This window comes from Epinephelus fuscoguttatus, linkage group LG16 (assembly GCF_011397635.1).
Source record: "Epinephelus fuscoguttatus linkage group LG16, E.fuscoguttatus.final_Chr_v1".
Lineage (NCBI taxonomy): Eukaryota > Metazoa > Chordata > Actinopteri > Perciformes > Serranidae > Epinephelus > Epinephelus fuscoguttatus.
The window spans coordinates 19,501,441-19,564,265 of record NC_064767.1 but is presented as its reverse complement, the minus strand read 5'-3'; the positions used below and the strand labels follow the sequence as shown (position 1 = coordinate 19,564,265).

The window sequence follows — 62,825 nt, the reverse complement described above, 5'->3', positions numbered from 1 at the left end:
CTCCAACAACAACACAGCTGTGCTCCATTGACTCTAATGTAATCGCTTTAGATTTCCTTCATCTTCAGGCTGGTTTTGTGGATTTGGAGTTAAATGTTGTGCCTGGGGCACATCGTGTATTAATGATACTCGTTACCTGGAGAGGTTGGAAAAACATATACGTTTCTTCCCTGTTCCAAAACCAAAATCAAACCCTCAAAAGTGTAGGGTTAGCTAGCTAGCTACTGAAGATATAGCCTACTGAATGTATACACATGCTGCTTTTGCTTTTTAATGATTGTAACAGTGAAACAAAGACCAACCCTGCTGTACAGGAACCAGTGAAGGGAAGCAGGGAAACTGCTGATATTCAACCAGCTGTGTGTCATCACAGTGTGCGCAGATGAATGTTGTTGGACTTCCCCTGGAGATTCCTGCCCATCCGGCGGCGAAGGTCTGGGTGCTGGCAGCAGCACGGGGGCAAAGCCAAACACTGTTCATCTGCACACTGCGCTGCCACACAGCTGGATCAGCAAAGTTTCCCTTTATATTCATTGTCTTCTGTGGCGATCAGCAGTGATGTGGTGGTTCACTTTTACACGGTGACCTGTAGCCTATAGTTGGGCTTTAGCTTCTAACTTTGTCTTTTTAACCTGTTGTTGCTGCTGAGTCAGTTTGTCAATAGAGTCTGGCTTTGAGGAGAGCATAGGTAAGTTTAATATTCCATTCAGCTCTCCGTCGGAAAGGGTCGTCTGTTTGAGTACTGAGCATACAAATGAATAAATTACTGCACAGTTTGTTTGAGAGTTTGTCAGTGGATGTTTTAAAGATATTTTTTTTTGGGCATTTTTAGCCTTTATTTGATAAGACAGACAAGCGTGAAAGGGGGAGAGAGAGAGAGGGAGTGACATGCAGTAAAGGGCCACAGGCTGGATTCAAACCCGGGCCGCTGCGGCAACAGCCTTGTACATGGGGTGCCTGCTCTACCACTAAGCCACCGACGCCCCAGTGGATGTTTTGATATAGTGATTCTGTTGTTATGACGGTTGCCTCAATTCATCAACAGTTTTCTATTTTGGATTCTTTGTTTATCAGACACATGCAAGAAAAATGTTTTCTTCACCAATTTGAGGAGTGAATTACTCGGTTAAAACACTAGTTCATAAAATTTTCCTATTATTACAAGTAAATATCAACCATTTGGGTGATATGATGTATTTTTGGAGCCAGTTTTCAAACAAGTCAAACTATATTCTTGAAACTTGAATAATAAATACATATAAATGACATGTTCTGGTGCACATTTTTGCAGCCCATCTTAAAAACTACCACATCAAAGGCATAAACCTCCTCTGTGACCTGAGCTCAGAGGAGCACATCTTACAGTCAGCTCACTTCTGCTCTTGCCTTACCTCAGTCTGCAGTGGAGTGTAGCTTATAGCTCCATGAAACCAGCAGAAATGAGATACAGACCCAGGTCTGCATATCAGCACTTCTAACAGCACAATGCCAACAGAAAACTCTCTCCTCAGCCTCCTCGGGACATTGCTCCAGCCTCTCCGCTGTGAACTGTTCAGCCTGGGAACAGTGAAACAGAGCCCTTGCAGCATGTTTGAGTGTATGCACAGTCTTGGAAGCTCAGGCCAAGAGAGCTTGTCTTAGCATTGTAAAAACTGACAGTAACCAATCCTCCGAAATGTCATTTCTCAGTTTCAGGTTTCGGTGATAATGGAAATCAGTACAGGTAATGTCCCGGTGGGTGAAACCTTAAATGTGTTAGCTGTGAGTGGGTATGCCTGCCAACAGATGTATGAGTACCTGATACCGACAGCAAGTCTTCTGGCTGCCCAAAGGGACCAATCATTTTCAGCAACCTGTCAGCCCATTATGCTGAATATTCCTCCTGCCTGGTGAAAACAAGCCATATGTAACAGGACCAGATGTAAATCCTGACACTTCTAGGAAAAGTGTAATGTCTTTTCTGGGTGCTGCAACTGTAAAATAATTAAAGCTTTGATGCTAGAGGTGACACTTAATGCCCCTTTTCTCTGCTAATGTTTTATCTGATGCTTTATGAATATACATAGGGAAAATTACAGGTAACTAATCTTGCTTCATTCAGCCCTCTAGCTCTATTTAGAATCCTTTGGTATTTCAACTGTCATAATGTGGATAATATGTGTACAGAAAATATACCTTGGGTACACAGAAATGTCACCAGAATAAACTATTTTATTCGTATAATTACATTACTGTACATTACAGCACGATAAAACAATCTCAGGAGGTATTAAAGTAACTTTAACTTGGCTGTGAACATCAAGTAGTCATAAATATTTCAGTTCAGTGCATGATTCTGGGTGAGCGTATTAACATTAGGAATTAATGATTCTTGTTTCATTTGCTCCTTCAGACTTTATGCCTGTCTTTGCAGCAAACAGAGCTATGAAACATATTACATCATATATTTTTAAAATACAAGATTGGTTTTAAATAATTTCACATAGTTGTAATTTGATTATCTAACATGATTTTGCATAATAATCCATATTGATTTAACAATCCGATCCTTTTCTCTGGCATATCTAAAGGTGCCGAGGTAATCAGTTACAGTTTGCTCTGTGCACCCTGGAGCCTCCACACTGTGCTGACCTCTTGGTCTGTGGTGTCCAACACCCTGAACACATTAACATCGCTGGTCTGGTGAAAGTGCTGCAACAATCTCTGGAAAACAGTTACTGGGATGCTGAAGTTGAGGTGCGGGTAGGTCACTTTAGCAGCCAGGTCCCTTGTGTTGCTGGAGACGATACCTGCAAAACAGCAAATAATCCTTACACTCTTAAAACTGCAATTACAGCAGTGCAGGAAAAGCACTCTAGTTTGTACAGCCGTCTCCTCTCTACACATGTGGTGCATTGTTACAGTGGAGTTTTCTGTGGTCGTCATGTGCCCCCCAGTGTTAAAGCAGAGTACAAGATTTTGAAGTTGCAGAGTTCTTACCCAGCAGCTCTCCTGAGTGTTTCCGCACCACAGCACCTCCACTGGTCCCTGCTTGTACTGCACAAGTGGTCTGAAGCATGACAGGCTGGTTATTCAAGCTAATGGCTTTGGAGAGGACACCACAGGTCAGGGACGGACCACATCGCCGACCCAACCCACCATATCCCACCACGACTACAGATTCACCTGCAGGCAGAAAAGCTTAACATTAGTCTTAGTGTGAGAAAAACGAAGATGTCCTCTGGCACTGAATGTGAAGCAAGATTTCCACTAAATAAGACAGAAATCAAACCTGGACTGTAACTCTGAGCCATCTGAGGCACCACAGCCTCTGTGGCGGAGTCTCTCAGCTGCACCAAAGCCAGATCATACGGTGAAGAGGCTTTAGTGGAAAACAGCACATCACCCACAACATCATGGACTCTGAAACAGAAAACAGCAAACATTACATATTGTGTATCATTTGTGCCGTATCAGTACACACTGTGATCAGAAAAATTACAGCTTGCTAAGAGGCCCTGAACCCACACAGGTGTTTTCAGTTATTCTGGCTGATTAAACCTCCGCTCAAGTTGAAAGTAGTTCCTCGTACTGTAATCGACATGAGACAAATATACACATATATTAAGCACATATGGTTTAGAACCACAAATTTAGGAAGAGATAGATTTCACTGAAACTTTCTGATGTGACCGAGCCTCAGTTCCTACAGGTGCAAGAAAACTTACAGGGGATTGAGGGAGATGTCGATCAAACACAGTTCATACAATCACAGTCCTGAGGACCAATCAGGAAAAATAACTAAAACACGTGTGGGTGAATCAAGGGTGTGGAGGGCCTTTCAAGGAAAGTGTAAAGGAACAGTTACCCCAAGAAACACAATATATCCACCTGGACCATCCACCATATTTAAAGCTATAGATTGTAACTTTTATGAAAATAACTTTGTGTTCTATATGCTGAAACTGTCACTATATTCTGAAAGAAGTACACCGAACAGATGATCAGAGTGCACCAAAAACAACCAACCTCTAAAGCAGCTGTCAATCACATCAATAATGCTCCTGAACTGTGGTCAAACCTCCAAACTAGTCAGCACTGATCAAATATAAACCAGGATTCTGTTACTGCATTACCTGTTTCTCACCTCAAATGTTTTCACAAACATATTGCAGTGCATTGGTTCCCAACTGGTTGGTCCGGGTCCAAAAGTGGGTCCCGAGACCATTCTGAATGGACCATAAATAACTCGCAAATGTGTCAAGTTTGTAAGTTTGAAGTACAGTGAATTTCTGGCACAGAGCTTTTACTTTGAAGTGCTGTTCCCTGCTGTAGAGTGAGTGACTAACATATAGCTACTTGACAGAGACAGCAAACTAGCTTGACCACATGTTCAAACACAAGTATGACATTGCATATGTTAAACTGTGTGGACCTTTAACTAATGACTAAGGAGAAATCTGGACCCTGTGGCTGGACCACTGGGGAACCACTGTCTGTTTAGCCGTAAAATGAGAAAGTGTGTGACCCTGCTGCCATGTTGGATACAGTCAACTACAGCACCAAGCACTGCCCACTGGCCGGACCAACTTTCTCAGTTTACACCTATACAGTGCACTAAAATATGTTTCTGACAACATGTGAGATGAGAAATAGACACTGCAGTAACAGAAGCTTGATGTTTAATCACTGCTGTCTGGTTTGACTGCGGTTACCGAGCCGTGATTGACAGCTGCGTTAGAGACTCCTCAGCTCTGACTGGTTGTTTCATTCATGTGTTGTGAGGCCATTAGAAGTATTACAAGACAAGAGTGCATGCAGAGGAGCTTGATTTTATTTCTACAGTGTTGTGTGAATACTGTGACAGTTTCAGAAAATATGAAGAATTTTTTTTTTCACATAAAAGTTACCAATTACAGCTTCAACTGAGGCTTGGAGCTAAAAATTACAACAGCACACCAACGTCTCTCAAATGTACAGAAATGAAACATGTTACTTATCATGACCCACCATCCCTGTGATAAAATGTTGAGAACTACTGCCTGGGTTACTGTGACTTTGATAAGGAGCGCTGTTGTTGAGATTTTCTGGAGCTTCAAGGACCGCAAACTAAATGGAAATGAGTGTGTGACTAACAACATAAATGACAGCTTTAATTTCATGACCTGTTTCTACATAGGACATTATGACTTATCACAGTAGGAAAAGCAAAGGTGTAAATAATTAAATGAATGATAGTTGAATTCCATTTAGCTGCTCTGATTTCACATTCATTGAATTTTTCATGCTCCCACACTTAAATACAACAGAGCCATCATTACATTTATTAGTAACACCTGTTATTTTCCTACTATGACAAGTGAAAATGTCTGCGGTACTGGTACTGTGCATGGTGGCATACCAGCATTGCTTATAGGGGTGCTTAAATCAAACTGAGCCATCGTTAATGTTATTATTAGTTCCACCTGTGCTTTTCCCTCTATACAGTCAAAAGCTTTGCTGCCAGACGGGTCTGTTAAACACGTTTCAGTGTGTTTGTGGATTAATTTTTCCAGCCTGTGCAGAGAGAGGTGAAGTTGGGGAGGTTAAGATGTACTGTCACCTGTCCCTGTGATGGAACTTCAGGGTGACAGTCGACTTCCCGCTGACAACATGGCGGCAGGTCACCACCAGCTGAGAGGTGACAACGACCCCAGAGCCCCAGCACTGTCCACTGTCCACAAAGCACACAGTGGGGCCTTTAAAAGCTTCTGACTCATGGGCTGCAGTGGACATGAGGAGGCTTGCCTCCCCTGGATGGAGCCAAACATCTCTGAGTGGATTTTCAACGTTCATGCAGCGAATGATGTTCCTGAAGATCAAGTGGACGGAGCAGACCAGAGTGAGACCTATCCACTCGTTTGCCTTCCAACCAAATGGAGACGAAATCACTCCAACGAGGCGCACATTGTCTGTGCCTTTCACCACAAACAACCCTCCACCCTCTGTGCCTGGCAAGCAGCGGGCGTCTGTGAGAATGACAGCGTTGTCCTCTCCGGCAAGGTTGCTGATGATGCCTCTGCTGAGGGTGCTGATGAAGAGATCCAAGCAGAGGGTTCCGAAAGGTGAGCCACATGCAACAACAGGGCAGCCCTTCTGGAGAGATGAGCTGTTCTGCCAGGGTATAGTCCCTGCCATTGGGCTACTGTCTGCCACAACACTCGCCTTGAGTACAGCAAACCAGCTGAGGAACTGGGCATCTCTGACCAGCTCCTCATCTTCTTCATCACCATGGAAACGCCACTGGTCAGCCTCTTGGAAAACTGCCTGGAAGGCTTGTTTGAACTCCACGCAGTTCACCAGCATCAGCAACTCAGCTTCAACTTCCCGTTGAGGTGTTGTTTTGCTCCTGGAGGAGGGTAAGGATGCTTCTCCCTGTGCAGCCCGGTTGGAGTTTGAATCTCGCTCAGCGGAAAAGCTGACGCGAATTTTAAGTTTGTCACTGAAGCTGTGCGGTGACAGGAACCTGCGGTGTGTGGAGAGGGGCGCCTTGTCGGTGGTAAAACGGGAAAACGGGACGCCGGTGCATATCACAGTCCCAGTTTGAGGATGGACGATAACTCCGCTGCAGCTCACATGTTTCTCTTTTGACAAAGCCTCAAAAACCTTGACCACACAGCAAAACTTCTCTACCTCCTTTACCTCCATGCTGTTAGCAGCGCACGTGAACTTTAGCCATGTATTCGGAAATGGAGTTGAGCAATTTGAAGACACCGGAAACAGTTAAAAAGCAGCACAGAGAGCAGTGGTGTGAGAAAAAGAAATCAAACCTTCATAACGACCCGGTATAAGTTAGAAAAGTAATTGTTTAAACTCGTATTTTATCGCTAATAGTATTAACAGTTGTTTGAGGTTTAATAACATGAATTCTGTCGTCCAACTTCCTGGTTTACTCTCATTGGTCGACAAGGAGAAAAAAAACACCAACCAATTGATGTGATTGGTCAGAACGTGAAAACGAACAGTTCCGAGCCAATGAGAACGAAGGAGGCGGGAACACAGTTGCAATATGTAACTTTATGTCATACACACACAGCCTCTGTTACTGAAAATACAATGTTTTAGTGTTTTAGGAATACTTTGAAAAAATGAATATCTAAAGAGAAGCCTAAATTACCTTTAATTTAATATAATGTGTAATGCTAGGAGTTTTAGGAGCAAAAAGTGGCAACGTTGTTGCCTGTTAATTTTTTATTTAGGTAATATTTTTTTATTTAATTTTAAAATTTTAATTTAGCATTTTTAAAGAAAGCATTTAAGTGCATTAACTTAAATGGAGCAGTCCAGTATATATAGAAAAAAATACTTAACTTTGGCTCAGGCGTATAGCTGAATAATGTAAAAGTATACCACTAAAACAATAAAATAATTAAATTAAAATGAAATGAAATGAAATGAAATGAAATTAATGAATAGTTATAGTTTTATTTGAAAAACTTGTTGCATATTGGGTTACATGTTTATTTTTCAGCAGTACGATTTAAGGATTTATCACATCTGGATAACATTATTCCAACACCAGTTCGACCTCATCTATTGATGATAATTTTAATATATCCTCCTAGTCATAACAGTATTGTTTAATAATGTCTGTAATTGGTTGTGTCAAACCTTTTCCTAATAAAAATTTCATAAAAATTGGTCAAACAACAAAGATTTAAAGGATTGTCAAAAATATTTATTATGCTCAAACTTCACACGTTTAATAACAATATGACCAACCTTTTGTAACAGGTACTTCAGGGCTCAAGGCTCAGTGTAACATAAGGTGAGCTGAATTTTTATTGCAAAATATAAATAAGAGCTTATATACAAAATAATGTATAATATTGCACTAAGAGGTAATTTCATGCATATCTTTTGCGTGCCCTATTTTTAAGCACCACCCAAGTACTCTCATAATATCTCTGCGTGTTGGGAGCAGACACTAATCACAAAGTACTCGAGTTGATTCACAGCAATCAACCATCATGAAAACAGGTAGTTTGGCATCCACATATGAGGTTTTTCTTTACATCACCTGGCTGTGCTGATGCAGTTCACATACACTGCAATTTATTTAACAAAGTTCTGTGCTATTATATAAAGCTCCTCACAGCAAAATTTCAGTTAATGCACTTGTGGTCACATTCATATAATTAGCCTGTAGTGGTTAACCCTTCATTGATTAAAAAAATAACATGCAATGCCTACTGTATTAACAAATATGGCACCAAATCTTTGCAGCACGTTCCAGAAAAACTGTGCTCTTCTTGGAAAAATATTATGGTACTTCAAGATTCCCATTAGTATGAAAGATGAATATAAAGATGTAATTATAATATTCATTCTCAATCAAGAAGGAGTAACTCCAAGCACAAAATGTTAACCAAATTGACCTTCACTGTAAGTCTACACCGGCAGCTAAAAATAAACTCGGGTCAGAAACTGGTTCACAGCGATGACATGTTCTATATGGCAGACAGAACTCTCTACAGGCTTTAAGTGAAGGGAGAAACCACACCATGAAGATTATTCTCCACACTCAATCTGAACAGTGCAGACTGATGATTCATAACTTAATCTTGAACTGTGGCATGATTGATATGAAGAATACAGTGTATATTATCACAAAACACTATTGTAATGCGTCCTACTGGCATAGTCAAAGTCCTAAATAAGTTATATTACTCAATATAACTCTCTACGGCAGGTAGTTTTGTGTGGAACATGTCTTTGTGTGCGCAGGTAGCATGGTAAATAAGGTTATTAAAAGGACGTGGATCAGTCAATGTATTGGGAGAGCCAGCGGAAACCATCTCCGTATCCTTGTCTCTTCAGCACGCTGCACATGAAAACTTCCATTGGCCTTAAATTCAGCTCCTTCAGTGACACTTTGCCCTGAAAACACAGAAACACACATGCAAAAGCACAGATTTAAAGTCAATTTCAAAACATTTCAACATGCTTTACTGTGGATACTATACAGTCATTATCTTAAACCTGTAACTTTATGCATGTTGTGTGACTAGGGCTGGTTATTGTTTAAAAAATTACAATACCAGTACCAATACCAGTACCCTTAAAGTGATACTAATAACAAAAGAGTGCTTCATTTGATACCTTTATTCTACTTTATTTGATACCCATCATGTCAATGGAAGCATTCACTTGCATAATATGCCACCAGATGCCACAGTCATGTAGTGTAGCCACACTTTAAAACATTTTGGTGGGATCTTGGCACGCTGAATGTTCAACTCTGTCAAATACAACACACTCGACTTCACCAACCACCGACTATATGGGTTCTAGCTGCTGTGGTTGTGGCCCAATCACACCTTGCATTAAATCTAAGAATGCTTGTGGGTTACAGATATTGTTTGAGTGGAGAAGATTTGATACTACTTTGTACTGGGATATTTAGGTCGATAGATTAAAGGTATCTAGTACCGATACCCAGACGTATTTATGACAACATGATATTTGTGATATTTGTAGAGCTATTGTCTGACTCAAATGGTTCACTATTGCATCTTGGACTTGGTAAACAGTAAATGGTAAATGGACTTGCAATTGTATAGTGTCTTTCTAGTCTTCCAACCACTCAAAGCGCTTTTTACACTATGAGTCACATTCACCCATTCACACACTGGTGGCTGAGGCTACTATACAAGGTGCCACCTGCTGCACAGCTTTAACACACTCACACACTGATGGAGCAGCCATTGGGAGCAATATAGGGATCAGTATTTTGCACAGTGACACTTCGACATGCAGACCAGAGGAGCCAGGGATCGAACCACTTATCTTCCAATTGGTGGATGACCAGCTCTACCTCCTGAGCCACAACCCCCCCATCTTGCTTCCTACTTCTCTCTCTTTTCTTGTCTTTTTTGCCAACAAACAGCAGGTGGTCTAACAGAAATCACTAATGAGAAAAAGATGTGTACAAGACAAGTAACATGCCAAATGCTTCTTATCAGCATATTGCCCCCTGCTGCCTCTGTGTTTAACAGGAGCAGTAGCGTTTTAAGCACAGTTACGCCTGCCCTTGGCAATTCAGATTTGTATTATAAACCCAGAGTTTTCAAATACGTGGGAGCATCAGCGGGAGCAATAACAATTTTCTTCTGTGTTGAAAGGAACGTAGGTCTGGCCTTGTGAGGTTTGTGAAGCTCACTGTTGTTATCATGCAGTGAAAATGTCCTTGAACAGCCAGGCAGCATGGACACAATGTGCTATTTATTGAAGTCATAAAGCAGAGTAAGGGGTGTAACAGAAAGCCATTTAAATGTTTCTACTACTCCACCGTACAGATGGATGCAATAACAGTGTACTAATGAAAAATAAAGCATGGCAGACAACATTTAATCCCACGTGTTTGTTACCTTTCCTGTCGTGTGTCCATGAAGACCAAACATCCCTCTGAGTGCATCCTCACTGATGGCCTCTGGACGGTCGATCTTATTCCCCAGGATGAGGACAGGGACGTTCGAGATGGTTTCATCTGTCAGCAGAGCCTGCGGACAGAAAGTGTCAAATATTCACCACAGAGAACTGAGCTGTGTTAATATTCAGGTGAAATCAACATAATGAACTTACATCCAGTTCGACTTTAGCCTCTGCTAGTCGCTCATGATCAGCACAATCCACCAGGTACACTATACCGTTTATGGCCGGGAGGTAGTTCTTCCAGATCCGTCGTGCTGTGAGAGCAACACAGTGTCAGCATTTATGTACCACACACCTCCCAGTGCATCAATCAGCATGTTCCTTACTCCTACCTTGCGTATGACCCCCGAGGTCAAACGTTGTAAAGGTCATCCCAGCTATGGTCAGCTCCTCGGACGCTGAGGAAAAAGGGGAAGCATTGACTTTAGATAAGCGATGAAGCAAGAAACATGAGATTGACTGCAGATGTGATGACATATCAAATCGCCGGATGTACTTGGATGTAGCGTCGGCACGTGTTGTCCTAGCCTGTCGTCTCGGAGCATGTGCAGGAGCGTTGTTTTTCCAGCATTGTCTAGGCCAAGGAACACTAGCTTGCCGCTCTTCTTGTACAACCCTGAGGATAAAAGGAAAACGAAGGGATGTGAACTGAATATATAAACTCACTATAAACTGATGATGAGCAGGAGGTGGACTGGACTTTATATCGTATTCAAGAATTTGTGTTATTACATATATGCACATTGATTGTATCTGGTTTTTAGAAACACAGATGATGCTATGAAGAAATTGAAAATGCAAATAGAGGAAAATATACTAAAATGTAAAAGTAAATACACCTCTAAATGACTCAGAATGAAGTGTACATTTGGTGTTATACCCTAATAACCTTTCTGGAGATCTGCCTTAACCTATTTATTAAAATACACTGTATAATTGTCATGCTTTGTGCTATTTGCACCAGGTATTCTGTCATCAGGGCTGTTTGAGAACTGACATTTTGCCTGTCAAATTGTGATTTGTGTTGTGTGAGAAAAACAGTTCTGGTGGTTAGAAAGAAGAAAGAAAGCATGTGTTGTTGGTATCTGTGTTCAATACTCTACCTAAAAGCTGCAAGACACTGCTGAAGCTCTTGTAGATCCAGTCAAATATAAAAGACATTTCTGTGCACTGCCTGTAACACAGATAACTGATATTATTTATTGAGGCATGTTAAACAAAACTAGAGCAAAGTACACATTAGGTATCTGCTGTCAGACCTTAACCAAGCCCCCTCTCCCTTCATAAACACGAGTAAATGGAAACATGTCTCAAGTAACACAGAATAAAAAGACAGAATAAGTCAGCAAATATATAAAAATGTAATGTACTGTTGCAAAAGGGCAGAATCAAGCACTGAAACTCATTGTTAATCATTATTCCTGACCCTGGATTACTCTGCTGGTATGTGTAAGCTCTGTGTAATCACAGAAGCTTTACAGCATGAAAGCAAACGAGGGCAAATTAAGCAACAAACGGGCTTTAGGTGATTTTTTAGATGCTAGTTTGGTCCGAGAGCTATCCCACTGAGTCACACTGATCTTCCTCTGACTATTTTTATGACAGGTTGTGGCAAGGACACTTGATCTCGGCAGTCACCCCCTGCTTCCCCTCTTTCACCCACGCACTCACACACACCTGTCACTCTGTGTGAGACTTGATGTGCTTGTTGCAGTGAATAGTGAGGCCTTCAGTGACTTAGACCTCGGGAAATTACACAACTGTAGATTACTTTATCATATAATGTTTCAGCTGGGGGATTTGTAAACACCAAACTCCATTTATCAAGTGTGGCATTTAATTTTATACATCTATGGATTAAACACTACAACACAACTGACATTGTGTGCTAAGTTAACAAGCAAAAATGTCGGTAGTCATGTCAGAAAACGCAGCAAGTTTTCGAGTAAATCTCAAACCAAAATTCCATAACAAATACACATAAATATAACAATATAGCATGCCAGGCCACTAAACTGATGACTGAGCTCCTCGGAAATGATTGTTCCAGTGATTTCAGGATTACTGCCACAGTTCGGCTTAACACAAGTAACTAGTAGTAACGACATCAGCTGTCCCACAGTAAACAATGACACATTTAGTAAACAACATGAGCGCGCAAAATGGTCCACAATGACTAAACTAAACCTTTATAATGTCACTAAAGTGTCTCAACAAGCAGAAAACTAGGCTTAAAATTAAATATGGACGCTGGAACAAAGTGAACTTTATATATATTTTTGGGTATTACCTTGGTCTTTTTCAACTGCCCCTGCGTTGGTTTTTGGTCCGAGCCTGTCCCGTCAACTGACATGTAGCCTGCGAGTTTGACAGTTAACCGGAAATACGTCACTGGGATGCTAAGAATGGGGAGGGGCCAAAATATAATAATAAATATTTTCTGAAAAAACTAACCATGAACTCTCACTGCTGTGGGGGACGGAAGCTGCCAAAATATAAAAAAATAAAAAAATAAAATAAAATAATAATAATTAATTAATTAACATGCCATTAAATGTTCTTAAAATATTTGCAAAGAATATGTAGGCATTAATAAATTCATAAAATATGACAAATTAATTTTCCTGTTTAAATGTTCTTATTTATTTATTTATATATTATATTTACATTAATTTACCTTTTAATTCACTTTTTCCTTTTATTTATTTATCTATCATTTATATTATTTTTTATATTCATTATTATTTACTTTATTATTTACAATAGCAATTTTACTGCTAAATTTGTGGTAACATTTTATATTTAATTTTCTACAATACAGACACATGCAATTTTCTAGTTGTAACGTAAAAAAAAAATTTTTTTGAGCACAATCTAAAGGTAAAAGTGTCATTATGTATTTTGAAGGAGGGCCCCAATATTAAACTGTAAATGTTATGATCCTGTTCAGTACATTTTATTTAAAAACAAATCTTAAAAAATCCCCATGTGTACTACTTCTAAAAATCTGGATTTTACTTTAACATTGTGCTATTTGTTGTGCTTTATTGGTCTGTATAAATTTGATTGTACCTCCTATTTTTACTGTTTAACCCTTTTTGTAATAAGAAAATAAAAGGTGTATAAGCTGGTTACATTTATCAGAAACATTTAACCAAAAAGACATGACCTGAAACAGCAAATATAGATGTGAACATGTTCAGTGCTTTATTTATTTTAGCCAAAAGCTTTACTTACAAAGCTAAATTTATTAAAACCCCACCCATCTTTACTGGCTACTATAAGGAAATTCAACTTTACACCAAGTCCCTTCAATAAACTCCTAATATGCAAAAGAACATCCTATATCTTTTAATGTTTGTTTACATTATTCTAATTATGCTATGATTAAGTTATGGTTAATTTAAAGTTTATTTTGCTTAATTTAATCTACTTTCTGCCTTTTTTGTTTTCTTTGTTGTCTTTTGTATCTGAAAGATAAGTATTTGAAATTTGCCTTGTTATGTTTGTACATTACCTGTTTGAATGGTTGAATAAAAATATCAAAAGATGTAAACATGGTACATTTCAAAACAGAAAAGTAGTCTAGGGTACTGAACACTAGGTGGCACTATTATCACACAAAGAAGTTCAGTCCAGGGACGTTCAGATAAATATAAAGCAAATATTAACTTTACATCTCAGAACTCTCTCATTAACAGCTCTGCTCATTAGACTTGTGGTCATGGCAGCAACAGAGAAACTAAAGTTCTTAATTTCCTAATTAGAATACATTATGTAACACACAAGTGCTGTGCAAAACAAAAAAGAAAGTCACGCTTCGATGATAATTTAACCAGAGACGCTTTATTAAAGCAGTTCAGAGTCTCACATGTGGCACATGTATCTACAGGCACCTGTACTTTGTTTATGACAGCACATCTCCAAGAGATCTTTGTTAAATAAGTGAAAATTCATTGGTCAAGACATGAGTACTTTTACTTTTTCTCTACAGTATCTAACCGCTATCTCTCCATCTACATGAAAACAGCCAGCCCCGACCCAACCATCCACATCCCATCCTGTCATCCCATTGGTTCCTATGGTAAGACCATCTTCAAGTATTCCTATGTGAGATGAGCCTTTTATTCTGCTCCGATCCAAACAGCTCCAGGGTTTACTTCCTCTCATAGTAGAACCATTTATCTACTGCAAATGGAAACATCACATTCAATCACATCAGATCAATCAGGTTCAGCAGAAATCCAATAATCTGGACATTATTTACAAGAATAGTTATGAAATGCTACCTGATGAGGGGATAGCTTCTTCTTTGCCACAAGGACATGTCTAAAAATAAAGGGAAACATCAGTTATGAAATAATTGAGGAGGACTGAGGCCTGGTGTTGAAACTTCAGACGTTAAGTTGCAAGAAGAGATGCACAAACTCATACTTACTTCACAGACACAAGCTTTAGCCTCGTCCGCTGAGCAGCAGAAAGGGCTGTCGCTGGCTGAGACGCACGTGTTTTTGCTGCATGGTGTGATAAGACAGTCATTTATGGTGTTCAAGCCATAAATTAATACGTTTACATGTGTTTAAAATGCAGCTATATTTTCTAAGCTGTGGTCAAAGCAGTTAGAACAGCATTTACCAGTTCAGTTCACCAGCATTGGCCTTTTGGGAAATGAGGGCTTTCCAGAAGTTGTGAGTGCTCTTGATGACTTCAATGGCAAAGTCCTGAAACACAAAAAAACTAAGTGTTCAAGTTAACTGCTAAATTAAAGATTAATCTCAAACCATTTGTCCCTGTAAAAAAGTATGGCTAAATAATGTGTTATCGTAGAGACCTTGTCTTTGAACTCGTCGTTAAAAGCAAACTTGTTCTCCGGTTTCCCATCTGGCACTTTGTACCTCCTGAACCAGTCAACCGTGGACTCCAGGTAACCAGGTTTCAGGCGCTGGACATCACTGATGTCTAAAGAGAGACAGGGACAACAAAACAAGTTCAGTCTGACTGATGCAGGGCTGCTCAGAAAAAAATCAGATAGAGGCAAAAAATGAGGTGCTTACTGTTAAAGTCTTTGGCTTCAGGGTCCTCTACATTGATTGCAATCACTTTCCAATCAGTCTCACCCTCATCGATCATGGCCAGGACCCCGAGCACCTTCACTTTGATTACGTCGCCACGGGAACACACCTAATGAGGATGCTTGCAGTTCATTTTCTGTTGTCATCAGCAGTATTATCCTTTTAAAGTGTACACAATGATGAAATCCATAATCACAGTGACTTAATAACCTAATGAAAGACGACACACATTCATAAAAGGCTGTTTTACCTTAGTGCCGATCTCGCAGACATCGATGGGGTCGTTGTCGCCGCAGCAGCCAGTGTCTCCATCTTTGTGTGCAGGATCTTCCCATGTCTGAAACAACACAGAGCAAAGCATGCCAGCTGAATCAAGTACTGAGCAGTTATACATTTTTAACACTGCAGGAGTGATCTTACACCATTGCACATTGTAGGGATCAGAAAAACAAAGGACTCACTTGAGGAATGGCTCCATAGTTCCATATGTAGCCCTTATGTGGGAAAACGTTGGCCACATATCGCAGCTTGTCCTTCTTCACATCTTGCTTTATCGGGTTCAAGAGGTCTTTTGTAGCGATCTGAAAATAAATTGGATTGCTGTTACTTTTAAATAAATGATGAATGCTAAAACGACAAAAAAAAAGTACATTCAATTCATGCTAAAGTGCACATGTGATGTCTCACTGCAACTGAAAAACTAAATATTTGAATAATTTGCACGACTAAATTCACATTAAATATTTACTTTATTTAAATTGAGACGAGCCTAGAAATGGTAAATGTAAATGTTTTATCTTGTTTGACTTTCAGGTGAAGGCTAACATGCTTTTTTTATTAGCTGAAGACACTATATAAGCCATGGGTTAATGGAAACATTAAACAATCTAACTATTAGGCAAGGAAACTCTTGTCTGTGTGTGCGTGTGTGAGAGTCCTTTGCATATTTTAAGAACCGTTCATCCGATCTACTTCACACTTGGCAGGGTACTGTTCGGGATCCAAGCACATGCAGTGTGAAAGTTCATACGCTTTGGACATGCGACACATTCAATAATAATAAACTTCGAGTAAATAAGTGAACAGTGATCTGTGCAGCATTGGGGGCGGGGCTTCAGTGCTCTGCGGAGAGTAAAGGATGCATTTCTGACTGAGAATAGCAGAGACTTTGGTGTGTTTTTATTTGCCATAGTAAATCATAACACTAATAACTTGTCCACTAATTAAATCTGTGCTTTACTTTTTAACTGCTGTGGTTATGCCAAAGCAAGCTAATATCCCTATTTGGAAATTAATACATCTATGAAGTGTATTTCACTCATATTTCTGACTGTGAGTAGCTGCTTTTCAGGGGTGGATTTGGTAATTCGGGGTTCCCAGGCAAATGTTGTCTTGCTTGACTTTTCACCCATTCTCTAACTGGGAATTTTGGTAATGGCAGTGGTAAAGGAAACACTCCAAACTTGAAGGCGTTGGTGGCTTAGTGGATAGAGCAGGCGCCCCATGTACAAGGCTGTTGCAGCAGCGGCCCAGGTTCGAGTCCAGCCTGTGGCCCTTTGCTGTATGTCATCCCCTCCCTCTCTCCCCCTTTCACACTTGGCTGTCCTATCCATTAAAGGCAAAATGCCCAAAAACATATCTTTAAAAAAAAAAGAAAGAAAGAAACGGCTGATAGTTAAACTATTAATAAAGCAGAGGAAAAGTCTTGCATTCAAAATTGTACCTAAAGTGACAAGTGAAAGAGAGGCATTATCAACACTTTCTTTTTGCGCTTTCACTTTCTATTTAAGCTTAACGCTGATGCAACTCTTTTAAAATCTTGCTTGATTTTTATGATTGATAGTTTTACAACTCTATGATTATATGAATCAGTTAATCCATGTTTTAAACTGTTTTAAATGTCCTTTTATATTGAATTGCCCTGTCTGTTTTATGCCTATTTTCCTGTCAAGCACTCTTATACTGCCTTTATTGTAAAGCACTTTGTGCTTCATTTTCTGTATGAAACGTGCCATATAAATAAAGTTTATTATGATTATTATCATAACACAATATACTTAAATTTACTTAACAGCAGGTCAAAGTGGAGCTTTCAGTTCTTCTTATAATGCTGGATGGTTTAATGAATAACAACAAATCATATCTCAATAGTTATATTTTGTGATTAAAATCTGAATCCAAAATATAACCAGTAACATGTTTTTAGATGCTTTGGGGGCCATTTGTGCATTATTTTCAGTATGATGAGTTAGAATAGCGACAACATAATACAAGATGTTTCATATCTAAACATCATAATAAATCTAGAGCTGTTTGGGGCCCAGGTGTATTTCTCAGGAACTAATGAAGCACAGTGTTGAGTGTGCAGTTGTCTGTGTGAGTGACTCTTGACAAAGCTGAGTGCAGCAATACTTCAGGCTGAACAATCAGCCCGTTCCAAACAGGCACTGCGCTAGCCTGTTAAATACACTGCGGTCAAACTGAGGCCCAGGCAGCTAAAATGTGATCCAAAAGTTGATGGTGGAGGAACATCTGAGACTCCTACCTCCATCTTTGCATTTGTCCATCTTGGTACTTCAACAACCATGTGGAAGATGTTCTGTAGGAGACATGAATCCAATCAATAATAATGAAGATGACACAATTTGAAAACCCACAATGAATATACTGAATAATGTGCTACACTCTGGCTTTAACTTACACTGCTTTGGTCAAAACGTTTCCACCAATAGGATGAATTGTTTCAGAAAGATAAGATAAATAATCTACTGCAATCACAGGAGATATTGACACAGCACTGGGAGAATCAAGAGTAAAGGCCGTTGCCTTCGCAGATAGACTATGACCTTGCTATTCTGGAGAGCATTATTCAAACCAGTCCAGTGTCTGTAATGGACACATTGTAGTTAACTCAACTACGCATTCATGGAAATGCTGCAGGTGACATTTAAAAAGGTACACAAATTACATGTGTATTTACTGGGGTAAAGGTGACAGAGCCTGTCTTACCTGACTCTCATCAGCATACATTGGTATGTCATGGAATGGTGAGATGTACTTCCCCTCATCATTTTCTGCAAAACAGTCACATTAAACACTGTGTGAACATGGGAGACACACACAAGCTGCTCTGATGTGTCTCACATCAACAACTGAGAGTCCCTCGCTGGCTGAATCACGTCATGGAGTCGAGTGTATTACCAAGAGAGTACATAGGTTTCCATGACTGCTCACTTTCACTTCAGGGTAAAGCCGTGTCAGTGATTTGCTTGGTGAAGAGATTGCAGCTGCATGGCCTCTGCCCATTAATGGATAACAAATCTAGGATAGTGCAGCTAACAGAACAGGCAGTGCCAGTTTGGCTGTCTGAAACTAACATTAACTTGCATCTTGTTGGGCAATGCTAACAGTTAATGTTACTTAACCAATCCTGGCTGAGCACTCATGACCATGCCGCAATGATCATGAGACCTTAAGTCTTGCATTTAGACCAGGGGTGTCCAACATACAGTCCGGGGGCCCAAACCGGCTTGCCAAAGGGTCCAATCTGGCCCTCTGGATGACTTTGCACACCTGATATTGATGCACATGTGACGGCTGAGAGGTTTCAGGAGCAATTTGAACAGTAGATACTGCCTTAGAGGCCTGACCAGAATACAGTCCTGCCGTCAATCCTGCTGACAACGCCCAAATACGTTGTAGCATAAACACGACTCAAAATAAGAGAAGCTCAGACGTGGTGTGTTGCACATTTGAGGGCCATTTGAGCACAAGAAAAAAAGCCAAAGACTTGGTGCACCATGACAATTTATAGTGTAGACACTGCAGGTATTTTAAGTGTTATTTCCTGTTATTCAGACACCTCACTCAAAGAACAATTGAATCTCACAATTTAGCCAGAACTCCACCTTAACTTAACTGTAGACGTAAGTCACGTGGGCCCTTTGTCTAAAGTCACGTCAGGATAACATCAACAGTTTACAATGACTACTTTCTATGGTCATATTTAAAGATATTAAACATTAATCCGTATCAGACTTCTGTCTTAAAACAGTGTTAGTGGAATCCTGCTGCTGAGGCACTGACAAAACTTCAGATTGTAAATGGTTTGTGAGGCAGAGGATGACTTGAACCTGCTTTTTCAACAGCTTTCACTTTCTTCTTTGTTTAGTAAATAGATAAATGTTTTCAGAATGACAGTAAATTTTGAAGGGGTTCATATTTACAGGTTATTATGCAGTGGTTTCAGTGTTCCAGCCCACTTGAGATCAAACTGGACTGTGTGTGGCCACTGAACTAAAATGAGTTTGACACTCCTGATATAGACAGATCTGAAACTTAACTTGGGTTTGTCTTTAAAAATTATGACTGCAAGCTGAGAGAGCAGCAAGACATTATAAATAAAATTGGTAAAAGAGGATTATCAAAAATCTGTGTGCAGCTGCAGTGGGCTTTTCAAGTGTGGTTTCATCAGCAGGTTCATTAACGCATTACCGTTATAGTTACAGAGGGCGTTGTCCCACAAACACAACCTTTTATGATTTTATATTTGATGACGTGTTCAAGCACATTGCTTTCCCGAAAATCACCAACTTCCTTCTGCAAAGTTAGGGCAATAATACCGGTGTACAGTCGACGTTATATCAGAAACCACACCATCTCACTCCACGTTAACACGTAAAACCGGCACAACTGGTCTGCGCAACTTTACGTGGCTCAAACCGAGCGATTGGGGCTTTTTAAACACGCGGGGATTTGCTTTTAACATCCAGTATAACGAGAATATAATGTCAACACTGTAGATAGCATGACACAAGCCAGCGACAATAAATGAATAAGTGACACGTGGGAGGTTGCGGCAAGCCTGTGGAGCTTGTGAAAAGACCTCAAACTAGCTAACAATGACCAAACTCTATTATTTCTACTCAGTCTCTACTTACTGAAGAAGATGCGGTAGCTCAGGGAGTTCGGGTTTCCCCTCTCTTCCACTGTGAAGTTCATGTTTGAGTGCAGGTTTGTGTTGCTGGCTGGCGCTGGGATGGAGGATGGCGGCGGAAGGAAACGTCTGCCCTAGGTGGTCGGTGGTGGTGTAGACAGAGAGGGCACAGCGCATGCGCACTTCGCCTATGGTGCCTTTATAGGTTATAGGAAATATGGAAGCTGGCTGATGAAACTACAGAAAATATGCAAAAAAATGAGAGGAAATTTGCATTTTCATAAAAATAGAACTGGAGACGAAGCCTAGGGATGAACAGCAACACCAGAGTACTACTATGACACATGATTATATGCACACATTCATATATACATATTCTTTTTTTCGTATGTGCATAAGTGAAAGGTGTAGGCCTATAGTGCTGAGTTTATAGTTGTGTCTAAATTTAGTACTTTATATTTTTCTAATTCTAAAATATATGGTTTTGTATTTTATCTTTATTCTATACGTATTTTATCGCCATTTAACTTGCTTTCCTATCTGTGCTATTTGAGCTGCTGTAACATGTGAATTTCCCCAGCTTGGGATAAATAAAATTTTGTCTTATTTTATCTTATCTTATCTTATCTTATCTTATCTTATCTTATGATGTCATCTGACTTTGTCTTAATCAAAGTATTAACTAAATGGTTATTTTTTTTTGTTTTTTGTTTTTTTAATTCAAGTATCATCACCTTACAAACATTTAAGGCTAGTGATATTACAACTGAAGATGGTGAATCAGCTTCTATAAAGAAAAATCCATACAATAAAACAAAACAAAAATAAATAAATAACAATGTGAGGGTCTCATTCTAGAAGGGTAAGTAAGTCTATTAAAGAAAATACTTTCTGGGCCTTTTTGTTTGTCATGTAGTACAGGGAAGTATTTACTAAATGTTGTTACTTTGGGGTACCAAAAGCTAACAGATACAAAGTGTTAAATATCCTCCTGAGACTTGGGTTTACTGGACCTTGCACTTCACTCTGCTTAACTTAGACTTGTTGTCCTCGTTCGTGGACACTTCTTTGTGCCATCTAGTATTAATAAGACCACCATACACAAATCTATGTAAAAACAAGATGGCAGCCATCTCTGCAAAGTCGGTCTGCAGCTGATCCTGACACAAAATAAGACAAGGCACAAAACCTGATCAGATTTAATAGCTGAAACTTATTTATTTATAATTAATAATGTTTGTAGTTTGATATACCATATAAATTTGACCAATTCTAGCAACAGTAGCAAGCTAAGAAACTTCATTAGAAAGTACTTATTTGAAGACACCGGGAATTTATCATTGGCTCATTTAAGGAAATTGGGACTTTATTATCGTTGATAATGTTTAGTTCTTTAAACCTCTCCAGTCCTACTGATGCTAAATAGCTAGGAGAAATTGAAAATGCTTACCAAACAAAAGTTTGGGTCTCAGAGGACATATATTTTGACATTTGATGAGTGAAAGGATCAGTTGGTGCCTCTCCCTGGTTGTCAATTTCTTTCCCTCATTACAACATCACACAGTCCTGTCTTTAAATAAAATGTTGTATAAAACCACAAATACCTAAAAACGCATTCCCAAAATCCAACCAGTGCAATAATATGAAGGAATCTCAAGCAGTGATCTTTATAGACTGGGCTGTGTTGTATATTTCAACACTAAAGCTTTACGTTATTACAACATATATGCTCTGATACTGATTAATAACTGATGATTAATTGTTTTACATTTCAGATCAGAAAAAGAATAATTTCACAGTGGTTATTACCTATTATTGATTATGCTGATATTGTCTATCAAAACACATCTGACACTCATCTTAGACCCTTAATGTAGTATTCTCTATGTAGGTCTGTTTTTGAGGTGTCCATATAGAGCTCACTGCCTCATGTATGAATTACTGAGCCTAAATCTAGAAGGCAATTTCACTGGGTTCAATTCATTTTCAAATGTGTTCATTTCCTGCCCCTTGTATCTGAAACAGTTTTTGACTCTATGTAATTCCTCATATCCACAGACACCTGCAGTATCTCTTTTTCTTTGTCCCCAGAATTTTCAAGGAAGTTGGACAAAGGTCATTTCACTACAAAGCTCCATCTGACTGGAATAATCTTCCACTTTTCTTGAGTTCTGTTGCCTCTTTGTGCTCTGAAGCAGCAGACTTCTTTATATTCACATCGCAAAACAATATTTGTAGTGATTGTGTGTTATGCAATGTAGTTTTGTCTGTATGTTTTTGTTTTGTATTTGTGTCTAGAGCACCCCCTTGAAAATGAGATGTAACACCTCAAGAGACTATTCTTTAAATAAATTCAAATACTACCTGTTTTATTTTAACTATTAGTTACATCATTATAAGCAGCTGCTGCGCCTATGATCTCACATGACTAAGTCATGGCATGTGCATCTGCATCAGATCAAAGACACTTATAATTATAGGGTGCAGAAAAGTCTCAGTGCATGCCAGGAATCATAGAAATAGAATCTGTTGCTATTCTTGTCAGGAACATCAGTAATGAATGACAAACAAGAGGCAGAACGATCCTCGTTTTCCAAACCTTTATACATAAATGACACGATTATCTGCAAATGTACCAAGGAAGGGTTCAGAGAAATGTGTCTAAAACAGTCTTGATCTAGTCCAAGTCTGTGACAAATCCAGAAATCAGGGATATGTACTCATAGTATTTGAAGTAAAAAATACTTCTTACAGAAAAGCCCCATGTGTTATACTATTATATATTGTATCATTAGACTAATATTCCTCATGCATTAGGTTATGGAGTTCCTTTTTACTTTTTTGTATCAGACTGTCACTGATGTTTAGTTTCATTATGGACCGATCAGCTGATTATTTTCTCCATGAATCAACTGATTGTTTGGTTTGTAAAGATTCTGAAAATAGTGAGAAATTTCACCACAATTACCCAGAGCCTAAAGTAACACCTTCACAGTGCTTGTTTTGTCCAGCCAACAGTATATGTAGAAAGTTTGATTTACCTGTAGATGTCACACTTGATCTTTTTGACAAGCTGGTTACACCTGTTATGTTGTATGCATGTAAAATGCAGGGGTTGGAAAGAAATACTACATCTTAAATTCCTAAAATATACCCTAAAAGTTAAAATGACAACCTGCAGTAATATGGTCTACGGGGAGTTAGGTAAATATCCACTCTATTGCAGTTAAAAGAGAATTATAAGCTACTGGAGGAGGCTGATAGAGAGTAAAAAAACTAAACTCAGCTGAATAATGTACAACTATTTGCTTAGCCTGCATAATACGGGTGTATATGTGTCACCATGGGTCTTGCAGATCAAGCAGATACTGGATGAATGTGGCTTGTCTCACTTCTGGCTAAAGAGTAACAACATCAGCTGGTTGAAACTAGCTGTTGAACAGAGGCTAAAGGATCAGTTCATGCAAAAGTGGCAAAGTGAGCTCAGAGGCACGACAACATGTGATATATATGTTGACATTAAACAAGAGTTTAAACTGGAGAAGTATCTGTTGCATGAAAACCAAAAGTACAGACAGGCTATTTGTAATTTTAGAGTAAACAACAGAATTACTAAAGTTACTGGAAGATACAAAGGGCTGGATAGAAACCATAGGATCTGCAGCTGTAATGATGATAATCATGTGGGAGATGAGTATCTTATTCTATTTGAGTGTCAGAATGTAACTCTTAATAACTTACAGAGAAAGGTATTAGCCAAAGTATCATTTAAAATACTCATCTATGTTTTAATTAATTTTGTTATTACAATCAGATAAGCCAAAAGTTATTTGTAAACTAGATGTTTTTTTTGAAGAATGTCCTTCCTTTGTTTTAGTAACATTTGTTGGACTGTAGCCACACCGTGTGCCATTGTTCTGTTATTACCTTCTGTATGTAATGTTTGTACTCCAGCATGTGATATGGTCTTGAGTGAAATAAACAAAAAAAATTAATTAAATGGAACAAAATTATTGAAAACATATTTATCTATTTATTCATTTATTTAGCTTAATAATTTGTCAGAAAAGAAGCAAACCCTCATAATTTGGAGGCTGGACCCATGAAATGTTTGTCATCTTTGTATTTAAAATTATTCAAAGCTTTCCAAATATAAAATAAAAAGAGGTGACATTGAAGATGCTTTAGAAGTGTAAGGCTTAGAAAAGGGATGCAAACTAAACTAATGTGAGGATATTGTGCTACAATATGTGTGCTTAATGATATATTTTGTATTATACTGTATGTGGGGTTTTTTTTTTGTTAATTTGTTTGTTTGTTTTTTTGTTTTTTTGTGTTGTTGTTTTTTTAAAGGAGTGTGATATTATTTTAATTTTTTTTATATATATGATGCCATATGTTCTAAATATGGGTGTCTTATATTTGTGTAACTTGTTTAATGTTTAAAATCAATAAACATATTTACAAAAAAAATACTTACATGATTACCAAAACAGTTGCCAATTCATTTTCTATGAGTCAGCTAACTTGTTTATACTTAATACTTATGTTAATTTATAACATAACTCCATATTTTATAATTTCTTTCTGAGTTTGGTGTAAAATCTTAATTTGTTAAGTAACTCAAGATTTCTTATAATGGTAGTAACGTAAAAAGTAAATTTCTCCCTCTGAAATGTGGTGGAGTAGAAGTAGAAAGAGGCATTAAAAATGATGTAAAGTCCAATTTAATGCCTCATATTTGAAGGCCTACTTACAGTGAGTAAAGTAGGCTTCTTGGTTACTCCACCACTGTTTATCATGGGAACTTAAAATAATATAAATAAACTATAGGTGGAAATTTCAATGATTTATGCTTATTTGATTTTTCAAATAGCAAATGAGGTCTCTTGTCATATGTTTGCATGTGTAAATATTTTCATTAGGCTCAAGTATACAGTGGCAGAACTTGTGCCAGCTAAAATGATCAAAGGATGAAAATATAAATATAATAGTTTCATTAAAAAAAGAAAATCTCTAAAAAAAATATGATAAAATAATATCATGAATATATCATAAAATAAAATTCTAAACTAAAATCAGATTATATATATAAATAAAATAATGAAATAAAATAAAAATTAAAAAAGAAATGTTTCTTGTAGTCTGGTAACTGTGGGCTGGCACCATCTGCTGCTGCTCCGCACCGCTGACCTCACTTCCGCCCGCAGCCTGTCGTGCTTCCTGCCTTTGCTGAGGGAGGGGACGGTGCTGACGGCTGGGAGGACGAAAGGAGAGACAAGAAAGCTTTAGGGAAGATATAAGAGAGTGGGGAACGGCCCGGGTTTCCACCGTCCGTCGGGATATTAACACCCCAGTTTTCTGTAGCTGCTGGATTTGTCACCCAATCGGCGCTAAAAATGTCGTCCAGTCGTCAGCATAGCGAGAGCTGGGCCATCCCGACCAGGACGGTGTTGATCAACGACACAACGCAGCTACCTCATGACTATTGTACCACCCCTGGAGGCACTTTATTCTCGACCACTCCCGGAGGTAAAGGGACATCCCGCATACTTTACCTTTTTACTAACAAAATGGCGCATAATTGTCTTTCTGTGGTGTTTGCACTCTCACCAAACCTTTCTCTGTACATGTCACTGTGGCCTATAGGCTGCCTTGTCATACTGATCAAAACAAAAACAAAGATAAGCCCCGCCCCCTTGGCTCTCTAGCGGCTTTATGATTGGCTGGTTTGCAGCGCAGAGATTCTGATGCATACATTGTTATCTATCGCATTTATTATAATACAGTTAAAGATGGTGAGGATGTGTTGTTTGCACCCATTGTGATTAAAAACAGCTTAAATCAAATACTGTGCATCAGCTGTGTAAAGCCAGACTGCAATAATGGGATTCATTTAGTGCATTTCAGATAAGGAAGTAACATACAGTTAATCTTTGATACTGTAGGCCAGTGGTTTTCAGACTGTTCCAAGACACACCAAAGGGCAAGCCAAAATCTCCAGGTACACCTGTATTTATATCTATGTACAATATCTTCTTTTGGATCTTTCTTATCACAACATCAGGTAATAAAATAAGACAGGTAGCTTTCGTGATGCTGTCTTGGTTGTCTTTGCTGGTGTTTTGTAGTAATTTGCTCCTTATAATATAGCAATACATTGTCCCGTTTACCACTTTATACATTTAAATGTTATCATCCCTTACCCTGGCTGCCAATCAGGGCTTTTAACCATCACATGCTTAGAAATCCTACACGCAAATGGTGCCAAATATGTTCCCCTTGAAGGTTTTTTTTTTAAATAGAGTTTGACAATTTATTGGGAAATAGGTGCACACAATATGCTAACACAGTCAGTTTAAAATTCAGTCATATCATTCATATCACTGTATGACTGGGATATGATATCCCAGAACCGTGCTACTGACTTGCTTTATATGTGAACAGACACTGCACAGAGTCTTTTGTTGGTGGTTTTTGTCAAGGCTATTCAAGAGAAGGCTGAGACACGGGGTCAAACATGGGGGGAATGCACATGCGCAGTAAAATCTGGTCTGCACTTCCTCAAAGGCTCAGTAGATGGTGTGAGACCGCGGAATAAGGGGGATGTGCATGCATGTCATTTTCACAGCTTATTACTGGACTGTCACTGGTGGCCTGCGTTGTGGGTGAGAATGACAGAGATGCAATTCCGACAACTACAGGCAGCCGCCGTCCAAAAGTCCAAGCAGACCGCACCAAGCGCAGTCCTTGATCGCCTGAGCAGATCCTGCGCTTTTTATCTAGCGCCCCTGCAGTCACCCTCCAGCATTGCAGCTCAACTTACACTGCGCATGTGCAATCCCCCCATGTTTGATCCCGTGTCTCAGCCTTCTCTTGAATAGCCTTGGTTTTTGTTCACTTCACTTCCTTTTCATTTGTCACATCTGTACAGTAGCCACACAGGACCAAAATAGAGATTTGCAGTGGTCAAAATAGACAGGAACAAAGTAATCTCACATATTTAACAACCTATTCAATATTACACTAAAATATATTTCTCTCTGTATTAAAGCAAATCATACCATCTAACGATAAAACAAACTTATCACTGATTAATGGAGCTTACAGAGTTTTTCTTTGAACACGGGCATATTTTTAAGGTAGCAATCTAAATTAATCACAAGGGCCTGTTTTCTGCCTGACATATTGTCGGAGGGCCCACTCTCTCTGTGGGCCCCCTTCCCCCATGTGTCCCAGTGCAACCGCCCTGCCTGTACTGTCTTTATTTGCACCTCTGTTATTCAGTGTAGAATTATATAAAATGGAGAAATGCAGCTTGAACAACGCCTTACTTACTTATAAAATTAACTGCACCATATAACTGCTGGAATTGAGCCAGTGTCATAATTATTAGTTCCCCCTGTGCTTCTCTGTCATGACAAGTGTCTGCTGTGAGAAAGATCAATGGATCTAGTTACTGTGGGAACTAAAGCCTCTGTATGTTTGATGCCAGCAAGCCTGTCAAGATCAAGGTGAACAAGATTTACTCAGAGAGCAAACAACATGCACAGTGCAAAGCAGCCTGATTTTTTTTTTTTAACCGAAAACAAAAACTTGTCAGTCAGTTCCAAACTGTGACAAAGTCTAGCTTGCTCTCCCTGTCAGTGACGTTGGAAAACCTTTTGTATTTTGTGTGTATAAAAACTTTGGCAGTTTGGGCAGTGTTAAGTGTCTTTTGCAGAATGCCCTGTGCCACACTGGACCAAGAGTTGGTTTTGCTTGTTCAGAAACAGTGAGGCAGCCAGCTGGCAACAAATCTGTGTATCATGGTGAATCTTGGTGTATATTTGATCATAGTTTGGTCTGAGTTTGAGAGAGACGGGCAGCTCTCTCTTGATCCAGTTCTATACTCTTTATTAGGGATGCCTGATAATATCGGCACGTCATCGTATCGGCCGCAATTGGCCTTAAAATTAGATATTCGAATCGGCCATCATGCTTTTCCTTATTTTCCACAATGAATGAATATTACATACATTGAAAAGCATTGTATTTCATGTCACCATCTGCTGGTGGGCTGTCAGGATAAGAGTATTCATATATAATATAATGTTAAGTCCACCACAGAAGAGACTTGATGATCGCTAAAATTAGGTGGAGAAAAAAGTGGATATATCAATATTGGTGTCAGTTATGGGCCAAATAAATTGTTATTTATCGGCATAACAGATATCGGCAAAAAAAATTCAACACCGTGGATCCCTACGTCCATCTTCATGGCCATGGTGGTCCTTGCACCCTGATGAAGCCCTTAGGGTTGAAATCGGTTGGTGTTTTAATGTAAGAAGCCATGTTTTTTTAACAGGCTAGCTTTATTCTTGTGCATTTGATCCTGCTCCACACGAGTGCCTGAAGTTCATACTTTCTTCCCATGTGTTGACCCTTTACTTCAAGAGCACCTGTGTTTTTTCTGGAGTCCTTGACCACACTGCTACCTCGTTCTCCAGCCACTAAAATTAGGTTTGGAAAAAAGTAGACATATCAGTATCGGTTATCGGCTAAATAAATTGCTATATTTCGGCATATCGGATATCTGCAAAAAATTCAATATCATCCATCCCTACTCTTTATGTCAATGGTTGCCGTAGGTGTACAAAAATGAGGATGTACAATCTGTCGTTCGAGCAACAGCCCCAGGGCTAGCGAACATCTGCCAGATGACACAAAACAGCAGCTATATTTTCACTGGCAAATGAGCAGGGAAATGTGGAGATCTGGGCGCTGGCAAGATAAACAGAAGTTAATCATAATTCATTCACACATACTGCCCACGTTGGTATCATACAGAGTTGGTTGAAAATCTGCAAAGTATCTTGTTAACGGGCATGATGAAAAGTTTGGTAACCAATGTTGTTTATCTTTCACATTTCTTTTTTTTTTGTTTTTCATTGTCAAAGCCCTCCCCCAGCCTCAGAACATAATGAAACTGACAGGGATATGAGTGTTTAACTAAAGACTGCTTGTTGTAAGAGAAGTAGATGATTTGAGACTGAGTGGCTTCAATTTGGGCCTCCTGGATGAAGGCCAGCCTTTTGACTCACAACACATTTAATAGCACCCACATCACATGCATCCTTGGATAGAGCAGGAGTGACTAAAACTTGATGCCTGTCCTGTTGCAGGAACCCGGATCATCTATGACCGTAAGTTCCTACTGGAAAAGCGTAACTCTCCCATTGCCCAGACTCCCCCAGCCCACCTGCCTGTCATCCCTGGAGTGACCAGCCAAAATGTCCTGAGAGAGAACAAGAAGAACGAAGCCAACAACCACATCAACAACCATGATGGCAAGCCCAAAACCGGTAAGAGCGAAACAGGAAGTGTGTTGTTGTTCCAGTCACCCGAACTGCTCTTCTCAAACATGTGACAAACACACCCTCTGTTGTTGTTGTGTAATTATTCCACTTTATGAGCACCATGATAATTAAACAACCCAGTCTGTTCCAGACATGTCCCAACACCTTTCTGTCTCTGCGTTCTAGGTGATGATGCTCAGTTTGAGATGGACATCTAACAGACTGGAATGACACCAGCAAAAGCAAATGACCTGGCATCACCCGTGCCAGTGGCTTGGCTTGTAGAAACCAATGTTGTGAGCCCTCATGGCAGCCATCTTCTTTAGCTCTCTGTCTCGCTGCTGGATGTAATGTGTGTAAACCATGGGGATTCAGTGTATCATACATACCGGTACAGTGTGGCCAATTCTGGAAACTGGGTTTATTTTGTAAAGATTTCCATGGTTACCAGTAGCTGTACAAACCACACAAACAAGGGAGCACACCTGAATATTATCCACCCAGACACATCGTCCAATTAGCAGATCGCAGTGCTCATCTTACAGCTTCCTGTGAGTTCAGATCTTTAACAGAGCACACAGTAAAACTGACAATATTCCAAGTTAATTGGGGGAGGAAGTGGTCGTTCTTTAGTACTGGCCTTAGAATCAGGCAAACGCTTTGATATTCATCACACTCTCTGGTTTGAAAACCCTTGTAAGCATGTTATTTAAGTGATTTTTTTCTCTTTTTTTTATTTTGGTTTTTGGAACTACTTGAAAAGCTCCACAATCTGTTATCGGTTGTTTGGTCTGTTTAGTTTCCCGTGATGGTATGCAAAGGGACACAGTGTTTTTATTTTGCGATTGGGTAAAGATTTCATGCCATTCCAAGACTTTGATTTCCAGTACCAACACAAGTCTGTGTGAGTTTCCAATTTTCAGGGGAGAACATTTTTTTAAAATGGACTTTAGGCCGTGATTAAATTGTTCCGTAACAATAAAATGATCCCAACAGTGGAGAACATGCTTTCTTTTAGAACTAGAAGACCTCCGCCGAACGCAAATGTGCTTATCGCAATGTTAACGAAAGCAGAAAATAAATTGCTCCGTGATTCGGATCCATTCCAAAATGTAATGGGTTCGTCCATTGCCCATGGTACACACTTCCACCAAGTTTCATGACCGACAGGCCAGTAGTCTTTGTATTCCTGCTAACAGACAAACAAACCGTAAGCATAACCTCCTTGGCGGAGGTAATAAAAGTTCAGCACATTGATATCAATATCAATATGGAATCATCACTATTGTGACCTTTCTGTGAATCTTACTACACATTTCTCTGCTCCTGAGAAAAGTCGACACACTTTCCTCAAGATTTGATGTCACTTTGACCAAACTGGTTTGTCTTGTCGGCGCGATTTTTGCTTTCGTAATTTGATAGATCTTTAAAAAGCAGGTAAAACCCTTCAACATCTGTTGGGTAATTTTTGAATATTAAATTAATGCGGAAATATTCCAGTGGTCATCTTTGGGTCATGAGCAAGATTTTTAGAAAAACTTGAAACTACCCAGATGTTTTATATGCATTTTATTTTATAAAACACTTTCTCAGTATTGAGGGTATTCGTTTGGGTATCAGTGCTGTCGAGCCTTTGGATTTGTTACCAGAAGACCTTGTTTGCATCAGGCTAGATGGATGCTGTTCCCTTAATCTACAGATCTGTCCCCAGTGTCCTTAATCCATTACCTTATTCTCTTCATGTGTCATGTCTGTCCATGCCTTACTTTACATCAGATGCAGTAAAACTAGAACTAGGTTCTTAGTCATCAATTTGTACTTTCCAACAGATGTTTATTTTTTCACTGTAACATTGAACAGGTGACATTGTACTTGGCAATTGAGCAAAACAGAAAATTTATATGGTTTTAGATTTATTTTTCCTCCTTTAAGCAGCTGTGAAGTTTTGAAGTGTGATGGCACACATGGCATTTTGGGATTCTGAAGTTCAGATGTGGTGATGTGGTTAAAGAAAAAGCCACATGCTCATTATTTTTTTACACCACACTCATAGTCCTGTCTGCTAATTGTGCTCTGTCCAAGTAGCAGCTCCTAACTTGGCAAATGAATCACCATGAAGCTCCCATTTTTACATTCAAGTTTCATTCACACCACAAGTTTGTTTCTCTGTATGACTGGAACCACTGAATGGCTGAAATGATGTCTGTCAAACATTTTTTTTCCTTTTTTGGCTTTGTAATTAATTCTGGCCATGTTTGGTGACAAATACATAGAAGGGGTTGCTTGAACCCGATTTGCATTGCACATTTTTAGCGATAAAACTCTTTATATTACGGCATCATAAATTCAGATTGCGGAATAATTTCAAATCAGTTTGGTTTGACAATGAGGGCTTAACATTGTGTGTTGAAAGAGATTTGAAACAAACTTACTGTAACTTTCTGTTATGATTTTAAGTAACTTTATTTTAAATGAAACTCCAATGCCAGTGGACACTGTTGCTGCAAGATCAATAAAGTTCCGTAACAAAGAAAACAAGAGGTTGTGTTTATCATTGTCTCTGTTGGAGGAATGGAATCATTTAACATATCTTACAGAGGACTGATATTCTCGCTGAGTTTCATTGAGGAGCAAGAGAATCTCTTCTGAATGGTTTTACCACAATGTTTGTCAGTATGTTGTCACAGTAACTCTGATTCATGCTGTGCAGCAGAGTGGAGCCCTCTCTCCACATCTGAAATGTCACATCACAAGTGCTCATTAACAAACTAAAAATAAAATCTCTGCAAACATTTTCTGTTATTGCACCCACTCATTTTCCCGTTCACAGAATTCTATGTTTTTACACAACTAGCCATTGATATATCTCTCACAGATGATTGAATAAAGGCAATATATAGTAATTATGTTCGGCATTTAACCGGGTATATGTGACCTCATAATGACATGACATATGTCTTCTTCATGCATACATCCATACCTGGATTCCCAGCTGGGCAAAGAAGACAACTGCCGTGGGGCCCCAGACTCCAAGGGGTCTCAAAATGTTGTACAATCACTGTATGTCAGCTGGTTTTTGAAATTTGATTATAATATAATTTTGTACAATTAAAACACAAAAAAGGCAAGAAAAATAAATAATTAAATACAGTGCAGAGGGCTTATTTGAAGCCGCCACCTAATAACATTTTCATTAAGTTATTAAGAACTCACATTGATGAATTGCAGATTTTAAGAGAATTTACATCACTGAAACACAAAATCAAATGGGCTGGAGGGGCCAATATTTAACTTCTTTTATGATTTAAAACTAACTTAATTAACTTAATTAATACTTTCTTTACATATAGTGTGTGAACATAGTGCATATTTCTAAATAAACATTTGTTGAATCTAATTTACATGGGGCCAGGTTGTATTAACTGACATACACGGCGTACAAAAAGTGGCAGGTGGGGGCTGGAGGTTGGAGTCACTAGGAGCCCAACATCAAAATTAGGCCCTGGGCCCCTACAACAGGTGGACCTGGACATGCATACATCCAAAACACAAATATTTTGTACATTTTCATAACTAAATTATGAATTGCCTCCTGTTATCTCTAATTACATTGATAATACTGAGGCTGTTGACATCTCACTGCCTCATCCTCTGAAGTGAATGGAACTGGCAGTTGTTGCATCACTGACACCTAGTGGACTAAAGAGGAACTGCAGCTGGTTTTACCTGAGACTACCCACAGTATACCTCATATTTTCCACAGCAGGCCCTCCTATACTGGAAACTGATTTATAACACAGCTCAATAATACATGCATCTTGTTTAAAAGAAAATAATTATGTTATCATGATTGGGTGGAGAGAGGTATTTGGTCAATCTTCAAGGATTCAAGTGGGAATTTTCGTTTTCAGCGTGAGGTGTGCAAAGAAACAATATTCAGTCGTGTGGTTTCCAAAAATATATGCACTTAATGAGTGTGATTTCTGAAACACCAGAGATGTCTTTCAATCTTTTAATGCTTTGCACAAAGGGTCAGACAATCATACAGAGTGGCAGGCAGTCTGCAGAGTATTGACAAAAGGTATCCTCGCTTGGACTCCTTTATAGACAAGTTAGGGAGGAAACTGATAAGAAGGTACATGAGGCTGCAAGGACGCCAACTGGCTAGGACCGGTTCTGTGGTTAACAAGTCGACTTAGCCTTGAGCAAAGGCTAAGTCGAGAACAAAATATCAGAACAGAATGAAACAAACTGTCCTGTAAATCCTGTATGGTGTTTGATTGTGTAAGAATTTTTAAATTATATGGGAGACAGTCATTGAAGAGTTCAGTCAGTGAGCAACTTACAAAAGGCATTCAAGCAAAGTTCATACAAGGGATGGGTTATACAGTTACATATTAATTTTCCATTACAGTGATTATCAAGGCAATCCCAAAAGTAATGGTTGATATAATGATAGGCATGTTACCATATGAGGTGTTACTACCACAGTTACCCTCACTTTATATAAACCAACTTGACTTTGAGGAGGAAAAATCACAAATAAAATTCTCTTCCCTTTACCATTAAAAGGGAAAAATCTATTAAAATATTATTCTAAAGAAATTAGAATTAGGACCAGATACCTCACCCTCCCTATGTCACCAAAAGCTAAAGAAACTAAAATTATAGGCCTCAGTGATATTCATCCTTGCAATGTGTTTCAAAGACAAAGATTCAATATTGATAAAACAGCTGTGTGTTTTGTGATACTGAGATTGAAACTTTAGAACATTGTTTGCATGTTATTATATAAGATGTTTTTGGGGCAATGTTTCAAAATTGGATACCAGAAAGGTTTTCCAATTTAGAATATAATGATATCAATTTTGAGTGTTAATGGGGGATAAATAAAGGGAAATGGGGTTCAATAGCTCAGTTATTATGGCTAAACAATGTGTTTACTGATGCAGATTTATTAATGCCAGACCACTTTCCTTGTCTTTATGTCTGAGACACTGTCTTCGTTTAAGTATCTCCTGAAAACGTACCTCTATAGGGAGGTATATCCTCATTTTGTCTGAGCTGTCTCTCTATTTTATCACTATCTTGTTGATTTTATTTCCTATTTATTATCTTGATTTTTTGGCCTTCTTTATTTTATCTTTTGCTTTGGTGACATTTTATAACATTTTAGTTTGTTTCATTCTCCTTGTGTTTTAAATGTGTTTACTTTTATTGTACAGCACTTTGTAACAGTGTTTCATAAGGTGCTATTTAAATAAAGTAAATATGAATGAGTTCATAATTTTCAAGAAATATCTGAAATGTATAAAAACCAAACAAGCTTTGCATATTTACAAAAAAATGAAAATAAATATTATTTTCTGATTTGATCTCTGACCTTTTACTTTTATTCTATTTTATTTTATTGTTATTTTATTCATTTTCCACTTGAGTTCTTCGCTCAGTCTATAATTTGTATTGTTTGTACTCCATTACCAACTAAATGTTGTCTTTCTTTTTATGCTTCACACTGCTGCAACTGTTTTAAAATGTATCTCACTTGATTTTACGATTTGTGGATTTGAAATTCTAAGGTTTTATGATGTCATGATTTTAGGAGTTTGTATGGGTGGTAGACTCTGGGGCAGCATTTGGGCCATACCCGACACAGACAATACCTGCAGTGAGGTTAACTCTTGAGAAGATATGCTGGGATAATCTGAAAGACTCTTATTAAGTAATTCAATATCTGTTGATGAGTCTACGCCCATTGGGAATTATAGACTCTGATTGTTAATGATGTCAGAAGGCCTAAAAGGTGACACAATAGAAAATACTTCATAAGATTTCAATTAATAGGATCTGAAATCACCACCACTCTAAAATGAAAATTGTTGAATCAGTTAATCCATGTTTTAAACTGTTTATAAATGTCCTTCTGTCTTGAATTTCCTTGTTTGTCTGTTTTATGTCCATTATGTCCATTTTCATATGAATGCATTTCTTGTATTAAAGGTGCTTTATGAATAGGGTTTATTATAGTTATTATAATTACTATTATCATTAGTCGTAGTGGTAGTAGTAGTATTGTTATTATTACGGCAATGGCCAGATTTCTTCTCTGAAAAAAGGTTTATTAAAAACAAATAAACAAAAAAACTTTACATTTACACACCCAAACGGTCCAGCTTGTGTTTTTGCTTCAAAGTTTGTGCATGTAATTGATCTGTGGGCATGAACACTGACATAAACAACGTTTTAGTGGCGAAAAAATGATCAGACTTTTCCATAATACGCTAGTGCTATATATCCCATTACTTTGTAACGCATTTGAAACACATAATCATGTACTTACGTTCATTAAAACAAAGATAAAACGCGATTTAAAATTTTATTTTCGTTTTTTTCCGTCAGGCAGCATCAGTACGTGCCTGTTGATTTCTCTGCAGGCATTAATCCGGCCGCCTGCTGGTCCTTCCTCCTTTTCTACGTCCCTGAGCGAGGCCGGCGTCAAGATGGTGAGTCTTGTGCTGAAATATGAAGTAAAATCCGTCCATCATCGAGGCCATCCGTCCATCGGCACACATTTAATGCCCATGATGTGATCATATAAGTCTCCTCTATAATAAAATGTCCATATTGAGGTGATAGGAGACTTTAAGAGTAAATTTAGCGGCACCATCTGAATGCTATCCTACTGGGGTCTACCCGGACGTTACACACACTATATTTACCTGATTTTAGATGGTTTGTAAAGTTTCCACTCTGTGTTGTCGCCGCGTTTTGTTCACTGCAGACTCTCTTTAGCCTGCCCAGCTGCTAAAACAGATAGTTTTTGTGTTAAATCGGAATTTAGTAGTCAATAAATGAACGAGAAGCTACTAGCGGCTAACGTTAGCATACACTACACTGATAGTCATGGCCAGGCCCTCATGTGAAGAAGAATACTGTACTACTGTACTACTACCAAGCTTTATCAACTGGAACATAGTCGTAAAAAAACTATGCTGCACTAAGGCCATGGTAGCGTTGAACTTTACAAGCTAGTGTAGCCAGTAAGTTAACCAACAAGCTGTCAGATAGTGTAACATGGGTGATAACCTGGCGAGGTTACATGCAATATAAGGCATCAGTCTCAGTTTTTAGAGCTGGGATTTGTTGTTAAAGGCTAAAATTTAAGTGGTCATTGATATATTGTTTGATAATAAGCATCATCTTTTACTTTCTCCCATCTTCAGAATGACACAGTGACAGTCAGGACACGCAAGTTCATGACGAACCGGCTGCTTCAGAGGAAGCAAATGGTAAGTGTTAAACTCCTCTGTGCAGTGTTCATTGTCTTGAGCTGAGTTTTTTCTGTCAAATATTCATGTATTGTCTGCCTGTTCCCTCTGTAGGTCGTCGATGTCCTGCATCCCGGCAAGGCCACAGTCCCCAAGACTGAAATCAGGGAGAAACTTGCCAAGATGTACAAGACCACCCCTGACGTTGTGTTCGTATTTGGCTTCAGGACTCAGTTTGGTGGCGGCAAGACCACAGGCTTTGCCATGGTGTACGATTCTCTAGACTACGCTAAGAAGAATGAGCCCAAACACAGACTGGCCAGAGTGAGTTTTGAACCACTGCATTTACATTAATGCTTTGATTCACAGATAATGATGTTTATTAGCAAAGGGCATCCCAGCTGACACATTCTGCAGCAGCAAGCGGCTGAAATGTTGTCAACCTCTGTGTGAACAATGCGTGACGGCCACCTTGCTGTGCTGCTGAGGCTTCCATCATACATGTGGTGTTCACACAGACAGATTAGCGGCCAGCTAATTAAGCTACTGTATTTTCAGCCAATAATCCACTCATTCATGAAGCTGTGCACGCCACTGCTTCAACACTTCCAACACTGTCCTGCCAACATTTCACAAAAAAAGCTTTTGTTAACAAGTGAAGGGAATCTGTCCACAGAAACACTGTCAGAAGGCTGTTATTTTTGAAATGGAAACTAGGAAGTGTTGAGATAAATAAGTATTTAGTTATTTAGATGTTTTAAAGTGAAAGGTAGAGGCAAGGTGAAAGGCAACTGAACGCTGGTATAATGTCAAAATGACTGTTAAAAACCATTTTCACTGTCTGTTGTTGCGCATGCTGTCGCACTGCACCTGAGCAGCACTGCTCACTCAGGCATCATGGCTGTTCTAACCTGTTAACACAGGTGCAGAAAAAAGAAGTTGCATAATGCATATGGGCTGCTCATGCAGGCAGTGTGGCTTGGGTGAAATGCAGTATTTTGGGAAACTATTTTTGACTACAAGACACTTGTTTATATTTTAGAGGCTATTAACTCAGAGTGTCAGAGTCTGAATATTCTCCATTTTGCATGAACATTATATTGAGTAGTTTTCAGATGGCAGCAGAGCAGCCTTTGACAGTTACAAAGGTTGGATGACAGGTGCAATTGAAAGGTGTGAGGGTGTGAAAAGTTATAACCATGATATGCAATTGGATTGTCCATAATTTCCATCAGGCAGCATTAGGGGGAATGTTGAAAAAGCACATTCATTGGGGCGCACTTTAGATAATCTTGTTTAATGCAGATATTTGCACAGCTTGAGTTAATATTGTAATTAAAAGCGAGTCACCCAAGCTAAAACCTTAACACAGTGTTAAAGCATTTTCAAGTCTTAATAACTTTCAATCCATTTTGTGATGCGGTGCAGATGCATTGTTGCTATAAATGTCTGAAACGCCACCTATATAATCTTATGGTTGGCAATACATGATCAGATCAGTAGGTTATGATTGTTAAACATTTGAGATTCACGTGCTAAAATTGAGCACTTGTTTATTTGTGTTCCTCAGCATGGTCTCTATGAGAAAAAGAAGACCTCAAGGAAACAGCGCAAGGAACGCAAGAACAGAATGAAGAAAGTACGAGGCATCAAGAAGGCCAGTGTGGGCGCTGCTGGCAAAAAGGTATTGTGACTGTTTCTACATGCTTTGTGCCAAGTAAACAGTCGCTGAACACATTTGTAGTCCCTCGGCTCCTTAGACAAAATCAAAATAAGTATTCCTGTGATAGTATGCCATAGGGGAATGGAATTTTGAAGGCGGAGGAAGGCATTATTGAATTCAGTGCACTTGATTCTTTCTTGATTTTCATTGCAACTCTTCTTTTCCTACCCTGCTAATCTTTATTTTTCCTCACTACTGTTACTGTTTTAATTTCCTTTGTCATCTTTCCAATCTTATCAAATGTTCTTCGGGAACTGTAGAAGGTAAATGTTGTGCATAAATAGACTAATTGCAGTGTGCAGATAATCAAGGAGTTAGAGATCTTAGTTAACCCCTCCCTTTACACCCTCACCTACCCATCTAATGACCCAGACACACCAAACTTAGATCAGAAGTAGTGGCGACAAAGGTGAACTGTTGCGTCTCCTCACGTCATCTGTGTCTTGGCCAAAAAGTTCCACTTGAAGACACCGCAAAGACACTGGCCAACCAGCACGTATGCTTTGCCCCTGCGTAAGAGGAAGTAACTTTCCACGTCAGCATGCAGCAACAGTCTGTATTTGTCATCAAGTGGGGATAACAGAAGACTGATAGGATGGATTCAAGCTGCTAGTTAGGAAATTATTGACCGAACAAAGACATTTCACTGTGCGCTAGCAAACAATAACCCAAAAACCAATCGTACCTAATATCACAAGTTTTGATCTCACACCCTCTTAAGTCGTTTCTTTGCTGTCCTCACTTCTTATTCTCCTCATGCGCGAAGCTGACCCGCTAATCAGTGATTCCTCTCACCAACTGGCTCTGACGCTGATTCAACATGTTGAATTGGCCCCAAAAAAGCCCAACCAGTGCCAACGGTGCCGCACACACCACAAAAACTAGAGCAAGCGATAGTCACAGCCCGACATACATTAATAGCCGACGGTCGTCTTGGTGTGTCAGGGACCTAAGAGCCAGAGCCTTAATACTTCCCCCTTTGGATGTACGTGATGCATCCAACATGAGGATTTGAACCACTGTTGAATACTTACATGGTGATCCCTTCTGTTATACTAATAATTACTAGTTTGACCTGAAAACTAATAGTGTTCTAGATCCCTTTTTAAAACCTAATGAGTGTGAGGAGATCCTACAGCCATTAAAGGAAGAATTTATAAAAAAAAAAATCCAGTACTAATCTGTGAAAACTCCTGGTGTAGTTTTTTGTTTCAATGACACCCTGCATACTCCTGTACCCTCTATGACACCAATCACTGGCTATAAGTCATCTGGAATAGATCTCTGAATTGCAAAACTCAGCCAGACTGTTAAAGCTGCATCAGTAAAAGCTCCAGCACAGCTGGCTTGTAAAGTATTGACACTGTACAGCACGTCCACCCTGGTTTTCATTGGCATGGTTCTAAATGTGTGAGATGACCTGTGGAGTGCAGCTTGTACGAATCCATTCAGAGATCTTTTCTACTCCATGTTTCAGTTTTTCAATGTGTTAACATTTTTGTTCCATCTTTTTTTTTTTTCTTGATTTTGCTTCCCATGGATTTCTTTTGCAGAAATGAGGTGTCAGTGTGCAGGTATAGAAGCAGAACAAGCATGGTGTGCCATTGTGTTGCACATCAAAAGCTGATAGAGCTGAGCTGTGCTATGCATGTCACGCGTTACTTCTCCCCCCCGCAGTTTTTCCTTCAGTGTTTTCCCACCTTCCCATGTTGAATCAAACTCCCTGCTAATAGGTTTTCCCTTCTACCCTAGTCCTCTGTACCTCTGTCTCGGCTATAATGGGCTCATCCATTAGGCTGTGCCCACTCTGCCTCATATTTAAACAGACATATAGGCTTTGATTATGCTTCAGACCTGTAGTTAATAGAAGCAGAACCTGGGTGTAGCATGTGGATCTTAGGTCTTGTAGTGTGCTGAGTGTGGGGCAGTTGAACTAAAAGCCTGCCAGTGTGTGAATTTCTCACTGCAATGCGTTTTCTGAGTGTGAAGTCATAATGGTAAAGTTTCTATCAATTATAATGTTCGGGTTTAAACTGTTTCTCACCTAAAACTACTGTTAAACATTTGTCGTCACAGTTTGTGTGCTCTAACTTTATAATATTGCATCATCAAGGAAGTTAATTTGTTTAAATTAAATAAGCTCTTGTATTAATTTTTCCATCTTCTCCCCACAGTGAGCCCGGACAGCCAGGGAGGGTCTCCGTGCTCAAGATGTTCTTGTATATTGTCATCAAATAAACTTTGGAAAAAATTCGAAAAAAACATGTCCTTGTGTATATTCATTTGAAGAACCGTTTATTTCATCCCTAAATTTTTTATGAGTTCAGCTCATCTTTTAAGCCTCATGGCTGTAAAACAAGTCTGTAGGTGTTGTAGTGTCTCTGTGAAAGATTGGATTCCTGCTTGTGTTTACACCAGACAGTTGGCAGCCAGGATCCACGACTCAAGGTGATTTAAGTTGTATTTGTAGGCTGCTGAATGACAGCTATGCACAAGCTGCTTACATGGCTGTGATATTAGTTTATTGCATATCTGGGGAATCCAGGCTGGTGTTCAGTACACGATAGGCAATATTTGCTTCAAGCTTCTCAAATTGCAGACTTGGAACTGCGTTGATAGTGACATCTAGTGGATTTGCAGTGACATTACATCAAAGCAGCCAAATAACTGATCTTATTGTCACCCAGGTATTAACCAGGTTTGGTCATGTCCAGTGGAGTCCCTTAAGTGTGATTATAAAGAGTTTCTAATTTTATTTTCTTAGAGTGTTAATCAAAATACATGCTGACCACTTTGAGGCACGTTCTGTGTATTTTGTACATTTATTTTAATTTTTCTTTATTTATTGGTATCTTGTGTCCCATAACACAGTGGTTCCCAACTGGTCCAGCCACAGGGACCTGATTTGTCCTTAGTCATTAATTTAAGGTCCACACAGTTGAATTTGGACATGTCATTGAGGTAGTTTGCTGCCTGTCATTCGCTCACTCTACAGCAGGAGACGGAACATAAAAATGAAAGCTCTGTGCTGGATCTTCGCTGTACTTCAAAATAAAGTGTGTTTTTTACAAACTTAGCACATTCACAAGTCACTCAGGGTCCATTCTGAACGGACTTGGCACCCACCAATCCAGAACCACTGCCATAACATACCTGCAAATGTTGGAGTTATGGTTTTAGATTTATTCAAATATCTAACTGTAGTAACCCAAATGGCCACATGAGGACTCCCTTCACCCAACAAAATACATCCAGTCAGCTACACTGGAGCCATTACTTAAAGTATTTACCTGTTGGATAAAGTATTCATCAGCAGTTCATCCTAGAGGCAGAGTCCCTGATGGCTAAATTGTATTAATGCACAGATAAGGCGGCCTGTGTGTGGACTTTTGCCTTTCTCTGTTTATAAACACCATTTGGAACAGAACAGATATCCCTCTTTGCGGCGTGACCTTTTCAGATAATTTGCATAGAAATACCCTGAGAGAGTGTGTAAATGAAGTGATTAAAATGCCAGGGAATGGTCTGTCCTCAGGGTAACCCCCCTGCCTTCCCATGTCTCCCATTCTTTTACGGATATCAGCGTTTCCTCATGTCGGAGCTGCGGGAGCTGCAACCAGGTCTGTCTTTAGGGAGTTTGTCTTTTTGGTTTCAGACTGGGAGAAATGTTTATTTCCTAGAAGAACCTGAAGAGAAAGGTGAAAGTGTTACAGAAGTTACAGCACTTGTTTTATTTATAATGAATACTGGCATATGTCTAGAGAAATTACAATCTGCCGTGCGCTGGAGTGCCAGAAATGATAACTTGTGACCTTCACTTTCAGGTGCATTATTATTAGAGGCTGCACTTAAGCTCTGTGTAATACATATTATATATAATTGCCTTCATCCCTGCAATTTGACATATTTTCATGCCTCTACATGGTCTTGAATGTAGGCCAGACACTTCTCCACCAGAGTCCTCAGTGCCTTCACCACCAGGAAAAAAAGGGAAAACAGTAGCTTGGAGGCACTTCCATTGACACATTTTGAGTTGTGGGCCCTTCTTTCCCAGTAGAAGGGCCTATATATACCCAGCATCCCCTGTGGGCTTTTCTTCAATCGATGCCAGCCGGCTAAGATTAAACACTGACAGTTTATCAAGATAATTTGGACTCCCAACACAACAGAAACAGGAGTTACTGTATCAAGAACCCCATTGATTAAGTGGACAGTGAACTGGTGTGAAGGTGAATATATTAAAGGAAAACACAATTTTCTGCAGAGCGCAGGGACATCCAACATGTTGGCGCCCGAGTAATTATACATTATGTTTTCCTCAACAGAATCCTAAACCCGCTATGACCCAGAAAATAGCAGGCGGATTCATTTATCTCAGCTAAAGTGTACGTTGGTGAGCATGAGAGTGGGTGGGTTGCATAGGTGTGGAGGATAAAAAGAGGGTGCAAGGGGACAGAAAAAGGAAAAAAGGAGTGGGGTCTCTCTCTCGCAGCTCTGCGGTGCTCTACTGGTGTGTGGTTGTGGGAGGTTTGACATAAGTGGAGCTTTCAACCCAGGGACTGGTAACAGATGGTGTTGGGAAATTAAGCTCCTCTCTCCACAGCCCTGTCGGTCCGTCCCAGGAGTCTCTGCCGCTCTGTCTTTGTCTCTCTCCCTCTCTCTTCTCGTGTCCCTGCAGCATGTTTTTTCAGTGTCTCACTCAGTCTTCTTGCTCCTCTTTCTTATCTTCCAGCTCCCTGCTTTGTTTCGTTGCTGGCGAGTCAAAATCTCTCCACACTCACAAAGAGGATGACATCAGTAGGATAGGTAGCAGGGTAATTATTAGGAGAGTAACAGGAAGAAATAAACTGAAAAGATGAGTTACTGATAAGCGATAAAGGGTTGAGGATGGAGATGAGAGATAATTCAGACATCAGTGATGCATAGGATTGAGGTGCAAATGTAATGCAGGCTTCCGTGCAGGCACACTGTACGCCGGCTGCAGTCTCAGCATCAGGATTCTGTGCCGAGGGCCTCTAGGGATCCCCGTGCACGCCGAATCAAACCAAATAAAGCACTATATTCACCTCTGATTTCCTTTAGGGCAGGAAGGAGCTCTGTAATGAGAATATTCCTCTGCCTGTTTGTACAACAAAAGTGTTTTTGCAGTCCGGTTTATGATAGATGGTTGTGAGGAACACATGTTTACGCCCTCACAACAGGTGCAGTTTTAATGGCCTGTCTCTCTCCATGCAGGGAGTTGAGTTGTGGTATTATAAGGAGAAAATGGACAGAATTCCTGATGACTCACTGTGTGCTTTTGCCAGCACGTCCGTGCACATGTTAATGGCTGCAGTAGAAGTCAAAGACAATGATCTTGCTGTTTTCCATGTTGCAATATTGCGCGTACCAGTTCATTGATGTGTAACAATGTGGTTCGAAACTGGACACAGTTCTGTTTATAGCCGTTTTATATTTGATGCTCTACCACATGCAGGTTTGTAACTGCTAAGCTGGGCATTGTTTGTTTTGCAGCCATCAGCTCCAAACTGTATGTTTTCAGTGGCTCTGTGAACATTTTTTTGCAAGGGGCAACTTGGTGCTGTAAAGTGTGGCCGGGCATTCGAGGATGCTATGCATCTTAATGAGGTATGTCTCTCTTGTTGGCCTCAGCAGGGGAATCATCACAGCTCATTTTGCAGTCCTGCAGTGTCCTATCAGCTTTGGCAGCCTGCACTAAGTTCACTCCATCTGCCAGTTGCTAGGTGCTGATATATAAAATGATCTGTGCCTTGGTAGCCCCTGAGCACCAGGGAAGTGATTTGCTTTTGAGGACAAACTGTGTTTCGTGAATCCTAATTATCCTCTTTGCATCACCAGCCTGACATGGTTTTGTCATTTATCCCTCTCTGGAAGCGGCAGACTGAGGGAGAGGAAGGAAGGGAAAAAAAACCATCAGAGACTGCAGCAAACTACATCTGCCCAAACAGACAGAGCTCCCATGGATATACTATATAGTCGTTGAAATACAACAATGGTATTTTCCATCAATCCATTTTTCACGGGTTCAGGGAGAGGTGAAAAAATGATACCTGCTGTCTAGTTCTGGCACTCTAACCAGTGTGCACATGTGAAAAATCACTTCTCGGTTTCAATCATGTGAGGTGTATTGAAACCACTCTGTGGCCTTTTTTCAGACTGCGAACATGCTGTCTGAGACTCAGAGGACATCAGACCGGTGTAAAAGCGTGTCAGCCCACCTGCCGCCACACCACCCATCTACATCCTCAGGAATTCTGTTCATTTTTTGTTAGTGTGGAAGGATAGTCTGTGGAGCGGGAAGAAAGGGGAGAATAATGTGGATGGCTGTAAAGGGGCTTGGCTGAAGGGGAGGTAAAGGAGAGAGGGAGAATCGGGTGGGTGCGGTAATGAGAAAGGGCAGCAGATGTGAGTGACAGTATGATGGAATGCTCTATGTGATAGCCATGCTGTACTCTCCAGACTGGGAGGTGTGTGTGTGAGTGTGTGTGCACTTACTGAGGAATCATGTGTGTGTGTGTGTGTGTGTCCTTGGGTTTTAGAGAAAGGATATCAGGTTTCTGCAAAAATACAGATATATGCATATCATTCTCCAGGCAATTCATCTTTGTCCATCAATTCACCAATTACATTGAACTGCACCACAATGCCACACAATGTAGCATAACTACATTGCCGTTATAATGTCACACAGATATATTTGTCGCAGCTGTGGAGAGCTCTTGTTGCCATGCATTATTCTTGACATGATGTTAATATTTTTGTTACTCTTGGGCTTCTTATTCAATTTCATTCGTGAGAAGATCGACACCACTCTCATGTTTGTACACTGCTGCCAGCAACTGGCTAATTAGCTAAGCACAAAGACTGGAAACAAGGGGAAACAGCTAGCCTCACTCATAGACTGTATAATATAATGGACATAGCTACTGTGACGTCACCCATTGGTTTGTGGAGTTCAGCATTTCAGCCATCATCTTGGTTTTTTGGAGCCAGAAGTCACCATATTTGAAGTAGATGTCCCATGTACAAAAGGAATGTCCTTGCTGCAGCGGCCGTGGGTTTGATTCTAGCCTGCAGCCCTTTGCTGCATGTCATCACCTCTCTGTCCCCCTTTCACCCTTAATACTGTCATATCGATTAAAGGCAAAATCCCCCCAAAAATAGTATAAAAATGTGGGGAGCTGTGGAGGAGCAAGGGATGAATCTGACTCATAGACTCTAGTGACATCTTGCAGACAACCTGTCACTCAAGCGGCCCCACCCTTAAATATACATAACTTTGAGCTTTAATAAAATGCAAAGGGGTGAGTAATATAAAACATACAGTTGTCATGAATGTTGAAAGTAGATATAAACCATTACCGTTTTTGTACCAGGCTGTAAACATGACTAGTTCCACTATAAACTTTAGCATTTTAACATGGGGTCTATTGGGATTTACTCTGTTTTGGAGCCAGCCTCAAGTGGCCGTTTGATGAACTGCAGTTTTTTGCACTTCCGCAAAGGCTGTATTTTTCAGCCCCGGAGCTAGTCGCTCTGTCCAGAGCTAAATAAATCTGCCTACCAGCACCTCTAAAACTCACTAACACTTAATTCAATTCTTTAAATGTATACTATGCAGGATTTTCCTGATAAAAAAGGCATAGAGAAGTAGTCCCTCTCAATCATCACTTGTGACCCATTACAGTGTGTTCACACCGGGCGCAACTAAAATATTCGCCTCGCTTGACTCGTGCGAGTTTGACCGCTGGAATATTTGTTTTTACTCTCGACATTCACACGAGTCATTCGCACGAGTAACAGTGTGTTCACACCGCTAGTAAATCAGACAAGTATGCCGGCCGGAAAGCAAGCTATATCGGTTGTGCTAACTGGGGCTAATGCTAGTGCTAACTTTGTTGATAGAAACGTACAGCCGATAGTTGGAATTAATTTTTAAAACTTACCAGGCAGACCGACCTCCTCACTCACTTTCTTCCACGCCAGGTCTTTCTTGGTCGCCGGCACATTCGTGTCTATTCGCATCTTTACACTGACTTTGTATGTGATCTTATCGTGCGAAAAATTCACCTCGCACCCGGTGTGAACACACTGTTAGCGTGTGCTGGTGTGTTTATCCTCAGAGACTCTGCCCACTGCCTGTATTTTCTTCTTTCTTTTTATTTTGCTTTGTTTGCAATGTTCATGAACACAGGGCGCAGGTGAAGTCGGGACTTCATAAAGGGGTAACAACCAGGTTATCAGTGACACCTCACGGCAAGAAGGTTCCTGGTTTAAACCTGGGACGAGTGTCCGCTGTGCAGAATCTGCATGTTTTTCCGGGTACTCCGGCTTCCTCCCACAGTCCAAAGACATGCAGGTTTATTGGTGACACTAAATTGGCCGTATGTGTGAATGGTTTTCTGTCTCTGTGTGTCAGCCCTGTGATAGTCTAGTGACTTGTCTAGGGTGTAACCAGCCTCTCGCCCAGTGTCAGCTGTTTCCCCTTTTCCTTGTCTTTATGCTAAGCAAAGCTAACTGCCTTTTGAATGTCAGCTTCATATTTACTCACTAAACAAAATGTTAAATATCAACAACTGTAGTGTAAAAATGACAAGATGTGGTTTTATGAGAGTAAAGTGCCAATTTTTTCTTGGTTTCAGCCTTATGCTAAACTATGCTAATAAGCTTATGCTTCTGTCTGTAGCGTCATATTTTAAAGTAGTGTATCACACACTCCATATGCATTTCTCTTTTATTTAGAATCTGAAGAAAAAAATGCAACTGAATGAAGCCATTGTGTGTGACACTTATTTCCTACTTTCAATTAAACTTCCTGTGATCAGCACCTCACGACAACCCTTGTTACTTTTTTACATTGTAGCTTCAGATTTAACAGATTGATATGTGAGTGTTATGCTCAGCGTGTCATCTAACTCTCAGCAGAAAAGCAAATCAGGGCATTTTCCTAATTATTGAACTATTCCCTAAAATATCTTGGTCCCACTCTTCAGATGCCATTTATAGTTTCTTGTAGGCTTTAGACATCTTTGTGAATCCAGCAGTGATGAAAAAAGAATCAAGTTATAAAAAGGACAGAGAAATTACATCCCACAGACCCAAATGGTTTCTAACTTATCCTTATTGTAGGCACATTAACTGCATATGGACAAATTTATAGATTCAATTTATGAACAAAAAGCTCCCTCGAGCTCGAGCCTGGTCCAGTTTTCTTCAATCAATGAAACAAATTTGTGTTTGGGACTTAACGTTGCATCATGCAGCTTCCAAAGTACCAATATGACTGTGGTGCATGGTTTTCCGATAGCAGTCTAAAACCAAATTGTCTCAGTCTCTTGTGGGCGCACAGCAGTTTGATATAGTCTCTTTATATCATCGGAGGACGCGGTCAAATTGTAATGGACTTAATTCCTCGTAAGGATGGGACAAGGTTGTGTTTGGACTGCACACAGCACTTGGCTGTCTCTATGGCTGAGTTATTCTGCCATTTTTCAGCCCGTGCACATTCCTCCACTCATTGGTATTCCTGTTCATATTACCCTCTTCAATCAGCAGCAGAGAAGCTCTGATTAATGGCAACAGTGAGAGCAATCTCCCAGTGATTCATTAAACAGGACTGGCATGAATAAAAAGGGAGATTTGCTCATATTGCCTCTCAGATCCCATAATATGTTCTGTCGCTGGAGAAATGCATAATTCATGGTGTTGTTAGTGGCTCTCAACATATCCAGACATACAGTACATGAAGCTATAGGAAACGACTGGAGAAGGCAGATTACTCATTATCATTATATCAGGTCATAGTTGGAATAATTGATGTGCCCTGTTTAAGTCTGGGACTCTCAATTTACTCACTAGTCTTTTAACACTCGCCTAAGTAATTAAAATGTAATAAATCTTATTATCCCTGTCTGACTGATCATCTCATCACTGGTACATTTTGTGGTAATGCAGAGTGCTGACGTGTCTTGATAGGTCTCCAACCAGAAGCTCACTCAGGACACTAAATATTTATTTGCAGAGAAAGTGGCAGTAAATATCAACCTGACCTTTTAAGGTGAAGCTGTTTTTAAATAAAGCCATATTTTAACCAGCACCATATTTGGTTTTTATGACATTTGAACATCTATAACTCCCTTTTCTTTAACCTCTGCTGCCAGTCCAGACAAAATCACTTTAATATACTTTTCCTACAGGGACTTAATGATATTTATGTGGCACCAAATCATGAGGGAAAAAAGTAGGCTATTACACACTCTGGTCATTTGGAAAGTGCTGCACCATTATACTGTTATAATCTCTATATGGGTGATACTTCAGTTATCATTATTTTTGTGTCCCTGTCAGAAATAATAAGACTTTGGATTTATATTTTCAGATTTCAGATTTTTGACACACTTAGTTGAAACCAAAAAAGAAATTACAAAAAATAGTTAAGTCATTATTTTTATTACAAAAACGTGGTATTTTATGTTTTTGCTAAGTTTCCTTTGTCCCCGAGCCAGACTATGCAAAACCCTGCATAATTTTGATTTTTATATATATCTAACATAATTTTCAAATACAAATGATATATAAATACCAATTTTAATGAAATGTGTCATGTGTTATAAAAATATATTCATAAAAAGAACACCTGTCCTACTGTCATTTCCACTACACTGTAGAGGTTTTTTTTGCTTTGTTTGTGTGTTTTTTTGTTTTGTTTATTGTTTGTCTGTTTTTTTTTTTTTGGATGTTTATTTGTCTTGGTCTGGGTTTTTTTTGCATTTGTATACTTGGTGACCACAAAAATAATTATATGATACGATATGATGCGATGCGATGTGATACGATACGATGCGATGCGATACGATACAATATGATGTGATAAGGGAATTGCAAATCTATTTTACTGATATCTTATGAATACAGTTCAAAAAAATGAGATATGTATCATTATTTTATGCTTCTAAAATTGATTAAGCTGTTTGTTCAATATGATTGCTAAACAGCTTTGAGATATTTAAGTGCTCCAGTTACAGTATTTTTACACTGCTGTCTGCTGCATGTAGCCCTTTTATGGCTCAGTGAGCCCCTTTATTTAACTAACAATACAAGCTTAGCAACATTTTGTAATTTCACTGGTTTTATTCACACTAATATAAATGTAAAAAGCACCAGAAGGCAAAAGCACCATAATCTTCCTAATGTGCATTTAAGGGTCACAGGTTAAAAATGCTTGATAACATTGCTTGCAAGCTGATTTGGAAGCCAAAGAGAGACATCCCCAGCACCTGAACCATTGCACTAGACAAAAGCCATCTCCAGAAAATCACCTCAGTGCTCCCATCCACCATATTATCACGGATTGATTTCTATCAAACATTACCCCTGCAAATGTGCATGAGCATGGGCCATCAGGCGAGTGTCATTACTGCAGCTCATTTGCGAGGTAAGAGACGATCGGATGTGACAGGGGCGGAATTAGCTTTGTGTTGGCTCTCCGTCACTCTCATCCAAAACTGCTGCTGGGTGGGGGAGCATGATTAAAAGGATATATAATTCCACCCTGCGCATTAAAGACCCCGTGCCCCACTTTCCCTCCCACCTTTACTGTAGAGCACACAAAGGCCGTAGCCCTGGCTGCTCTACTGTAGTGCATGATGCCGCTGCGATGGAAGCCTCCCCTATTTCTGCTGCCTTTCTTCCTCAAGGTGATTGCTGATCTGAGAGATAAAATGGATGAAAGCATCCAGGTGGAAAGCCAATCATATAGAGATCCCCTGTATTGCTTTTTCATTACAGTACACCTACATGAAACGGTTGTAGCAGCGAGTGTAACTGAGCTGAGGCCATGTTTCTTTACTCTGGCTCTATAGTATCTTTTGCACTGAGCAGCCTGCTGTCTCATTGAGCAGTGTTAAAAATCAATAGGCTCTGACCTTACCTCTGTCAGAGGCTGTATTGGAGACCCCATCAGAACACAGTATGTCCCCCACTGTCTCAGTACAAGCGTCAAGTCTACTACTAAAGCCACCAGTCAACGCTGCAGGCGGCAGTCGAGTGCCTGTGGACATTATGATTTTAGCAGGTACCCAGCAGCATCACAGCAGTTAATCTGTAAAACATTGGTGCCAGCACATTGAACCATACTACTTCAGCTTCTTTGCAACATTTCCACAGTTACTTATTAAAATATACATATTCTTTAAAGTGCAAAACATCTACCTGCTGCACAGAGCAACTCTAGGGAAGGCAAAATCAGTTTGTCAACCACTTTGTTCCTAAACATCACAAAAATCTAATGTATTGTGATGAAATTGTATACAGACATTCATGGTGTCGCGGGTTGGTCTTGAGCGAAATCCCGGCATGTCCCGATGAATTGCCTTGTACTGTGGTACAGACATTTATGTTACCCTTACAATGGATCATAGAAATTTTGATTATCTACAGAACTATATCCACCAATGGTATCACTGTGCAAAAAGAAGAGTGCATCTACTCATGGATGAGAGGCTCGTGCTCGTGCCAGCGAGAGATGTAAACAATAATGGTGTCCTTCTCAGCTGAGTTGTGATGTTAGCTAACTCAGTGGTGCTAGGTCAGCTATCAGTAGATGCATTTTGTTCTGTTGGCGGGTGTAGTTCAGTGAACAGAGAATAGTTCCTACATCAAACTGCTCACACAACACATTCTCACTCCGACTTTGTCACATATTGATGTTTGGTCATGGATCTCCCATGTCCAGATACGATGTGAAAGGTACCCTGGGTGCGTTGGTTATTGACGTTCTGGGATGCTGTGTCAACTTCTGCCTGTTACATACATTGTCTTTATTCAAAATGCACTTCTGTTTTCACAGGAAATTTAACATTTATATACAGTCTTTTTCAAAATAAATGCACTACGTCGGTACAAAACCGCAAATTTACTTTTTTTCTCTTTCCCACGTTGTTGGGTTTAGGCATACAGTACACTATTTGGCTTTACAACCTTACAAGAAGTGAACACTTTCCTCCCAGGTAAAAGTAAGTGGTTCTGGAACCCATTCATCACCCCTCCAACCTGCTGTCTTGGACTTTCACCACCTTAACTTTCGTTCTTCTGCCTACCAGCTGCATATCATGCTGACGTTAAAGGATAGCTTTTGTTGTCAGTATCTGATGCCACAAGATACTGTGCCGGATTTCGACGACTTGGGGTTGCATTGGGTTGCGGACTTCTGTCATGAAGCCTCGAGTTTGGCACTTTTGCCATCGCCATCTCATATTTTTGGAGCCATAAGTGACCATATTTGGACGAGAGGAGCGAGGGGTGGATGGACTGTAGTGACACCTAGCAGCAGACAGCCTGTCCCTCAAGCGGCCCCACTTTTAAATATGTGTAAAGTCAGTGTTTGTTGAACCCATCAACCACCACTCCCACCCACCTTACTCGGACTTTGCTGCCTTTACTTTCGTTCTTGTCTCACCGCGTTTTCCCCTGACGCCATCAAACTATAACAGCTACCAGTCATGTATCATGCCAACATAAAAGGACAGTGTCTAACGCCAGAAGTCAACAACTTCAGAGTGAGACTAGGTTGAGTCACAACAAGGTCTGTCGATTATCTTAAGTAACTGGGTCATGATTTCTGGAAAGAGTCATTGCAGTTGACTTCATCAAATCTATTTTTCTGGAGCTTTGAACACCACAAGCGAGTACCATCTAGTTCCATTATACTAAAGAGAAGGCAGACATCTCTACAGCTGATATCTCCAACACTCAGCATCTCACACCAAAACAATCTAGACTGATAAGTAGCACTATAGGTAAGATGAAAAATATGTATTTTTTATTTGGCGGTGAACTGCCCCTTTAAGTGAGATGAATGAACCTGAAATAAATGAATGAAAATAGGAAAAAATAAGAATATCAAATGTATTTTCAAATTCCAGTTGCCAGTCTATCGTAACTCCAGAGGGGACTGTATCAACTGTAAAACCAGGTGAAACTGGGTCAACCTCTAATCTCATAAGGAAAGTTACACCTCCGAAAGAGTGATTTTTCCCTGTGTCAGGATTTCAACTTGTGTGGATGGATTAGGCTACGTGTTGAGAAGCCCATTAATAATTAAGAGGAACCCAGAATATAAGCTGCTCCCTGTTGTGCAGTCAACTGCACTGGCACAAAATAGAGCTGGGATAGAGGAGAAGGGGATGAATGGTGAGAAGTGCTTATGAAATATGGATATCAGGAAGAGAGCAGTTCAGGAGAGTTAACAGGGAAATGCTCATCCATTGCTTTAATGATGCAGTGTAGGACTTAAAAAATCATCTAGCTCTCCTCAGATGTTGCGTGTATATCTAAATCTCAGATTTTTTGGTTGTTTACAAGCCTGTAATCATATCAACTAAAGGTCAAGTGTAACTACAGTTACTGTAAAGTGTGTGATATATAACCACCACACGCTGATATGCTCTCACTATATATATATATATATATATATATATATATAAATGCAAGGCTCATTATCAACCATTACAGGAGGAACGATTACTTTAAGTACTTCCCTCTGTGTGTTTGTTGGAGAAGTGGCATAAAATAGAACAACTAGGCAATCCCTAATGGCTGCTGTAACGTATGCATGATTTCATGCCTGCTGGCGCAGCTATTCCAAGAGCAACAGCTATGATTAGCGTCCCAACGGTGATGTTTATTCCCAGTGAGGTTCAACCCAGAATCTCAGACATCTGATGCGAAGACTTCACATAAAACTTGATCAAATAAAATGAAAAGAGATTGTGTTGCGAGTGTGGTATTGCCACTGTGGAGTTTATGTTTACTACCAGGGCAACATTATTCACTGAACGGTATCATTGCTTTGGGCTGCTTGGGATATATGCTTTCTTAAGTATTTTAGTGCAACTGAAGAAAAGCAGCGAGAGAAAGAGCAAGCCTGATCTTGAATGTGAACCCGTGCCATCATGAATATTTACTTAATACTTCAGAAGAGGAAAGCGCCAGGATACTCTTCGACTTTGGATATATTAACTTGAAATGAGTGCATTATGAGCTGCTGGAGTTGCTTTATGCCAAATGTTATATGCTCTGTTGAGCAAATGACTATGAGATTTTCACTGGACTCTGTTAAAGCCCAGACTGCAATATTAAGATTTAACATCACTGCTGACATAGGTTGGAGGAAAAAGCTGTTTTGTATTCCCTCAAGCCCGGCTGAAGACCAGCATCATACAAACTAGTGGGGAGAGTAGCACGCTATCAATGGGCTGACTGGCCGACTGGCTCTGGCGTTCAGCTTCAAAGAACCGCCTGCAGGCATCGTTTCTAATATTGTCTCAGAGTCTGTGTTTTTCACAAAACTACTGATGCATGAGTGGCCTGGAAAAACAGAGGGGAAACATCAAAAGTGCTTTTGAAGAGTGGGGGGTTTTGTCGGACCACAACTAAACGTTTCCACCTGAATCCTGATTGGTACACAACCGTCATCTGACGGAATCCTTTTTGGATCATGTTTCTGTGCAGATAACATTTAGATCGATTGAACGGGCAGTTACATGTAGAGGATGTGCCTCTGAGGGCGATTATACACTTTCTCTACACATGCTGAGAGAGCTGCACAGTGTGTAAGAGGGGGCAGAGCACCTCCTTTATCGCCAGGATGAGCAGCTGTGTTTGCCTGTGCGTGGTTCATGTCTGGCATTTTAATCCGCAAGCAAAACAACAGTATCAAAGTGGAGGATATGTCTAATTGTATCATCATTCAGCCCAAGCACACAGCTTGAGCAGTGTTTAGATTTCTCCCCCTTCTCCCCCCACCCACCTCCCTTTTTTTCTCACATACTATCCACATGCACGCACTTAGCATTATGTAACCCAGGGGCTGGGTGTTGCAGAGAGAGTGGTCCTCAGTAGGGGATGTGTAAACAGCTGCAATGTCAGTGCTGGGCACACTTTATCATCACAGCATAACACAAGACCCCAGGCATCCTATGCAGCAGAGACAGTGTGAGTGTAAGCTGGACTTGCATTGAAAATCACAGCGACCCTTTTTACTGAGACCTCCTCTGGTGGAATTCCTGTCAAAGCACGTTTTTTCTATTTCCTCACATTATCACAAAGTTTAGCACATGTATCCATAGATGTATAATCCATGGTTTTATGATTGAAGTAACTGCAGCAAATCACTGTTGTTGTTATGTTTTTCACCCCTGCACTCGCTGAGAGAGACAGACACGAGTGTCAGCGCTGCACTCTGGGAAATGACTGGTCTGTCACGCTCCGGTTGACTTCCATCTTTCATCCCCTCAATCCCCGCCATGTTGTCTTCTGACTGTCACTCTAGATTGGCCTCACAGTACAGTAAGCCTCTGCTCATATCTAATTGGAGAGACGAGAGAGACCCATCTCAAGCCCTGTGGTGTCCCTGAATGCGGCTACTTAAGCACTTAGAAACTCATTAAACTTGCCAACGTGGTCCTTGAGCTCCACCTGACATTTCATATCCACTATCACTGATAAATAGCATCAAATTTAGCTAAGCTGACCTGATTAAGGTCATTTGTGTCTATTAAAATTCAATCACAGGTGTCACAATAAAAATATGAGACATAAACACTGTCTGTAATCACAATCACTCACAATAACTGTAGAGCAGTGTTTTACAGCCTGTTTTCTTACTGCATGAAATGACAAAAAGAATGGAGATTACCCTGTACTTTTGATGTTCTAACTAAGAGAAATCCTATTGGTATATTATGCAGTAATGTTTTAGACAACAGTGTGTTTCCAACTTTGCGGCAACAGTTTGGGGAATGTCCTTCCTCCAGTGCACAAAGCCGGGTCCATAAACGAATGGTTTTCCAAGTTTGGTGTGGAAGAACTTGACTGGCCTGCGTGGAGCCCTGACCACAATGAGCTGGAATGCCGACTGTGAGCCAGGCCTTGTTAAGAACTTTTCCATTCACCTGTTTATGTGCACATTGTCAATTTGCATAGAAAATTCTGAGTGGAAACATGTCATATCTGGAGGGGAAAAAAAGAAATTTGGCAAAAAATGTGGAGAAGTTGGCGTATTGATAAAACCTAATTGCAGTGGAAACAGACATAGCAAATAAATCATGACATAAACAAAGCAGTAAATGTCATTCATGCCTCCACTTCACTGATGAGATGAAAATGGTGGCTGACGAAAAAAATAACATCTGTAATGATGAGTGATGTGTAACTTCTCTTAAAGTATTATGCGACAACCTGCAACCATGCACGGCCATCCAAGATAATCACTAGCAAGTGTAATCATAATCATAAATAAATGTGAATGGCTATTATTATTTCTGTCCAAATGGTGTTGCCGTACCCCAGCAGAACCCCTGATCTGAGAGTTTTGTTTCAAAAGCTCTAAAATGGTCAGTTTAGCTGTTATGTTTGTACAAATTTCTCCTCAGGGGAATTCCCCATAGATCACTCCCCTCACAGAAAGTGTAGATTGAAAATGCCCCCCAATGTTAAAAAGGGGGCTGATACAGATACCATTGTTTAAAACAACAATTTTGGAAAAGCCAATACCAATATTTTTATATTGCTGTTTCTTTTCTTTCAGGTAAAGTGCAATGAGCTGGCGGCAGGGACCAAGAAAAAGGCCTTGTTATTATTTAGTTGGTTTCGCTATGTTGTTATGTTGTTGTGGTCTTATGTAATATTTCAAAAATAATTTCAGTATAGAACTAGTAAGAAATAGTAAAAGATAAACATTGTGATTCTTTTTCTTCCCCCATTTGTGGCACCACCTATGGATGAGCCCTTAGCATTCGCCTATACTGTCTATGCCATGCACTGATTGTGGCCCTGGTTTGAGGTTAGACTGGCACTCTCTTAAGTATGCCATCTCATTGTCCACATACTATTTACCTTGTTGCATGCTTTTGCAGGTTTATCATTAGAGGTAGGTTGGTTTCCCTGGGTCACTGCAATGTCTGAGAGCATTCAGTGAGATGAACTCTCCTTATTCACCCATCCAGGCCCACCATCAGGGGGCGGTCAAAGGGTACAGATGACCCCGGGCCAGGGCCAAGGGGGGTCCATGAAAAGGTCTATAGTTGACCCTTTAATTGGATCAAGTGCGACAGTTTACTTACTGACTTAAATCACTGACAAGTTATATCTATGTACAAGATAAATAAATGTATGCTACGATGCTCCCCTTAACAGTTATGAATCAGCATTAACTGGGATTGACTGGTAAACTGTGAGTTGACAGCCATGTACTCTTTACATTATTTCAGATCTGCACACATGTTGACCAATAGTTAATTAAAGTAGCCTCAAGATTGGATGAATTAGTGAAGAAAAAATATATATTCACTTGTCATTTCTTATGATTTAATACCTTGCAGTAATTTATTCAAGCAATGGTTGATTTGACATTTATCTATTTGTTTATTGGAGGGCATTTTTGTCAGCCCAGGACACACATGTAGTTGCTTTTCAAAATAAGAAAACAAGGTCTTAACAGTAGATACAAAATACAAGTGGAAATATGATTGATTGGGTCATAATACTTGCAGGATGTATAGAAATGTATAGGGCTGGCCTGCACCCACCTGTCGTAGTTCATAGCATCTCACACTGGTGTTATACTGGCTCCCATTTCACTCTCTACTGTACATGACTATAATACACTGAAGCTCTGAAAATAGTGAGTAACAACGCTGTATCGAAACCCTGGTTGATTTTACTATATTAAGGCTTTATTTTGAGCCCCGGAGCATCTTTTACCCTTTATTTGTCATGTCATGCAGGGGCGTACCCACACATGTGCCAACAGATGCACACTTGTACACACAAACATATACACGATTCACACAAGAGGAGGCAGTTGGAGTAGGCTGTGGACACATTTGTCACTCTGGCAGGCAGGCCTCCCATTCTCTGGGTTGGTGGCCTGGTTTCTGCACGGGGGCTGGGCACCTCCCCGCCTGTGCTGCCTAGTAACTGTCAGATGTAGACTGTGATTTATGCAAATTGGCAGGCAAGGGCTTGTGGGTCAGCCGCGATATGTGGTAAGACCATCATTGGGACAGCGTACAAAGGCAAGTCAACAGAAGCAGTCACGCTGCATATCTAGCCAGGAACACTTTACACCACCACCAGCTGAAAGATAAAAGGTGAAATTGAAATAGCGTATGACACTAAATAATTGGGAGTCATTTTAGATCATAAATTAGGAAAAACACACAAAAACTTTACTGCAACGTAATATATTTATAATGTAATAAACTATAAACTAGCCCAGAAATGTGGCAAGGGCACTGAGTCGTAACTCGACTATCTTGAAGTCAGATCTGTTGTAACATCAAAACTCAATAAAAAACAACATAATCTCCAAGCACCCATAACTGCAGAATAAATTCTGAACATTACGAGCTAAAACCACTCAACAACACAGACAGACAAAATGGGGGAGAAAAAAAATCTATCAATCACTCCTGCTGCCAACTTCTGGACTCGAATCTGTCCCAAATGCATCTCTCACAATCAAACACCTGCTCACTTTGTTCCCCCAACACTTTAGATGATTACTGGTGTGCAATCTGGCACACTATCAGCCTGTATAACACTTCTAAAAGGAGATCACTAATAAGCAATCTAACATATTGGACTACTGCATTCAACTGTGTTAACCAGGCAACCACGCAGTAACTATTCTCAATCACCTCACTACAGTCACATCGATCACTGTAACTGTTGCTGAGAGGTGCATCCTCCTTGACTGGGAAAGCAGAGAAACATTACACAGTGGACGGGTTTTATGACATAACTTATCTCTGTGGATAAAAAGACCAGCTGTAAGAATCATGAAACACAACATTTATAGACGGCATGGGTCCCAAACATAACAGATCTTCCTCTTCTACTTCTTGTGCTTCTTCTTTCCTACCTCGTCATTACTTTTATGATTATGAGCGAAGGGAGAGACGGAGCTTCCTGGGTATAGAGCCACTGGCTGGTGCTCCTTAGACTTTGTCTCTTATCTTGTGGGGAGTCTGGACTCTGTGCTGGAAATATAACAAGTCCAGAGAGAGCATCTATTGCAGGACACCAAAAACTTCCTCAGCACTCTGCTAACACTCCATGTACGATTACAGTTGATGTGCTTCCTCACAGCCATAGCTTGGATCAAAGGACCAGGCTCTCAGGTTTGCAACTGCTCTGTGTCCTCCTTTCATCCGACCCCCTGCTCCTCATCAGCCACTTCCACCACTGTCACCATCATCACTCCTTCCACATCTTTCTCAGACCTCAAACCACTCCCCTGTTGTGTCAAAGTTTAATTCCAATTCAATTTGCTTCATCCGTGAGGCCAGGCGTTACTTCAAGCCTAACCCAGTGGTTCCAAACTGGTGGGTTGCGTCCATTCTGAATGGACCCAAAGTGACTCCCCAACATATCAAGTTTGTAAAAAAACACACTTTATTTCTAAGTACAGTGAATTAACAGCATAAAGCTTTGATTCTGAAGTGCCGTTTCCTGATGTAGAGTGAGAGACAGCAAACTAGCTTGACGACATCACCAAACGCAAATATGACTCCAAATATATTAAACTGTGTGGACCTTGAACTAATGACAAAGGAGAACCCATGGACCCCGTGGCTGGACCAGTTGGGAACCATTGCCCTAACCGGGGGAGGGGGTTTTTACGTTATGAATGACAATTTCAATTGGTTGGATTGGTTCGTGGGCGAGAACTCAATACTGTGGAGGTTGCTGTACGCTAGACTGTGGCTCTAAATGACATTGCCAACGCAAGATGGCAGCTGTCGTACCAAAAATATTTTGGCTTCATTTTTGTCCAGTAGGAGGAAATGGCGACGCGTTGCCCATGTTTATAAAGCGTCATAAGTCAAAAGACAAGTCTACTATAATCTATATATGACAGCAAACAGATAGTGTTATGTCACAAGATATCATAGCTATGTAAGGTAATGTTAGCTAGCAAAGTTAGCTGTTGGTCCGCTCGCTTGTCATGAAAAACCATGTATAACAGATGTAATGTTATATCAAGCTAGCTAACCATAACTAATTATTTAAATGTTGTTATCAGTGGCTCTGACGATGTGACTACTTGCAGCATGCCCCCGCATCCCTCTAAAGCAGTGGTACCCAAGTGGTGGGTCATGGTCAAAGCGCCAAAATGTTTTTTTAAGAAACTTGTTTGCTCATGACTGCCCCAAGTTGTCGATCAGCAGAATAGTAAGAACGTCTCTAACGTCTAATTAATAAGGCAAAAACCTGTGGAAAATATTTAAAAAAGAAAATGTTTATAGGTGTTTAAAAGGACAACACCACTCTCTGTGGTTACCCTCAGAACCAGGTGATCCAGGTGATACTGGGGGCAAGAATATGACATTGCCATCCTCTGATACAAACAGTTGGTCTTTCTATTTTAACAGCTGGGCGCTTGTGGTGCCTGGCACAGTTTAATTAGTGTGAATACATTAGGTCTGTGTGAGATCTTGCTACCTGGCAGGGGTTAGAGCTGGGCAGGGACTGCAGAGGAGCAGGCTGCACCAGCGGCACTCCCAGGCCCTGCGGTAATGACCCTGCCAGGCTGACACAACGCTCCCACCTGGGGGACCGCTGAGGCTTTCCAATGACAGATGGAGGGCTGCTGAGACAGGGGAGCTGGGCTGGATTACTGCAGGCTAACAGAGCAGCCATTAGACCAGCCAGTCTGCCAGCAAGCCAACATGTCTTTGTGTTGGCTCTACCTTTGCCTGGTAAGTAATGTAATGGTGTGACCAGACAGACCGCCAAAACACTAAGTGCATGTTTACTCCATCACCATTTTGCATCAGTGGTTATGTTTGGAATTAGTTACATGCTGGGCGATTTGTGCTCAGGTTAGGTTACTGTGTATTTCATCTGCAGTTTAATCCAAATCAAAAGACCTCTCAGAATCACAGGAACTCAGCTGAAGGCTCCAACTGAATGTTTAAATTGAATGAGTCCCATAGGATGTGTTGAGAGTGAGAGGTTTTAGTGTGGTTCAAAGAATTTCTGCATGAAACGGGGCAATGAGCAGGACATGAAGAGGAATATTATTATCTAAAGCATTAAAAAAAGGTGGGACTAAAATGGAAACTGACAGCAGACACTCACTTGCCTCCTTTATCTGCACTCCATTTTTATTCATTACTGTTTTAAAGGACAAAACAACCCTCATTAAAAAGTTCATATTTGTGGGTTTTGTCACTCCTGTTATTGTCTTACTACTGTTTGGAGGAAAATGATGGTCAAAGTCCTGGGTCTACACTTCCCAAAATGCTTTGTGGAATGTAAACAGGAAATTACCATTGATTCAGTAGGTTACGCTGTGGACTACAACTTCAGCCCTGTTTCTTTTAGTCTGTACTTGTTTACACTTTGGCAATGTGGCAGCATTAAACATATGCCAAATTAGCTTTTACAATGAACCAATGAATGTGAATGTGTGTTTAGATTTGATGTAGTTATGACTACAAGAAGAAGTGTTATTTGTGATGCAAATTGCAGTGACTGGCCGCTAAGTTTAAAGTAACTTAAAGGTCCAGTGTTATTTATAGAAGCATTTATTGGCAGAAATCATTGTGTTTTGTTACCTTCGAATGAGCCACCCTATCTACATATATGGCGGCACAGTGGTTAGCAGCACTGTCGCCTCATAGCAAGAGGGTTCCTGGTTCGAAACCCAGGAGGTTTGAAGAGATTGTGTGGGTTCTCTCCAGGTACCCTGGCTTCTTCCATAATCCAAAGACATGAATCTAAAAGTGTGAATGGTTGTGTGTCTCTATGTGTCAGCCTTGTGATAGTCGGGCAACCTGTTCAGGGTGTACCCCGTCCCTCGCCCAATGTCAGCTGGGATAGGCTCCAGCCCCCCCTTACGGAAAATGAATGAATATCTACATGCTTGCCAGTCTCACTCTGAAGTCATTGAAATTGGAGCTTGGGCAGTGACTTGCAGAATCAGACAGAAAGAAAGAAGCCATCCTTTAATGTCAGCATGATACATGGCCAGTCGCCGTTACAGTCAAATGCCGCTTGGCGGCATCAGGGGGGAAACGTGCCAGGACATGAAAGTTAAGGTGGCAAAAGTACAGGTAGCGTGGACAGGAGGGGCGGTAAGTGGGTCCAACAAACACTGACTTTCTCCTGGGAGAGTGGTGTTTACATCCCCTGAGACTATAAAGCCAAACCCTGTTCATTTTTTCTAAACCTAACCACGTGTTTTGTTGCCTAAACCCAACCAAATGGAGGAAAAAAAACATCAGTTTGCATTGTTGTACTGACGTAGTGCCTTTATTTTGAGAGACTGTAAACTGTAAATTTCCTGTGAGAATGAAACTGTATTTTGAAAGAAGACAATGCATGTAACAGGCAGAACTTAACATGGTGTCCCAGAACGTCAACAACCAACACACCCAGGGTACCTTTCACATCGTATCTGTGGCAAGGTCAGAGTGAGTATGTTTTGGTCTGGCACACAGAAAAAGTTTCAATTCTGCCTCCTCACCACTAGATGTCACTAAATCCTACACACCGGTCCTTTAATAGTCTGCATGAGCTGTGTGTCACAGCCACTGACGCAGCTGCAACTGCTGGCAGCATTGGCCAAACAACAATAACTAACTACCTGTTGTTTTAGCCGGCATGCACCTGTCCTTTTCACCTGCCACAGTACCTTTGCCTCATGTGTCTGCGCCTCGCAGCCTCTGCTGCACACCAATGGACACAGGTAGCAACAGGGAAGCGCATTCTTTCATGCACTGTGTGAGATTTCATGTCAGACTGGTCTCATGCATCAACACAAGAAAAAAACATCTGACACACACATTCTGATCACAGTGTGCCAGTTAACCTGTGGCTTTATGACTTTGGATACAAGCATGCAGGCACGAATAAAATGTCTCTTTCATCTATTCTGACGCGCCGATCAGAGAATTCATTTTTGAAGCCATCAGATCTCAAACATGTGGGGACTTCCATTGTTGC

At 40.1% G+C, this 62,825-nt stretch overlaps 5 protein-coding genes across 8 annotated transcripts in view; 2 read left to right on the top strand and 3 right to left on the bottom strand.

The window, feature by feature from the left end:
* Window positions 1–2,193: 2,193 nt before the first annotated feature.
* Window positions 2,194–6,905, bottom strand: tysnd1 (trypsin like peroxisomal matrix peptidase 1). Its single transcript, XM_049599821.1, has 4 exons — window positions 5,582–6,905; window positions 3,272–3,402; window positions 2,980–3,165; window positions 2,194–2,789 (listed from the first exon to the last, which is right to left on the bottom strand). The coding sequence occupies exons 1-4, from the start codon at window positions 6,664–6,666 to the stop codon at window positions 2,587–2,589; spliced, it is 1,605 nt and encodes a 534-aa protein (XP_049455778.1). The 5' UTR covers window positions 6,667–6,905; the 3' UTR covers window positions 2,194–2,586.
* Window positions 6,906–7,418: 513 nt separating this feature from the next.
* On the bottom strand, window positions 7,419–12,828 carry sar1ab (secretion associated, Ras related GTPase 1Ab). The gene is made up of 7 exons (XM_049599831.1): window positions 12,743–12,828; window positions 11,556–11,626; window positions 10,949–11,068; window positions 10,785–10,850; window positions 10,603–10,706; window positions 10,389–10,520; window positions 7,419–8,898 (listed from the first exon to the last, which is right to left on the bottom strand). The coding sequence occupies exons 2-7, from the start codon at window positions 11,611–11,613 to the stop codon at window positions 8,782–8,784; spliced, it is 597 nt and encodes a 198-aa protein (XP_049455788.1). The 5' UTR covers window positions 11,614–11,626; window positions 12,743–12,828; the 3' UTR covers window positions 7,419–8,781.
* Window positions 12,829–14,276: 1,448 nt separating this feature from the next.
* Window positions 14,277–20,637, bottom strand: ppa1b (inorganic pyrophosphatase 1b). The gene is given in 12 exon segments (XM_049599825.1): window positions 14,277–14,640; window positions 14,742–14,781; window positions 14,891–14,966; window positions 15,088–15,173; window positions 15,284–15,411; window positions 15,507–15,633; window positions 15,775–15,861; window positions 15,986–16,105; window positions 18,070–18,123; window positions 18,534–18,598; window positions 20,465–20,549; window positions 20,551–20,637. Coding segments are annotated over 12 exon segments (987 nt in total). The 3' UTR covers window positions 14,277–14,608.
* Window positions 20,638–25,671: 5,034 nt separating this feature from the next.
* Window positions 25,672–30,782, top strand: eif4ebp2 (eukaryotic translation initiation factor 4E binding protein 2). Its single transcript, XM_049599839.1, has 3 exons — window positions 25,672–25,992; window positions 29,625–29,804; window positions 29,985–30,782. The coding sequence occupies exons 1-3, from the start codon at window positions 25,860–25,862 to the stop codon at window positions 30,014–30,016; spliced, it is 345 nt and encodes a 114-aa protein (XP_049455796.1). The 5' UTR covers window positions 25,672–25,859; the 3' UTR covers window positions 30,017–30,782.
* Window positions 30,783–36,222: 5,440 nt separating this feature from the next.
* rps24 (ribosomal protein S24) overlaps window positions 36,223–62,825 on the top strand; it is a 131,235-nt gene continuing 104,632 nt past the window's right edge. The window contains exons 1-6 of one of the 4 annotated variants that reach the window (XM_049599834.1): window positions 36,223–36,301; window positions 37,022–37,087; window positions 37,181–37,390; window positions 38,637–38,750; window positions 40,343–40,363; window positions 40,964–41,051. In XM_049599834.1, the coding sequence (XP_049455791.1) occupies window positions 36,299–36,301; window positions 37,022–37,087; window positions 37,181–37,390; window positions 38,637–38,750; window positions 40,343–40,348 (399 nt within the window). In that variant the 5' untranslated portion in view covers window positions 36,223–36,298 and the 3' untranslated portion in view covers window positions 40,349–40,363; window positions 40,964–41,051. Of the gene's footprint in view, window positions 36,302–37,021; window positions 37,088–37,180; window positions 37,391–38,636; window positions 38,751–40,313; window positions 40,364–40,963; window positions 41,052–62,825 lie in introns of those variants that run through there. The other 3 variants (XM_049599833.1, XM_049599835.1, XM_049599836.1) reach the window with 3 other exon arrangements.

Coding starts and splice junctions, on each gene's coding strand:
- sar1ab (XM_049599831.1), bottom strand. CDS start 11,613: ATGTCTTTTATATTTGACTGGATCTACAAGAGCTTCAGCAGTGTCTTG. Junction 10,851..10,948: donor CGTGCCGACGCTACATCCAA/GTACATCCGGCG, acceptor CTTTTTCCTCAG/CGTCCGAGGAGCTGACCATA. Junction 10,521..10,602: donor AGGCTAAAGTCGAACTGGAT/GTAAGTTCATTA, acceptor TTCTGTCCGCAG/GCTCTGCTGACAGATGAAAC.
- tysnd1 (XM_049599821.1), bottom strand. CDS start 6,666: ATGGAGGTAAAGGAGGTAGAGAAGTTTTGCTGTGTGGTCAAGGTTTTT. Junction 3,403..5,581: donor AAGTTCCATCACAGGGACAG/GTGACAGTACAT, acceptor TTTCTGTTTCAG/AGTCCATGATGTTGTGGGTG. Junction 3,166..3,271: donor GGCTCAGAGTTACAGTCCAG/GTTTGATTTCTG, acceptor TTCTGCCTGCAG/GTGAATCTGTAGTCGTGGTG.
- eif4ebp2 (XM_049599839.1), top strand. CDS start 25,860: ATGTCGTCCAGTCGTCAGCATAGCGAGAGCTGGGCCATCCCGACCAGG. Junction 25,993..29,624: donor ATTCTCGACCACTCCCGGAG/GTAAAGGGACAT, acceptor GTCCTGTTGCAG/GAACCCGGATCATCTATGAC. Junction 29,805..29,984: donor TGATGGCAAGCCCAAAACCG/GTAAGAGCGAAA, acceptor TCTGCGTTCTAG/GTGATGATGCTCAGTTTGAG.